We start from the raw sequence: 72,089 nt of genomic DNA, 5'->3' as shown, positions 1-72,089 counted from the left end.
TGACATTTACAATAAGTACTGAAAGACATGAATTATTGCCTTTATGTCACCTGTAGAGTTGGAGTTTTTGGTAGTGTTCTCTGGTCCTTTCTAGTCTTTGTTGCTTTTGGTCTTTTGTTGTTTTTTTCCCTCCCTCTTTTCTCCCCTCAGAGAGCCCCCCTTAAAAATTCTTGCAGGCCTGGTTTAGTGTTCACGAAGCCCTTTAATTTTTGTTTATCTGGGAAACTTTTTATTTCTCTTTCTATTTTGATGACAGCCTTGCTGGATAAAGAATTCTTGGCTGCATATTTTTCCAATTTACCACATTGAATGTATCCTTCCACTCCTTTCTGGCCTGGCAAGTGTCTGTGGATAGGTCTGCTGCAAACCTGATCTGTCTTCCTTTGTATGTTAAGGACTTTTATTCCCTTACTGGTATCATAATTTTTTCCTTGCCTCAGTATTTTGTGAATTTTACTATGATGTAACTTGTTGATGGTTCTTCCTGTTCTTTCTTTCCATCATTTTGTAATTTTTGGAGGAAGAATAATTAATAAAGTAAAAAAATTAAAATTAAAAATTAAAAACAACACAAAGAAATCAAATAAAGGATACTAGATCCTAGGTGTGTTTTGGTCTGGCTGTTGAAAGAAGCTTGATAGATTAGAGAAAAAAGGGAAAGATAAGAAAAAAAAGAAAAAAAGAAAAAAAAAAGAAAAAAAAAGAAAAAAAAAGGAAAAAAGGGAAAACGTTTGAAAATTTGAAAAAATGAATACAATGTAATAGAATAAAATGTAAAATAAAAGTTGAATTTTAAAACTTTACAAAAAAGTAAAAAATATAGTAGAAAAAATTAAAAGAAAAATCTTTTTAATAAAAATGGAAAATAAAAATAGATATTTTTCTTTCTGTATTCAAGAATAAGAAAAGAAAAAGAAAAAAGAATTTAATAACAGGAGCAGAAAATAGAATGAAGTACGATTGAAATTACATCTGGTTTCCCATAGAAGTCAAGGTATGAAGCACTTTATAGTCCATAAACTAAGCACGTGGAGAGTTGTGTTTGTCAAAAGTGCTGTTTCCCTCCAAGAGAGAATTTTAAAAGCAGCAAGAGAAAACAATTACATACAAGAAAAAACCCATAAGTCTGTCAGCTGATTTTTCAGCAGAAATTTTGCAGGCCAGAAGGAAGCGTCATGAGATATTCAACGTGCTGAAAGAAAAAATGTTCAACCAAGAAAACTCTATCCAGCAAAGCTATAATTCAGAACATAAAGAAAGATATAGTTTTCCAGAAAAACAAAAGTGAAAACAGTTAATTACCACTAACCCAGACTTACAAGAAATTTTGGAATTCATTGTGTGGGAATAAAAGGCCATAATTAGGAGTAAGCAAATTCTGAAAGAAAAAACTTTCACAGGAAAATACAAATATAATAAAAGTAGTAGGTTAGTCACCTCTGAAACTAGTATGGAGATTAAAGCACAAATGCAGTAAAATCAATTATATTTATAAAAATCAGTAAATGTATTCACAAAAGGATGTAAAGTATGACATCATATACATAAAACATGAAGGGGGCATAAAATTCAATGATTTTAGAATGGGTTAAAATTAAGCAACCATCAACTTAATATAGACTGATACCTGCATAAGATGTTATTCACAAAATGAATTGTAGGGGCGCCTGGGTGACTCAGTCAGTTAAGCATCTGACTTCATTCCAGGTCATGATTTCACGGTTTGTGAGTTCTAGCCCTATGTCAGGCTCTGTGCTGACAGCTAAGAACCTGGAGCCCACTTTGTATTCTGTGTCTCCCTCTCGCTCTGCCCTTTCCCTTCTCTCACTCTGTCCCACTCTCTCTCAAAAATAAATTTTAAAAAATTAAATAAATCTTTCTAACCACAAATTGTAGAAGAAATTGAATTGTAACCACAAATCAAAAATTTCTACTAGATACACAAAACATGAAGAGGAAAGAATCAAAACGTATCACACACACACACACACACACACACACACACACACACACAAAAAGCCCTTAAACCACAAGTGAAGAGATCAGGAGAAGACCTACAAAAACAACCATAAAACAAGTAACAAAATGGCAATAAGTACGTTCTTATCAATAATTACTGAATGCAAAAACTAAATGCTCCAATCAAAATACATAGTGATTCAATGGAGAAAAGAACAAGACCCATCAATTTGCTGATCACAAGAGAGTCATTTCAGACCAAAGGCACATACAGATTGAAGGAAATAAGATGGGAAAATGTTTTTATAAAAAAATGGAGGCAAAAAAAAGCTGGGGTACCAATACAAAATGAACAAGATAAACGTTAAAACAAAGACTACAACAAGAGACAAAGAAGGATGCTACATAATGGCAAAGGGAACAATCCAATAAGAAGATATAACAATTGTAAATGTTTATGCACCCACATAGAACCACCCACTCACATAAGCAACTATAACAGAAGTAAAAAAAGAAATTAATAGAAATACAATAATAGTAGAGGACTTAAGCACCTCAATAGATAAATCATCTAGACATAAAATCAATGGGGAAAACAGTGGCTTTGAATGGCATGTAGGACTAGATGGATCTAACAAATATATTCAGAACATTCCATCCCAAAACAGTGGAACACACATTATTTTCAACTGCATATGGAACATTCTCCAGAATACATTATATATGAAGCCACAAAACAAGTCTCAACAAATTTAAAAAGATTGAAATCATAACATGCATCTTTTCCTACCACAACACTTTGAAACTAGAAATCAGCCACAAGAAAAATCTGGAAAAAACACAAATACATGGAGGCTAAATAACATGCTACTAAACAATAAATGGGTCGATCAGTGTGTCTAAAAATATTTTAAAAATACATGGAAAAAAATAAAAATCAAACACAACAGCTCAAAATCTTTGAGATGCAGCAAAGCTGTACCAAGAGGGATGATTATAGCAATACAGGCTTATCTCAAAAGCAATAAAAATCTCAAATAAACACTTAATCTTACACCTAAAGGTGCTGGAAAAAAGAACAAACAAGGCCCAAAACCAGTAGAAGGAAGAAAAAAAAAAGACTAGAGCAGAAATAAATAAAATAAATACTAAAAAAAAAAACAACAGATCAATAAAACCAGGAGTTAGTTCTTTGAACGTATCAAAAAAATAAATAAAATAAAATAAAAAGGCAGAGTACTTGAATAGACATTTTCCAAAGAAGACATACAGGTGGCCAATAGACACATGAAAAGATGCTGAATATCACTAATCATCAAAGAAATGCAAATTAAAACAACCATGAATTATCTTACCTCTGTCAGAATTGTTAAAATCAAAAACAGAAGAAATAGCAAATATTTACAAGGATGTGGAGAAAAGTGAACCTTGCACATTGTTAATGAGAATGCAAATTGGTACAGCCACTGTGGAGAAGAGTATGGGGTTCCACCAAAATTAAAAACAGAATTACCATATGATCCAGTAATTCCACCACTCAGTATTTGCCAGAATAAAAGAAAAAAAAAACTAATTGGAAAAGATATATGCATCTTTATGTTTATGGGAAGCATTATTTAAAATAGTCCAGATATGGAAGCAACTCAACTATCCATCCATAAATGAATGGATAAAGAGGATATATATGTATACACACACACACACACACACACAATGAAATATTACCCAGCCATAAAAAAACAATGAAATCTTGCCATATCCAACAACAGATAGGCCAAGAGGGTATAATGCTTAAGTGAAATAAGTCAGTCAGAAAAAGGAATACTGACAAACTCTGGAAGATGGTGGCATAGGAGGATGCTGGGCTCACCTCGTCCTGCTGATCACTTAGATTCCACCCACATCTGCCTAAATAACCCAGAAACTGCCAGAAGACTAGCAGAATGGACTCTCCAGAGCCAAGCGTAAACAAGAGGCCGACGGAAGAGGGTAGGAAGGTCAGAGAGTCAGTGCGCACTACACAGACTGGTGGGAGGGAGCTGGGGCAGTGTAGGGGCAGCCCTCCTGGCAAGACAGAGCCCCGAGTCTGACTCACAAAGGCGGAGGGGCCGGACTGCATGAGTTCTGACAGCCAGCGGGACTTAACATCTGGAATGTTAAAAGTCAACGGCTCTGCTCAGAGAGTAGGAGGGCGAGAGGACACTGGAGGGAGGGTTGCTGAGCCCTGGAAGGACAGAGCTCAGCTTGGCAGGGTACAAAGGCGCTGGCCAGCACCATCTCCCTCTCCCATCCCCCAGCCGAAAACCCAAAGGTAATCAGTTCCCATCACCGAACTTGTTTGCAGCACGCAAACACCCAATGCTGTGCTTCTGTGGATCCATCCCTCCAACAGGTCTGCCTGCATCCCTCCTGGAGCTGCAGGACCCATCTAGCAGGGGACCACTGACAGCAAAGCGAGCTAAACCTGCCCCTCCCACCCCTGTGCACATTGCAGATCCACCCCAGCTAATATGCCAGATCCCATCAAAGCAACACCACAAGTCTGGCAGCATGCAAGCAGCCCAGACAGGTGCCACACCAGTCCACAGTGAGTCCTGCCCCTGGGAGAGGGGAAGATAAGGTACACACCAGTGTGACTGCGGCCCCACCCACCAACACAAGTTACTCCAGACAGCACAGGGGAAGTACTCTGCACTTCTGCGCCACCCAGGGACTATCCAAAATGACGAAATGGAAGAATTCTCCTCAAAAGAAACTCCAGGAAGTAGCAACAGCTAACAAATTGATCAAAAACGATGTAAGCAATATAACAGAAAAAAATTTAGAATAATAGTCATAAAATTAATCGCTGGGCTTGAAAAAAGTATAGAGGACAGCACAGAATCTATTGCTACAGAGATCAAGGGACTAAGAAATAGTCATGAGGAGCTAAAAAATGCTATAAATGAGGTGCAAAATAAAATGGAGGCGACCACAGCTCAGATTGAAGATGCAAAGGAGAGAATAGGTGAGTTAGAAGATAAAATTATAGAAAAAGAGGAAGCTGAGAAAAAGAGAGATAAAAAAAGGGAGCTGGGGTATGAGGGGGGAATTAGAGAACTAAGTGATGCAATCAAACTCAACAATATCCGTATAATAGGAATTCCAGAAGAGGAAGAGAGAGAGAAAGGGGCTGAAGGTGTACTTGAGCAAATCACAGCTGAGAACTTCCCTGATCTAGGGAAGGAAAAAGGCATTGAAATCCAAGAAGCACAGAGAACTCCCTTCAGATGTAACTTGAATTGATCTTCTGATGACATATCATACTGAAACTGACAAAATACAAGGATAAAGAGAAAATTCTGAAAGCAGCTAGGGATAAACACTCTCTAACATATAAAGGGAGACCCATAAGACTAGTGACAGAATTATCAACTGAAACTTGGCAGACCAGAAAGGAATGGCAGGAGATCTTCAATGTGATGAACAGAAAAAAATATGCAGCCGAGAATCCTTTATCCAGCAAGTCTGTCATTCAGAATAGAAGGAGAGATAAAGGTCTTCCCAAACAAACAAAACTGAAGGAATTCATCACCACTAAACCAACCCTACAAGAGATCTTAAGGGGGATTATGTGAGTGAAATGCTGCAAGGACCACAAAGTACCAGAGACATCACTACAAGCATGAACCTACAGACATCACAATGACTCTAAACCCATATCTTTCTATAATAACACTGAATGTAAATCGACTAAATGTTCCAACCAAAAGACATAGGGTGTCTGAATGGATAAAAAAACAAGACCCATCTATTTGCTGTCTACAAGAGACTCATTTTAGACCTGAGGACACTTTCAGATTGAAAGTGAGGGGATGCAGAACTATTTATCATGCTACTAGAAGTCAAAAGATATCTGGAGTAGCCACACTTATATCAGACTAACTAGACTTTAAATTAAAGGCTGTCACAAGAGACGAAGAAGGGCATTATATGATAATTACAGGGTCTATCCATCAGGAATAGCTAACAATTATAAATGTCTATGCACGGAATACGGAAGCCCCCAAATATATAAAACAATTAATCACAAACATAAGCAACCTTCTTGATAAGAATGTGCTCATTGCAGGGGACTTTAATACTCCACTTTCAACAATGGATAGATCATCTAGATGCAGGATCAATAAAGAAACAAGGGCCCTGAATGATACATGGGATCAGATGGACTTGACAGATATATTTAGAACTCTGAATCCCAAAGCAACAGATTATACTTTCTTCTCGAGTGCACATGGAACATTCTCCAAGATAGATCACATACTGGGTCACAAAACAGCCCTTCATAAGTATACAAGAATTGAGATCATGCCATGCATACTTTCATACCACAATGCTATGAAGCTTGAAATCAACCACAGGAAAAAGTCTGGAAAACCTCCAAAAGCATGGAGGTTAAAGAACACCCTACTAACGAAGGAGTGGGTCAACCAGGCAATTAGAGAAGAAATTAAAAAATATATGGAAACAAATTAAAATGAAAATACAACAATCCAAATGCTTTGGGATGCAGCGAAGGCAGTCCTGAGAGGAAAATACATTGCAATCCAGGCCTATCTCAAGAAACAAGAAAAATCCCAAATACAAGATCTAACAGCACACCTAAAGGAAATAGAAGCAGAACAGCAAAGACACCCCAAACCGAGCAGAAGAAGAGAAATCATAAAGATCAGAGCAGAAACAAACAATATAGAATCTAAAAAAAAAAAAACAAAAAAACTGTAGAGCAGATCAATGAAACCAAGAGTTGGTTTTTTGAAAAAATAAACAAAATTGATAAACCTCTAGCCAGGCTTCTCACAAAGAAAAGGGAGATGACCAAAGTAGATAAAATCATGAATGAAAATGGAATTATTACAACCAATCCCTCAGGGAATACTATGAAAAATTATATGCCAACAAACTGGACAACCTGGAAGAAAGGGACAAACTCCTAAGCACCCACACACTTCCAAAACTCAAACAGGAAGAAATCGAAAACTTGAATAGACCCATAACCAGCAGAGAAATTGAATCAGTTATCAAAAATCTCCCAACAAATAAGAGGCCAGGACCAGATGGGTTCCCTGGGGAATAATACCAGACATTTAAAGCAGAAATAATACCTATCCTTCTCAAGCTGTTCCAAAAAATAGAAAGGGAAGGAAAACTTCCAGACTCATTCTATAAAGCCAGCATTACCTTGATTCCCAAACCAGACAAAGATCCAGCAAAAAAAGAAAACTACTGGCCAATATCCCTGATGAATATGAATACAAAACTTCTCAACAAGATACTAGCAAATCAAATTCAACAGCATATAAAAAGAATTATTCACCATGATCAAGTGGGATTCATTCCTGGGCTGTAGGACTGGTTCAACATTCGCAAATCAATCAATGTGATACATCACATTAATAAAAGAAAAGAACCATACGATACTGTCAATAGATGCAGAAAAAGCATTTGACAAAATTCAGCATCCTTTCTTAATAAAAACCCAGGAGAAAGTCGGGATAGAAGGAACATACTTAAACATCATAAAAGCCATTTATAAAAAGCCCATGGCTAATATCATCCTCAATGGGGAAAAACTGAGAGCTTTCCCCCTGAGATCAGGAACACGACAGGGATGTCCACTCTCACCGCTGTTTAACATAGTGTTGGAAGTTCTATCATCAGCAACCAGACAACAAAAGGAAATCAGTCATCAAAATTGGCAATGATGAAGTCAAGCTTTCACTTTTTGCAGATGACATGATGCTCTACATGGAAAACCCAACAGATTCCACCAAAAGTCTGCTAGAACTGATGCATGAATCCAGCAAAGTCGCAGGATACAAAATTAATGTCCAGAAATATGTTCATTTTTATACATTAATAGTGAAGCAACAGAAAGAGAAATAAAGACTGATTCCATTCTCAATTACACCAAGAATAATAAAATACCTAGGAATATACCTAACCAAAGTTGTAAAAGATGTGTATGCTGAAAACTATAGAAAGTTTATGAAGGAAATTGAAGAAGATATAAAGGGATGGAAAAATATTCCGTGCTCATGGATTGGAAGGATAAATATTGTCAAAATGTCAATACTACCCAAAGCTGTCTACACATTCAATGCAATCCCAATCAAAATTGCACGAGAATTCTCCTCAAAGCTAGAACAAGCAATCCTAAAATTTGTATGGAACCACAAAAGACTCCAAATAGCCAAAGTAATTTTGAATAAGACCAAAGCGGGAGGCATCACAATCCCAGGCTTTAGCCTCTATACAAAGCTGTAATCATCAAGACAGCATGGTATTGGCACAAAAACAGACACATAGACCAATGGAATAGAATAGAAACCCCAGAATTAGACCCACAAAAGTATGTCCAACTAATCTTTGACAAAGCAGGAAAGCATATCCAATGGAAAAAAGACAGTCCCTATAACAAATGGTGCTGGGAGAACTGGACAGCAACATGCAGAAGAATGAAGCTAGACCACTTTCTTACACCATTCACAAAAATAAACTCAAAATGGATGAAGGACCTGAATGTGAGACAGGAAACCATCAAAACCCTAGAGGAGAAAGCAGGAAAAAAACCTCTCTGACCTCAGTTGTAGCAATTTCTTACTTGACACATCTCCAAAGGCAAGGGAATTAAAAGCAAAAATGAACTATTGGGACCTCATGAAGATAAAAAGCTTCTGCACAGCAAAGGAAACAATCAACAAAACTGAAAGGCAATTGATAGAATTGAAGAAGATATTTGCAAATGACATATCAGACAAAGGGCTAGTATCCAAAATCTATAAAGAGCTCACCAAACTCCACACCCAAAAAAACAAATAATCCAGTGAAGAAATGGGCAAGAAACATGAATAGACACTTCTCTAAAGAAGACATCCAGATGGCCAACAGGCACATGAAAAGATGCTCAACGTTGCTCCTCATCAAGGAAATACAAATCAAAACCACACTCCCAGATACCACCTCATGCCAGTTAGAGTGGCTAAAATGAACAAACCAGGAGACTATAGATGCTGGTGAGGATGTGGAGAAATGGGAACCCTGCTGCACTGTTGGTGGGAATGCAAACTGATGCAACTGCTCTGGAAAACAGTGTGGAGGTTCCTCAAAAAATTAAAAATAGATCTACCCTATGACCCAACAATAGCACTGCTAGGAATTTACTCAAGGGATACAGGAATGCTGATGCATAGGGGCACTTGTACCCCAATGTTTATAGCAGCACTTTCAACAATAGCCAAATTATGGAAAGAGCCTAAATGTCCATCAACTGATGAATGGATAAAGACATTGTGGTTTATATACACAACGGAATACTATGTGGCAATGAGAAAAAATGAAATATGGCCTTTTGTAGCAACGTGGATGGAACTGGAGAGTGTTATGCTAAGTGAAATAAGTTATACAGAGAAAGACAGATACCATATTTTTTCACTCTTATGTGGATCCTGAGAAACTTAACAGAAGAGCATGGGAGAGGGGAAGAAAAAAAAGGGTTAGAGAGAGAGGGAACCAAAACATAAGAGACTCTTAAAAACTGAGAACAAACTGAGGGTTGATGTGGGGTGGGAGGGAGGGGAGGGTGGGTGATGGGTATTGAGGGAGGCACCTGTGGGATGAGCACTGGGTGTTGTATGGAAACCAATTTAACAATAAATTTCATATTAAAAAAAAAGAGAGAAAAAGGAATACCATGTGATTTCAGTCATATGTTGAATTTATGAATCAAAATGAAGGATAAAACAAAAAAAGAGACTAATAAAAACAAACTCTTAAATACAGAGAATTGGTGGTTGACAGAGGGGAGTTGAGTTGGGAGATGTATGAATTAGATAAAGGGGATTAAGAGTTACACTTATCTTGATGAGCACTGAGAAATTGATAGAATTGTTCAATCATTGTATTGAAAACCTAAAACTAATGTATCACTCTCTTTTTAAATTTTTTTATATTTATTTATTTTTGAGAGACAGAGAGAGACAGAGCACAAGTTGGGGTGGGGCAGAGAGGGAGACACAGAATCTGAAGCAGGCTCCAGGCTCTGAGCTGTCAGCACAGAACCCATCATGGGGCTCAAACTCAAGAACCGTGAGATCATGACTTTAGCTGAAGTCAGACACCCAATTGACTGAGCCACCCAGGTGCCCCTAAAACTAATGTAGCAGTTTTAATTATACTTGAATAAAAACAGAAACAAAAAATATCATTTTCATAGTTGATCTAAGCAACAAGTGTTAAACAGCACAATACAAATGGTAGTCCTCAACAGAAAAGAAGAATTTCTCCAGTGTGTTAAACTCAAAAGAATAAGACAGAAATAGCTGGTTATCCATTAAACATCAGTATATTCCTAAGCCTATGAAAATGGTATCACTATGTAGACTACAGGAAAAAAAGAAAATTCTGTCTGAAAACAAAAGAGCAAAAAGAATTTACTTGAACCTGAATTTCCATTCAGAATGGTAGTAAAATAGGAGATTTTATATGTAATAACAGTAATAATAAGATAATTTTAATATGTAATTTAAGGTAGTGTAGTATAAACAAAAGAAAATAAGCAATTGTGTGTTAACAGTGGCTCACAGCATGTTCATATGGGTATTATGTAATGAAGATATTTCTACTCTTAATTACTAAACCTTTAGAACTAAGGTGATAGATGCAGTTCATTAATATAACAGGAATTCCAGAGTATGAGACTAAAATAAGTTCTATACAATTTCAGACACTGTTACATTGTATGTCAAGGGTTGGTTTGGTAGGTCCATGTATTTATGTGCATATGAATCTAATCAGCTTAAGAAGAAGAGAAAAATTACTAAAGCCTTTTATTCTTTCATTTATTCCTCAGATTAGCTCATACGTCAAATACCCCTCCCAGTTCTATAGACTGAATAGGCCAGTCAGTTATTGGCACAATAATGCTGCAAAAACAAACTACCTTAAAACACAGTGACATACAACAACTAAGTGTTTTTTCGCTTAGAAGTCTGCAGGTCAGCTGGGATTTGGCTATTCTAAATTGGGAAGGCTTAGAAGCAAGCCTTGGCTCCAGGCTGTGGTTTGCATCCTGGTCTGCTCCACGTGTTCGTCATTTTCCTTTGACGACTGGCTACCCAAGTCATATTCTCTTATGGTGAAGGTCAGGAACTCAAGAGGGTGGGCATGCCCAACCATTACAAATCCTTTTAAGCCTCTATGAAAGTTGTATCTCTAACATACTTTAACCGAAGCAAGCCATAGGACCAAGCCCGATGGCAATAAAGTAGAGTATACTCTTTCCATAAAGTGAATATTTTCTAATCAATATTTAATATACTACAGTAAGGAAAGAATTTACCACTGGAAGTAAATGTGTTACAAGCTCAATAAGTGAGGAGAGTTGGAACAGCAGAAAAAGAAAAATCGTTAAAATGTCAGAGACAATTTGCTTTAAAATAGGCATATCTCCCTTTAGAAAACTCCAAGAGAATTTAGAGTAGAAATTATAGTAAACAGTAAGTGAAATAAAAGTTGTATTAATTCATTTAATAAGCACCCTAGAATGTGCCAAGTATTTCACCAGGAACTGAAGGAAGATGAAAAAAATAGGTACTTCTCCATGAATTTGAGAGGACAAAGGAGCAATGAATTGTGATTTAAAATATGGGCCTTAAGGGCACCTGGGTGGCTCACTTGGTTGAGCATCCAACTCTTGATTTTGGTTCAGGTCATGATCCCAGGATCATGGGATCAAGACCTGCATTGGGCTCCGTGCTGAGAATGGAGACTGCTTTAGATTCTCTCTCTCTCTCTCTCTCTCTCTCTCTCTCTCTCTCTCTTCCCCTGCCCCTCTCCTCTGCTCTCTCTCTCTCAAACATAAAATAATTAATAAAATAAAATAAATAAAATAAAATAAAATAAAATAAAATAAAATAAAATAAAATAAATTAGGGGCCTGAAATGGCAAATAGCACATCATGAAGAGTGGGTGAGAGAGAGTGGAAGCATCAACATTAGTTATACAAAGGTTTTCATGGAAGAATCAGAAGTCAAGGATGCATACCTTTGCAATATGAGAGGCATGATAAACATGGAAGATGGCATTTATTACTGCAAGGAGTTCCCACATGGAGGTATTGGAGCCATAAAGAGGGATTTGAGAAGGCTGAAGTTCCAGGAGGCTGTGGTTTGTTTGAGTCCCTATTTCAATTCCAGCTTGGGAACAGTAAAAACATCTGTGTTTATTTTATACCCAGAAAATACATTATTTCATCACTGACTTGAAGGAAAAGTGTTGGGGCATATTTCAGAGCAGTCCTTTTTAAGATAAAACAGAATAATTTTGTTTTATCCATAGATAAACAGACAAGGGAAAATATGGCATCATGACTTCCTAGACATAAGGGGAGTTTGCTATGAACTAACCTAGAGGCTTCTTTCTTGGATCCTATGCTTTTAATAATAGCTTTGTCATTTTCATTGTGATCGTCCTGACTACTGACATCTTTCAGAGTAGCAGATACTGTATTAAGTGTCTGACCTGTATTAGCTCATTAAATTCCAACTGTATGAAATATGTATTATTAATTCCTTTTAATGAAGGCATTCTGTGTCAAAGTAACTTGTGTACAATCACGCTAGCAATTGGAAAAGTCAAACTTTAAACTCGGATGTAGTCTGATGTCAAAGCATCGGCATTAAAATGATTTATCACACATTTTGCAGATATATAATACAAGTATTGTTTGGATTTGGGTTATAATTAGGGTGTACCATGACTGAGGTATCAAATCAAGTTTTGATTAAATGTGTACCACACTTCATGAGGAGAGGTGAGCATTAATGTGCTCTCTAACTTTAACATCTGATGTTAACAGAGATTTTTCACACTGTTAAATGGAAAATGAAGCTCATAGAATGACAGTTGTCTTTCATTGATCAAATAATGTGTTTTGATGATTTACACAGGGGCCACCATAATCTTTAGTGCACAATAAAAGCCAAGCTGATATTATTTTGAACATTTCACCCTGATGGGCTCAATAATCTGAATTTCTCAGCCCCTTTATTGATAAGAAATGTCAGAATAAATTGAAGGGGAAAAAACTTCAATATAATGCAAAAAAAAATAAATAAATGCTGCCCAAATAATATGTAATAAGGACTCTGCAAAGCAGGATTTTGCTATCTGAATAGTAAGGCAATAGAGAAAACGTTTTTTAAAAAACGATCTTTGATCTTCGTTCAAAAGAAGGAAATGAAAGAAATCTGCCTGTCTCTTTTTGGCAGATCTGTCAAGTCTCATTAAATACGTGACAAGTTTAATAATTTATGTCCAGCATAAGAAGATGCTGGTTTCAGTAATAAAACTTTATTAATTTTACTCCAGCAGTAATTAACATATTTACTCCAAATATATTATGAGTAAATTACAAAAAAAAAAATAATAAGCACACTTTTTAAATCAAATGTTTAAACATTTTATAAGAAGATTTCGGGAATTAAATATATTTATAATTCTGCTATTTACAATTTACCCTCTTTTTACAAAATATTCCTTTATAAAATTCTTTTATCAACTTTGTTACTATGGGCATGTCTGTTACTTGAACTTCTGAGACAGTTTTCCCCCTTTTGCATTAAAATGAATACATTTTCTAATTTTAATCTTCACATGGTCTTCCTGAAGCTTCTTTAAAGTCTGATAATTCCTTTAGGACCACTCACATAACTTTATCTTCCGTTGCATGTTATTTCATCCATCCATAGATTTTTCTCAATGCCACTTTTTCTGGGCCATCTGGAACGATTGCAGTATCATCTATATCAGGTATCAAAGAAATTTCTTCTATATTCTTTTTTTCTATTGTCCATGGGTTTTCTTGACTTATCTTAAAATCACTTTAGTGTGAATTTATTTTTCTTACCATTATACTTCTTCCCATAAGCAAATTATTATAAACAACGAATAACTGTAAAATGGCTCTGACCATTTATATAACCACAGTGTTTTAGGCTCATCATTTATAACCTTCAATATTAACCAAACTCACTCACTGGCAAGTGAAGTAAGCTCAACTAAAACTATCTTAATAAAAAATGTATTTTATTGTTTAGCTGAGACATCCAGAGGTGGAATTGGCCTCAGGCAAGTTTGGAACTCAAGATTAAAGGATGTCATAAGGCATATTTCTCTTGCTCCCATTCTCTCTCTCACCCTCTCTCCATTTCTAGGCTTAATTCCCTCTTATATTGGAATTATTTGCTCTGATTACAGACAGACATCATTTATGAAGCTAATGAGGATGGTCATTGGCAGTTCTTCATTTTTAATATCCAGCTTCCAACTTCAACAAAAAGATACAGAGTTTTTTTTGTTTTTGTTTTGTAGTTATTATTGATTTAATCTATATATACCAATACAAATACCAATACCAAGGAAGTTCTCTGATAAGTCAGCTGGGTCAGTGGAAGATATTGGTGATTCATTATTCACTATTGCCAAAAGCATATTGTCCAGTCCTAGGATCCATGCCTGGGAGAGAGGGAAGACATATCACCTTAACTGAAAATCACATTATAGTTATGGAATGGGGTTGGTTGGATATTTTTTAAAGAAAGAAAGAAAGAAAGAAAGAAAGAAAGAAAGAAAGAAAGAAAGAAAGAAAGAAAGAAAGGGAGGGAGAAAGAAAGAAGAAAATGGAAAGAAGGAAGGGTGAAAGAGGGAGAGAGGGAGGAGGGAAAGAAGAGAAAAATTCTGAGGTACAAAAACCAATATTTGCATGCTACATTTCACCTTATAGTTGTCAAGTATCCATGTACATTCTGTCTTATAAATATAATCATAAAATTCTTCTTTATTAAAATAAACTTCCACCTATTAAAAAAATAGAATCAGAAGATCAAGTAAGATGGCAAGACAGTAACACAGAAAGCTCCTGTGCTACCCTCCCCCAATGGATGTAACCAAATATATAACTACACACAGAGCAATTCCCTCTGAAAAAGATCCAGAGCTAGATGAGGAACTCCTACATATCAGGCAAAGAAAACAAAATATAAACAAAAACAAAAACAAACAACAAAAACAACAAAAAACAAAAAGCATACTGAAATAGATAGTGAAGTCTGCAATATATGCTTGTCATAAACCCCACTCTAGCACAGAACTATATAATCAGGAGGGAATCTCTAACTCTTAGCTTCTCCCCGAAGAGCAAAGGTTTTTGGAGCCCATATATATCCTCCTAACTTTTGAGATTCTACCTGAGGGATGGGCTCCAAAATGACTCATTCTGAAAACCAGTGGGGCTTGCATTCACAAGATCCACAAAACAATAACAAACAAAACAGCAGTTCTTAATGGGCACAGAGCACTAGCCATGACTATTCCCCTAAAGCTCAGTACAGAGGGAGGAGGCAAAAATGCCCATCTCTCAGTCTTTTGCTAAAAGGAGGTTCATCTGCATGCTTTCAAAGCTGCTGCCTGAAGGCCAGCCTACTACTTAGGATGCAACAAAGGATTTGTTGTGATCCCTCCACCTCCCAAGAGATGAGAGAAACCAATGAATACTTCCTCCATCTCCTTTGTCCATTCTGTTTTAAATCACCAGTATCTCACCTGCCTCCCAGATTTTATGGCTACAGCCTGAGGAATGGGCCCCAGAATAACCAGCAGGGCTTCCATTCATGAGTACCACAGTAATATAGCAAAAAGGAAGCAGTTATTAACTAGTTATTCCCCTACACAGAAAGAAAGCAAAAACATCACTTCCCAGTATTTCCCTGAAGAAAAACACCTCCCCTGGTTAATCTGCATATTTTAAAAGTTGCTGCCTGAGAGCAACAGCTTTAATAAGCTTGCATTAAGGTACTGACTGTAATCCTCATCTTTGGGACAATGATGGGTCGTGGCATCCCCTCAAGTACTGGAAGCAACTAAAATCAAAGGAGACAGTTTGGACAGTCAGGAGGTGGAGAGACAATAAGGAGCACAAACTGGGCTGATTGATACGGTTCATCTCCTAAATGAGACCACTCTGTCAAGACTGGGAGGAGTAGCTGTCTCATCTATTGCACAGAAATCAACACAGATTTAAGAATAATGAGGAAATAGAGTATGTTCCAAACAAAAGAACATACTAAATATCCAGACACCAATGTTAATGAAACAGAGATAATGACATCCCTGAAAGAGATTTCAAAATAATGATGATGAAGATACTTACCTAGTCAGAACAGCAATGTATGAACAAAGTAAGATTTCAACAGAGATAGAAAATATAAAAAGCAACATACGGAAATCACAGAGTTGAAAAATACAATAACAGAACTGAACATTTTTGATATAGGATTTCAACAGAAGACTAGATAAAGTGAAAAAAAGGATCAGAAACTTAAATATAGAGTACTGGAATACATTGATAGAAGCAAAAAGAAAAAAATGAAACCTTGAAGAGAGCTTAAGGGACTTATAGGACAATAAGTAAGTGGGCCAATGTATGCATTTTAAAAGACCCAGAGATGGAGGACAGAGAAAGGGGCAGAAATTTTATTCAGAGAAATAATGGCTAAAATCATCTCTAACCTAGGGAAACAGATATCCAGATCTAGGAAGTCCAAAAAGTCCCAAATAAGAAGAATCCAAAGAGAAACATTAAAATTAAATTGTCAAAAATTAAAGAGATATAATAATTAAATTACGCAGTTTAAAAACAAGGAGAGAATCTTATAAGCAGCAAAAGAAAACCAACTTGTTATATAGAAGAAATCCCCATTGACCATCAGCAGATTTTTCAGTAGAAACTTTGCAAACTACAAGGATTAGCATGATAAATTCAAAGTACTTTAAAAAACAAAAATACAAAAAAATATTACCAGAGAAAAACCTTAAGCAATAGTAAATCCATACCTATCAATAATTACTTTAAATGTAAATGGACTAAATTATGTTTTTACTAAAACAGAGTGGCTGATGGATTTTTCAAAAAAGACAAAACTGTATATTGCATATAAGAGACTCACTTAAGATTTAAGAACACACAGAGATTCAAAGTAAAGAGATAGAAAATGGCATTTCATATAAATTGAAACAAAAAGAGAGCAGGAGTAACTATACTTAGGCAAAATAGAGTATAAGCTAAAGACTATAGCAAGAGACAAAAAAGTTATTATATTATGGTAAAGGACTCAATTCATCAAGGTTACAATATTTTAAAGTATTTATGCATGCAACATAGGAGCACATAAACATATAAAGCAAATATTACTAGATCTGAAAGCAGAAACAGACAGTTTCTCAATAACAATAGTAGAGGATTTCAAAACCCCAATTTCAACAATGGATAAATCATCCAGACAGAAAATCAGTTAGGAAACAATGACTTAAGCAACAAATTAGAACAGATGGCTTTAACAGATATATACATAGCATTCAATCCAACAGCACCAGAATACACATTTTTCAAGAGCACGTGAAACATTCTGCAACATAGATCATTTGGTAGTCCATAAAATAAGCCTTAATAAGTTTAAGAAGATTGAAATACATCAACATCTTATCTGACCACAATGGTAAGAAACTGGAAATCACTTAAAAGAAGAAAACTCACAAATGCATGGAGATTAAATAACATGCTTCTGAAAAAAAACACTGGGTGGGAAAGAAATCAAAAGAGAAATATAAAATAACTTGAGAAAATTAAAATGGAAACACGGCATAGCAAAACTTATGAAAGGCTGCAAAAGCAGTGCTAAGACGGAGAATTATAGTGATAAAAATCAATATTAAGAAAAAAGATCAAGCCCAAATAAACAAGTTATCTTTACACCTCAGGGAACTATAAAAAGAAGAACAGGGGTGTCTGGGTGGCTTAGCAGGTTAAGTGACCAATTTAGACTCAGGTCATGATCTCACAGTTCATGGGTTCAAGCCTCACATCAGGCTCTGAGCTGACAGCTTGGAGCCTGGAGCCTGCTTCAGATTCTGAGTCTCCCTCTCTCTCTGCCCCTCTTCATTCATGCCTTGTCTCTCTCACAAAAATAAAATAAACATTAAAAAATTTAAAAAAAGAACAAACCAAGCCCAAAGTTAGAAGAAAGGAGGAAATAACCAAGATCAAAGTGGAAATAAAAGAAATAAACTAAAAAGATACTATAAAAGATCACTGAAACAAAACAAACAAACAAAACCTGATTTTTTTAAAAGGTAAAAGAGACAACTCTTTAGCTAGACTCACCAAGAAAAAAGAGAGGACCTAAATAAATAAAATTATAAATGAATTACAACCTTGAAAAAGAAAAACAAAGATGGAGGCATCACAATTCCAGATTTCAAGTTATATTACAAAACTATAGTGACCAAAACAGCATGGTACTGGCACAAAAATAGACATCTAGACCAATGGAATAGAATAGAAAGCCTGGAAATGAACCCACAACTATATAGTCAATTAGTCTTCAACAAAGCTAGAAAAGAATATCGAATGGGAAAAACACAGTCTGTTCAGCAAATGGTTTTAGAGAAAGTAGACAGCAACATGGAAAAGAGGTAATTGCACGCCTTTCTTACACTATACACAAAAATAAATTCAAAAGGGATTAAAGACCTGGGGCACCTGGATGGCTCAGTTGGTTAAGCATCCAACTTCAATCAGGTCATGATCCCATGGTTCATGGGTTCGAGCCCCATGTTAGGCCCTGTGTTATCAGCTCAGAGCCTGGAGCCTGCTTCAGATTCTGTTTCCCTCGCTCTCTGCCCCTCCCCCTCTCACAGTCTGTCTCTCCTTGTCTCTCTCAAAAATAAATAAACATTAAAAAAATGGATTAAAGACCTAAATGTGAGACTTGAAACCATAAAAATCCTAGAAGAGAGCACAGGCAGTAACCTCTTGGACATTAGCCATAGCAACTTATATAATAACCCTACATAAGCCCACCTCCTTACCCCTCTACTGGGTCTCCTATTCTTCCCCACCACCCCACCCCCGTCAATCCACACCTAACAATCCACTAAGCTATTTCTCAAAAAGGCAGGCATGCTTCTGCCTTATATATATATATATATAATCAAAATATTATTCAGCCTTCAAAAATAAGAAAATCCTTTTATTTGCAAGAATATGGATAAGCCTAGAGGGCACTTTGCTTAGTAGAATAACCAGACAGAGAAAGACAAACATTACATGCAATCTAAAAAAAAAAGAAAAAAATCAAACTTAAAAAAAAATAGAATAGACAAGTAGGTTGCCAGGGTCTGGTGAGTGAGGGAAAGAGGGGAAGACTGGTAAAATGAGACAAACTTTCAGTTATAAGATAAATAAGTTTTGAGACTCTAATGTATAACAAGGTAACTATAGTTGATAACACTGTATTGTACAACTGAAATTTGATAAGTGAATATAACTTCCATGTTCTTGTCAATCAATCAAGGAACTATATGAGGTGATGAATGTGTTAACTCAATGAGAGAAAATTCTTTCATGATGTATAATGTGTATCAAATCATCACATTTTACATTTTGAATATCTTACCACTTTATTTATCAATTATACCTCAATAAATCTGAAAATAAGAGTAATAAAAGAAAAATTTAAGCAACTAAAGGCTGGTAACCCAAACTCTCATCCAATACTGTATCCAACATAAGTTCCAGAATCACTTACACATTTCTCCCACATTTGGTATCAGTTGAGAGATAGATGCAGGAGTCAGACAGATATTAAAAATAAATATTATTACTGATTAAAAAGTAATTACATAATGTGGTTTTAGTTCTGAGTCAAAACCTTGCTATTACTATCACCTGAATTAAGCAGAATTGCCTGTAGAGTCTTAGGGAGAGCCAGGCAACAGCAGGTATAGGGCCCATATTTTTCAGCTTAACACATGGCAAAAATCAAACGTAACAGATGTTCTCCAAGATTAAGAAGCTCTCATTGAGAAGAGAAGAGGATGAGCCATGCATGCCCAGTGTCTTCAGTCAATCTGACTTTCATTAGTTGGTACTTCTGCCTCGAGAGAAGAAATGATTAGAAGGACAAAGAGAATTCAGGAGTGCTTCCATCTTTTTATAAAGATTATTTATTTATTTATTTTGAAAGATCAAAAGCATGAGCAGGGGAGGGGCGGAAGAGAGAGGGAGAGAGAGATTCCCAGGCAGGCTCCTCGCTGTCAGTGCAGAGCCTGACAGGGGGCTCGATCTCACAAACCATGATATCCTAACCAGAGCCAAAATCAAAAGTCAGAAGCTTAACTGAATGAGTTACCCAGGCATCCCAGGAGTGATTTAACCTTTTGTTTTTTAATTTTTATGTTTATTTTTAAGAGTGGGAGAGACAGAGCGTGAGCAGGGGAGGGGCAGAAAGAGAGACACAGAATCCAAAGCAGGCTCCAGGCTCTGAGCTGTCAGCACAGTCGGACGCTTAACCAACTGAGCCATCCAGGTGCCCCAGGAGGGCTTTCATCTTAATGACAGTTTCTCCACATAGAAATATAGAAGTGAAAAATAATTTCCCCACCTCTAACAATGAAAAATAGATGTTGCTTCTCCAAGAGCATTAATCTATAATTAAATGACATCTGGAAAGCAATAATAAATAGAAATTGTAAAAGAGGATGTATAAGTCAAATAGGGTAGGTTTTTCTAGGGTAACAAATAACCTAAAACATCTCAATGGCTTAAAACAGCAGATCCCTCTGCATTTCCATCAGTGATCACCTCAGAGGTTGGCTCTGAATCTTGCCATTCCCATGATTAGGTGGTGCTAAAAATTACCTTAGAGGTTGAATACCCATGGTTCTTGTTTTCCCAATTTAGGATTTTTCCATGTTATTACTCTAATAAAACATGGCGGTTCATCAGCCTGTTCAGTTTTGGGCAACAACATTAGCTAATAACTACAGCCATAAAACCTAGAAGATCCTGACTGTCGCAAGAAGCCATGAGCTTCTTCCCATAATCCTAGACCTCAGGCTAACTAGTTCAATTCTTGCCTCTCAAAAAAGGTAATATGTTGACCAATCTGCTCCTTTGCTCCAAACTGCATCCTAGTGGAAGGTGCTTTACTGTGAGAGGCATTATAAATTCTGCCATGCAATGAGTACACAGCAAAAGACATTAGCAAGAACCTATACTATCATTTCTTCCATTTATTTGGCTCTTTCTGGGTCCCATTCTTATTTCTGACTGTGGTTTTTATCTTCCTCTATTTTATTGCACCAGCTTCAGAATAAGAAGTAGAATCTGAATTTTGCAAACATTAGGCTTGTGATTATTTGACCTTCAGTAGTCTGAAATTGTTGAGTACAGGCAGAAAGGGGTTCTCTTTACATAGTTAAATGCCTTATTCTTCTGCTTCCAAATAGTTCAATTATACTAATGTCTATCTATTTCTTATCAGAACTGGAACTTACCAAACCCTCAAGAACTTGCCAGACTCATTCATATTTTTTTAATAACACTCACTTTAGAACTCTGGTTTCTGTAAGTCTGAGTTCCAAAGAATGAGAGGTGATTTATTAATATACTGTTTACTACATAGTATGAAGCAAGCTTCCCAGAAGGGATAGCAGAATCCTCACTAGCCATAACCCTTAATCAATTCAGCCACTTCTGCATCTCTGGTTCTGTTACACACAACACTTTTAGGTATCAATTTACACTTTGTTTATAAGAAATAAAAATACAACTCCAAAGAACTAAATGATGAAGAGGTTTTGTTTGTTTTTTATGCTTAGAATGTGAGATATACCTAGTTTTAGGCAAGATAAGGACTCACTGCTCAAGAACACACTCAGGGTCTGTTTCTCTCTTCTTTTGTTACTTTCCTTGGTGTTGACTTAATTATCTAATGAGCCTCTTCCAAGAACCTTGAGAAAAGATCCATCAACTGCTCCAAGCTAACAGTGGCCGTCTCTGCAAACCAGCAAGACCTTAAGACCAGCAGGTATATATCAGCTTCTGGGATGGTGCTCATTACCCTACTGTGGTAGGCAGAATGATGGCTTGCAAAGATGTCCTATCCCCAGAACCTATAAATATGTTCTCTTATATAACAAAAAGAACTCTGCAGATGTGGTTAAGGCTATGGAGTTGTTATATGTGGGGATTATCCTGAATAATTTCAGTGGGCCCAATCCTTATACAGACCGTAAGACAATAATTTTGTGTTGTTAAAAGCTACTAAGTTTATATAATTTGTTACAGCAGCAATAGAGAATGAATACACCCACTTGGTCATGAGTCCACACCTTGGACAATTACTGTTTGCCATAGAGATTGGCCAAGTCCATATTACCTGCATATCCCTAAAGCCAGAGAGATGTAGAATATTATTATTGACAGCTCAATTAAAAGTACAGGGGATGGGGGAAGTGTGGAAGAAACGAAACCCAGACAAGACAAGAAAACATCCCCCCCTTTACTATGCTATGTTGTCATTTAATCTATTACCATATTTTGCTACTACCTTCACAGTATTTTTTTTTTCAAATATGGCTTATCTCTACCAACAAAAGGCTGCTCTGCATTGATTAGCAGCGGTTTTAGTATGAGCAAAGAAAGAATAATCAAAAGAGAGACAATTGTTACACATCATCTAATTTTGATCCTAGTTTAATATCCAAAATGATCTTCAATTTATAAACATTTCATTTATTTTCAGATATTATAGAATTAATAACGGAAGGAAAACTTCAAAGTTCGAATCTTTTAGAGTCTTAGGTCTCCTATTAATAAGGAAGAGTGTTCCAATACTAAATCTCTTGTCATAAATTCATTTTAGCAGTAGTCAAAATGCACGCCTTCCTACAACAGTGTGAACCGTTGCTTTGCTGTGTCTTTTCCCTGGTGAACAGCTTCCACAAGGCCTAATACAGTGGTACTAGCAGATAAAGATAATGATGGTAATAATGATAAAAATCAAAATAGTCATGTCTACCATATTGTTCCTTACTATGGCTACATTTCAAATTCTAAATAACATTAAGTCTTGCCTCATTGGAAAAATATACAGCCATGTATTTCCAACTACAGAACTTTAAAAGAATTATCACTAGTGCAGAACTTTTTTTATGTTGTCATAAAGCTAAGAGAAGTCAATTAGGTCTAGAACTTCATTAATGGTTTCCACAAATCACGTTTATAGCCAGCCCCATATCCAGTGTGATACTAAGAAATGCCATTTAGAAAGACAAGTTTTGACACCCTTATATTATGGCATTGCAGAAACTGTGGGGGTAATTAATTTTTACTTGTACTGTGATGAATCCAAGCAAAACTCTAAAAGCCATTTGGCCAATTACTGACTCTTTAGGGCAATGAAGCCTCTGCAGAAAGCTTGAGTTTATATTACTAGTATGATCAAAGCTTTAATGAAATTGCTGCATGGCAGAAACTACTGGACTATTAAGAGAAAACTACAAAAATAAATGAGTGCCTAGCTCTGAATCTACAAAAAAATGGGAGCCTTCTGGTTTTCTTTGATTGTCTATTAATTTCTCATGATAGAGCCCCATGTGGCATTGCTCTGACAAATTTCACTGAAGCATGTTTTCTCTTCTGCAAATTAGTAAAGCAAAATCCTACATGTGATCTTCCTAATGGGACTTTGTATCCCACTGTTCTTTATTATTATTTTAAGAGGAGTAGGTGTTTTCTCATTCTCAAGAGAAATGACTGGACTAGTTGGAGCTCTTTTATGGATATTGCAGTATATAACCCAATAGGTGTCAGGAAGAATTCGTGCTGTGTTGCAGCTCCACAAGTACCCATCCACCACTAATACTTGTGGTGCTGTAAAACTCAAAGTGAAATCTAAATGGTACAGTAAACGAAGAACTTACTGAGACTTAACTTTCTATTCTTCCTGAATAAAAGCTTTATCAGCTTGGGTGTCATATAACTCTTTAAAACAGGCATTCTTAACAGCTCATTCACAGGCTCAGCTCAACTAGACATTTTTTTTTCCTACACTTTTTTGAGAAATCAGTGGAAGTACTGATTAAGAATGCAAACCACAACGAGAAGAGAAATGAATCCATAAACATGGATTTAATCTTTAAAGTCTAGGTTTCTGTTGGCTCTGCTTCCAAAGTAGATACAGGATTTCACCACTTTTCACCACCTGACTAAATATATCCCCAGTGCAAGGCACCATCGACAATTACTTAGGATTATTTCAAGTGTCTCCCAATTAATCATAGGCTTCCAACTTTCAATCATTTATTCCCAACAGAACAATCACAGTGATGCTATTAAAACTTAAATCATGGGGTGCTTGGATGGCTCAGTCGCTTGAGCATCCAATTCTTGATTTTGGCTCAGGTCATGATCTCACAGTTTGTGAGTTTAAGCTCTGCATTGGGCTCTAGGCTCCATGCCGACAGTGTGGAGCCTGCTTGGGAATCTCTCTCTCTCTCTCTCTCTCTCTCTCTCTCTCTCTCTCTCTCTCTCTCTCTCCTTCTCTCTCCCTGCCACTTTTGCACTCTCTCTCTCTGTCAATATAAACATGTAAACTTAAAAAAAAACTCAAATCATATCTCTCCTTTGCTCAAAACCATATGATGGCTCACCATTTCATTGGGATAAAAAGCCTGAGTCCTTACAATGATCTGCAAGACCCTACATAAGCCCACCTCCTTACCCCTCTACTGGGTCTCCTATTCTTCCCCACCACCCCACCCCCGTCAATCCACACCTAACAATCCACTAAGCTATTTCTCAAAAAGGCAGGCATGCTTCTGCCTCATGGCACAGCATTTCTTTTTTTCTGCATCTAGGACTTTCACACGTAGTTAATTCTCCCATTGATTCCAGGTCTTTGCTCGAATATCATCCTTTCAATAATGAAAGTATTCCTGTGCACTGCATTGTATATTTCAACTGCCTTCCTTGCATTTTCTCTCTCTTCTCTACCTTAGTTTTCTACATGGCACTGTCATACTCTATTCTTTATTTTTTATTTATTTATTTATTTATTTATTTATTTATTTATTTATTATCTCTCTCTTCCATTGCCTCACCAAAATGTAAGTTCCATAAAAGAAGGAATCTCTGTTTTATTACTGATGTACCCACAGTAAATTAATATAATCAGCAACAGGAAATCTACAGCTATAGCTCCTACACTTCCTAACTGTGGAATTGTCGACATAGAAGATAAAAACAGCCAAAATGAAAAAAAAAAAAAACCAAAAAACAGCCAAAATGAAAATTCAACACGCAAAGTATTTATTAATGCTTACAAAGTACCTGGCAAATTTGAGGGTACAATGATGAGAAGAGTGACCTGTTACCACCCTTCATGGAAGTGCATTCAATGGATTTATACTGTGGTTTGAAAATGTATTGAATTAAGGTTCACTTCTTGTGATTGAAAAAGACAAAAGAGAGTGAGATATATTTTCCCCTTCTTAGATCCTAAAAAGTCAAGGTTTTCTTCTTCAGAGACTATTATTAGCTTTTGCATTGCCTAGTTAGAAGTTGCCAGTCACCCAGAAAAAAGTCTGTTCTAGACGGAGAAAGAACCTGATTCAGAGAGTTGAAAGGAAAAGGAGATATAACCCCTGAGAAAATGGTGATCTGGGGACATCTGCACATTTCCACAAATAGTGGAGACATATGTTCTTATATTTAGTCACCAGCATCAGGCTTCAGATGTTAGATATGGCTGGTAATTAAGCACCAAAGTCCTAAGAATGAATGAAGTCCTACACAGCACAATTATCAGGCAATGGAGAAGACTGCCTTAAGTAGTGTCTTTAAACACACTCAAGTGATCAGTGTCCAGATGATGATAAAGGACCAGCTTCAGCAGAGGCATCACACAACAGATGGAGCAAAGTAACAACAAATACCACTAAGGAATGAGAAATTTCTAATTTGCTTTATAAACACTCTGCTAGCTGTCTCCCAATCCCAGATTGTTATGAAATCTAGGTAGTGAGGAACTTTATCCAAAATTAAATTTGATTTTAGATTTGTTTCACCATGTTAGCAAACGGAGTCTCTGAGCCAAATTTAAATTAACTTCGAAAGGGAAAACTAATATTTTCTCTCTTTCTTGCCTCAAAAGATTATAATTTTATACTTTTTATTCATTGAGACCTCACTCCAGATTACTAAAAATATTCCTATAGATTATGGCTGCACTATGACTTAACTGTAACTATTATAATTTGGGTTCATTGGTTTTTAAACCATAGCCAAGATCAAGTTGAAAAAATAATTCAGACAAATGAGAAATGATAATAAATAACTTTTAACTTTGAGAATAACTATAATAAGAAACAACTCTAAGAGAGCCATGCTAAGATTCAGTTTAAAGAGAAATTTTATGAATGCTTACCAATACTTCTAGATAGATATATTTTGAGGGCACAATATTCAAAAGGAAGAGAGCACACACACCACTGAAGATGATTTTTAAGGTCCTTTGTTCAGGCTCTGAATTTCTAAGAGAGAACATTTTCTTTCTTTCTTTCTTTCTTTCTTTCTTTCTTTCTTTCTTTCTTTCTTTCTTTCTTTCTTCTTTCTTTCTTTCATGTGAAATTTATTGTCAAATTGGTTTCCAAACAACACCCAGTGCTCATCCCAAGAGGTGCCTTCCTCAATGCCAATCACCCACTTTCCCCTTCCCTCCTACCCCCCATCAACCCTCAGTTTATTCTCAGTTTTTAAGAGTGAGAGAACATTTTCTTGAAGAGGGAAGTATCAAAGGTCATAGATACGGGAACGCCGTGACATCCCAATCCTGAATTATGAACTCAGTTAAAGTCTAATGTTTTAAGATAATGTGTTACAAAAATGCCTTTCACCTGTGACAGAAACAATGAACTGGATAACAGTGGTGTCTTCTGGGGGTGGAAAGCCAGTTCTGGAACAAGAGATAGTTGAGCCTGGAAGACAGCCCATTACTCAGGTGCAGCAACTCTTACCCAAGGGCAGGCAGCTGCTCACCTTTAGAAGCAGAATGCTTTAGGGACTCAGTCTCTAAGGGTATTACATCTCTTGTACCTGGGCGAATTATCTGAGTACTTTAGGTCCAGCTTTGACCGTCTTGAAAACCAGAAAGCAGTACAACTCAACCACATGAATACCCATTTAGGTGAAAATAAAAATATATCTGCATTTAACTGAAGCTAAAAACTGATACAGAGACCTCTGGCCACAAAACATTCAGAAGCACTTAGCCAGAGGAGAAGGGATATTGTGTTCCAGAACAATGGTCCAGATTTTGCCAGCTACAGCAGATAGCAACTGAGCAATGCAATGAAAAGTCATGGCCGCTCTCAACATCGTTCTGTACGTCCCCTAAGAGCTCACTACAGAAGAGAAGTAAACCTGGTACCCTGACAAGTAATACTATCTCTTAATCTGCTATTGATATTGTGCCTGGGAAACACACACATACACACACACACACACACACACACACACACACACCTGTGAATCAGAAGAGAAGAAGTAAACACAAAGTGAAGATAAAAAGAGCACTGTTTAGGTGCAAAGTAAAGCATTTCAGAGATTACTACCACTCATGTTTATAAAAGTTAAAATACCTCTTTGATTTTGTGTGCTCATGAAGAGAACCCTAAATAAGTACTGCAGAGCTAAGAGACACTTGGTGAATATTGATAAACCAGAGAGGAATGAAGAAAACAATTCGACCTGGTCCTAAAAGAATTTAGACTTTTTGGAACAACTTCAGTTCTACGTTTGACCCAGGAAATAGAAATGGAAGGGGTCTAAAAGACCAATCCAATAAAAAGAAATGTCAATTTGAGATAAAGTCTCTCCCATTCCATCAATTAAAAGATCCATCATTGCAAGGCAATCCATGTCAGATCCCAGAAAAATAAGAAATGAGTTTCCCAAATGCAACAGGGGCTAAAGAGCATGGACAAGGAGGATAAAGAGATGATAGGTGTAAACAGCCTCTAAATTAATGTTCTTATTGTTTTTAAGTCCAGAATTATGAAAAAGATCTAAATGCAATCAGGAAAAGATATTCAACATCACTTATCTTCAGGGAAATGCAAATCAAAACCACAATGAGATATCACCTCAAGCCTGTCAGAATGGCTAAAATCAACAACACAAAAAACAACAAGTGTTGGTGAGGATGTGGAGAAAAAAGAACCCTCTTGCACTATTGCTGGGAATGAAAACTGGTGCATCCACTCTGGAAAACAGCACTGAGTTTAACTCAAAAAGTTAACAATAGAACTACCCTATAATACAGTAATCACACTAGTGGGTGTTTACCCCCAAAATATAAACACGCTAATTCAAAGGATACATACCTCCCAGTGTTTATAGCAGCATTATTTACAATAGAAAATTATGGAAGCAGCCCAGTTTTCCAGTGATAGATGAATTGATAAAGAAGATATAGTACATGTATAGAAATGAGGTTTATAATATGCTATTCATGATTGTAAGTTTTACATATACTTTATTTCAATATTTTGTTACCTCACCCATTTTTAAGATAAAAATATTAATTAATTTATGTAACAAATATTTATTGAGATTATAATATGTGCCATACACCAGGATATATCAGTGACAAAAAATTTTTTTTTTGCCTGCATGGAGTTGACATTCTAGAAAGTTGAAAAAGTTTCCATACCTTGACCAAAGTGCCCAATAGCAGAGCCATTTTCAAACCCAGATACTTCTCACCCTAAAACTACTCTTCCTCTGTGCTTCACTATTCTTGATGATATGCAGAGATAATAGGAAAATTTGAGATGTGGCAAATTCTTACAAATATCATGATAATATATCTTGCTTCCTAAAAAAGGAATTTGCTAGCCGAACAATTAGATTCTCATTAAGTAGTATGTCAAAGTTGGTGATACTGAAAAGAGGAAGCATAAAAAGAGCCATTAATAGTGTTGTCATAACTAAGCATATTTCCCAATATGAGCAAAAATGGCATTTATTTTTCTATATCCTGTAAGTCACTACAAAGGAGAACTACAGAATTAGAGATGAGGTGCAGTTTTGTCTCCTAAAGAATAATACACCATAAAAGAATTTGCAGGGATAGATGAATTTTACTTAAGCATTCACAGATATTTTTGCTCCTTTATTTCACTTTACGTGTAATTTTTTTTTCTATTCAAGGTTTGATCTTAGTCATAGTTTTAACAGATGTTATCTATAATCACCTATATAACTGTAATTTGCTAAGTCAAGGAAAAGAAAGCAATGGTTCCAGACTCTCATTTGCAAGTAAGTATAAAAAAACAAAATTAGAAATTGAATAAAATCTTTTGATTATAACAAGAAATTCAGACTTCGTACAAATCAATCATTTCTTCATTCATTTACCGAATATTGACGGCCCACCACATGGCAGGCAATTTACTGAATGCTGGAGATTTAGCCATTGACAAAAAAGACAAAAGTTCCTGACCTACTGAAGCTTTTATTCTCGTGAAAAGAGACACACAATGAATAAAATAAATAATTAAATTCCATTGTATACTGAAACTTGTTAATGGTTATGGAGAAAAATAAAGCAGAGAAGGGGACAGGAAGTTCAGGGGGAGAGGCTACAATTTTAAATAATCAGGCAAGTTCTTTCTAAGAAAATGACATTTTAGAAAAGACTACAAGGAGGACGAGCCAGATATAGAGGGAAAAGCAAATAGGAAGACCCACAGGCAAGACCATTTCTGACAGGCTCAAAGAAAATCAAGGAAGTCAGCAGGAGCAGAAAGAACAATGGGAGAACAGAAGGAGATATGGGAGAGATGGCATGGAAGAAGATCATATAAGCTATGATAAGATCTGAAAGAGGTTGCAAACAGCCTCCCAGCAGAGGAGTGACTTAATGTGTGCTATATTTGAATAGGTCTACTATTGATGCTAAATCAAAAATAGAATATATGGAATCAACTGTAAGAGCAGAGAGTCAGAGCTAATGCAATAATCCAGGTGAGAGGTGATGGAAACTTGGACTGGGGTTGTAGCATTTGGAATATGAGAAATGATTACATTCTAAATACATTTTGATGGTAGAATTGACAAATCGTGCGAGAGGTATAAGAGAACAAGAATCTCTCAGAATTTCTTCTATGCATGTAAAGTCTCCATGGATAGCTGTGATACATTCTTCCTAATATGTATGACAAATTTTAGTTACTTTCTAAAGCTATTCTGCAAGATAGTTTAATAGACTTCTATCAAGACAGACTAATAATGAGGCGTTAGTCACAGCAAGGAAAAACATAGACTTTCCTCCTTTTGCCTGAATCTGCTGGCAAGCCCAGACACAGACCCTCCAACTTCCTGTCCGTTGTCTCACGATTGATTACTTAAGATTAGAACTGGTTATCCCACTGGAACTAGATAACCTCACAGAAAAACATTTCCTGTTCAGAAAACTGAAGGTGAGTTCAGATAACTCACCTTCTTGCAAAACAACCCCGGTTGTAAATCGTCCCATTTGTAACTGGTTTATCTCTCCTTAAGAAAGTTTTTAGATACTGCTTAGGCACTCTGATGTGAGGTGTTTTCTCTTATTATAACAGCCTGAATAAAAACAATATCCCTTCTTACCCACTTTTTGCCTTTGATGGTTTGGTGCCTTGAGTTGTGCTGGACTGAACTTCCTCTTCTCCACCCAGGTGCTGAGGCTTCTTGATCCTGTTTTGTTCCTTCCCTGACTGGCAATTCAGGGATCCCACTCTGAGTACAGATCCTGATTCCTGTACTTCAGATCCTTCTCCCTGGTACAATGGTAAAGGTTTGATTTTGATTTTTTTGTTTGAGCATTCTTTGGTATGCTTGTTTTTTAGGTTTTTTTAGTATTTATTTATTTTTGAGAGAGACAGAGACAGAGCATGAGCTGGGGAGGGGCAGAGAGAGAGGGAGACACAGAATCCAAAGCAGGTTCCAGTCTCTGAGCCATCAGCACAGAGCCTGATGCGGGGCTCGAACCCACAAGCTGTGAGATCATGACCTGAGCTGAAGTCAGACGCTTAACCGACTGAGCCACCCAGGCGCCCCTCTTTGGTATGTTTTGTTGCCAGTTTTTGTTTAACCTTTGTACTATGGCAAATTCTCAACCCTCTTCTCATCCCTTGCCAAAGCCTCTGCTAATCAGATGTTCACCACTACCGTAACACTTCAGTTATTTACTTCCAAAAATAGCTGGATTTTACTAAGGACAGTTTAGAACTCCAGTGGCCTTCTTGGGACACCTTGGGGACTCTCTAAACTTCTTCATCTGTGAGGTGCCCTCAAATCCCGGGCTCTATCATTTCTTCTCACCAATGATCAGCTTATTTTGTGTGGCACAACAAGGCTAAAAAAAATGAGACAATACCTCTAAAATATCTCAAACTGAATAATCCCTTAAGGGACTGCTTACCTCACCACCAACCCATTCCTCCTGCAAAACCGCAGAACCTTGAGGCTTCTTCACCCAGACCCTTCCATGTGCACTACCACAGGCCTTCCCCCACCCACTACTCCTCCTTACTCTGTGAATTGCCTTTTCCTTTTCCTTCTTCAGTCCCTACTCCTCCTCATTATCCCTACCTGCCTCCATTACAAAACCTTGCTCCCTAATTCCCCACCCTAACCAGCAGCCCTTTTCCCACCTGTGGCTGAAGGTCAGTGACCTGAGTGCCCACCTGAACATGTACTCTTTAAGCTTTAGCTATGCTAAGATTTATATGCCATTGTTACTTTCTAGACCTTCATAAGAATAGAGAAGAATTTATTCATCAATTTAAGGACTCAGTCCCCACATTCAGTCCGTGAAATACCCCCATCCTCCAAGTAAAGAAGAGTATTAGCAAAGGATGTCAGCTAGTTCAAGACTTAAAAGCAATAAACAAAAGAGATCCATGATTTTCTAGTTTCCAACACCATTCTGGCTTCTAGTCAAACCAATACCATTCATTTATAGTCATTGCCTTGGGTACTAATTTATCTTTCAGTGTACCTCTTTAACCCAACTCATAATATCTTTTGGGGGGGTTCTATGAAGAAATCAATAGTACACTTTATGCCTGTGTGTTTACTGCTACTTATTTGTTTTAAACCCTAAATGCAAACCCGAGAAATTTAACCTCATTCTGAAACTCTTATGTAGTTTGTAGAAGGCCTTCTTTACTCACCTAATTTTGACAGCCTGCTTGTTAACATCCAATATTTACTCCCAAATTCTTACCCACATGGTGCATAAGGGCTCTAAAGATAAATGCAATTATGCAGCTCTTAAGTGTATTACCTAGGACATGGTATCTCCTCTGAAGAGAATATTTATCACCTAAATGAGTTAATGCCTTCATCAATTTCCCTATCCCCAAGATTAAAATATAACTCCAGGGTTTATGGGATTAATTGGCTATTGCTGGAATTGGACTCCTGACTTTTCCACTATCACCTTCCCTTTACATGCCATGACTAAGAGTCTATCTCCAAACGTCTTGTTTAGGACTCTCCTTTCATGTCCAAATATTAAAACCTCACATCCTCTCTATCCTCTTCCCTCATGTTTGGATTCCCCAATTATGCATTGTCTTTTTACCTTTTTGTACTCAAGGAGAAAGAACATGCTTTAGGGGTCTTGAGATGACCCTTATGAGATCACAATGGAAGTCAAAGACCTATTGGGTACTTCAGCATCACTTTGGATGCTACAGCGTAGGTATTACCCCTCAGTTATATTGTACCCCAGGTGTCCAAATTTGCTACTGCTGCAAAATTAATTAATGCCACTGCTGACTTAGTGCTGAGTCATTCACTCAATCTATATATACTTCATGCAATTAAAACCCTGCCACTTACTAAGAACACTCAACATTTTTCTGCCTAGAGCACATATCCTATGAAATCCTACTGCTTTCTCCCTCTCACATCATTATCCATCACTATCTAAACCTCAATGCAGTTAGTTTTCTTTCCTTCCTATCTGAGAAACAACTTCATAACTGCATCACCACCATATCGTTTATAATTTCTCCTCATCCAAACCTCACTGAAACTCCTCCCAAAGACTCTCTGATGTCATCTTCTTTGCACATGGTACTTATGTCAGACTTACAAATGGGAAATTTTTTTTAATGTTTATTTACTTTTTTTTTGGAAAAAGAGAGATAGACAGAGAGACAGAACATGAGCAGGGGAGGAGCAGAAAGAGAAGAAGACACAGAATCCAAAGCAGGTTCCAGGCTCCAACCTGTCAGCACAGAGCCTGACACCGACTCGAACTCACAGACCGTGAGATCATGACCTAAGCCAATTTCAGATGCTTAACTGACTGAGCCACCCAGGCACTCTGAAATGGGAAATCCAAGCAGGATATACTATCACAGATATTCAACAACTCATTGAATTCAAACTCTTACCTCAGGTTAGTTCAGCCAAATAGCTAAACTCATAGCCCATACCAGTCTTGCATAGTAGCACAAAATAAGAAAGCTGGCACTTATACATGTAGCAGACATGCTTTTGATGTTAGACATGATTTGAGTATGGTACGGAAACAAAGAGAGGTCATGGCAGCTGCAAGGACACCCACCCAAAATGGAAGTGAAGTAGCTAACCTATTAGAAATCTTACTACTACCCAAGGAATTAACTATTCTCAGAACTGAAGTTCACACTGGTAGCCAGACCCTCAACAGTGAAGAAAAACACTTTGCTGACAAATATGCTAAGATAGATGCTTCACAAGAAAATTCTGCCCCAACCACCTGCATATTTCCCCTCATCAGCCTCCTTTAGAGCAAAAACAATTGCTACTTAAAGAACCCTGGACAACTGCTAGTGCCTGAGGCTGAATATCTAATGGGAACAAGCTGGATATCTTATTTACTGAAATGGGCTTTGGAGAAGTGGCCACTTGTCTCTCCTTGGCCTTGTCCAAAATGTAGCCAACAACATCAGCAAAGCCAATGGTAAAGAAAATTCCAGGGCACCTGGGTGGCTCAGTTGGTTAAGCTTCCGATTTCAGCTCAGTCATGATCTCACGGTTCATGAGTTCAAGTCCCACATCAGGCTCTGTGCAGAAAGCATGGAGCCTGCTTTTGATTCTGTCTCCCTCTCTCTCTGCCCCTCCCCTGATCTCTCTCTCCCTCTCTCTCTCTCTCAAAAATAAATAAATATTTAAAACAAAGAGAAAATCTTAAAGATCCCTTCTACAAATATTGGTGTGGATACTTCAATTTTTATGTTGTGCAGGTAATCTTGATTTTCCTTACCTTCTAGGAAAACAATCCTGGTAAAAAGTTAAAAGTAAAGCAAGGATGAGAGTCAGCACCCTGTAGTCCCTTTTTCATTGGCAAATGGATTTTACTGAATCCCTAATGTCACATAGTTATGTATATGTCCTAGCCACAGTCTGCATGTTTTCAGATAGAAGTTTTTCCCCTACAACGAGACTACTGACACAACTGTAGCTAGGTTGGTACTAGAAATAATTTTCATCATTTGGGGAACACCTTTGTTCCTCAAGCAATGGAAAAAGTCCCTTCACTGGTAAGGTTATTTAAGATATTCATAATTCTTGGACATTAGGAGACTCTAATCTAATCCAATATGATATCCTTTAATACTCCCAAGGTATTGCTAAATGCACTCATACTTATTACCAATTGGTCAAATCTGCCTTTTCCCAAACATACTACCAGAGCCCTGACATCATCTGCAAGTCAGAGACCTATTCTTTTGAAAGATACCATTAAAAGACCAATCCTGAACCCAGGTGGAAGAAGCATTATATGGTCTTCCTAACCACCAAGACCAATAAAGAACTATAAGAAATACCACGTTGGGTTCACATTTCATAATTTTTAAAATACAAATTTTATTACAAATGGAATTACACACCAGTAAGAGACCTTAAACTGAAGCTCTTTCAAGAGCTCCCAGAAGATGACAACATGAGGCACACTGCTTTCCCAAGAAATTGAGACCAAACAGGTGACATCACAAAGTGGTCAGCTTCCACCCAAGACTCTGGAACCAGATGGCCTAGGATTCCATGTTTAATATTGTCTTTAGTCCTCTTTTATCTCTTTGTCATCCTCTTTTAATTTGTTTTTATGGAGATATAGTTCACTATAAAAGTCATCCTTTTAAAGTGTATAATTCAATGGTTTTTAGCAGAATCACAAAATTGTGCAACAATCACAATGGTCTAATTCTAAAATACTTTCATCACCCTAAAAGGACACACTTAATTAGCTGCCACTCTCTATTTTCCCTTCCCCTTACCCCGTGGAAACTACTATTCTACTTGCTGTCTCTGTGGATTTTCCTATTCTGCCCATTTCATACAAATGGAATTATACAATATGGGGCCTTTTGCTTCTGGCATCTTTCAATTGGCATTATGTTTTTAAGGTTCCTTTATATTGTAGCATGAACTGGTACTTCATTCCTTTTTGCGAATGAATAATATTCCATTGCATGGATATGCCATACATTGTTTATCTGTTTGTCAGTTATGGACATTCGGGTTATTTCCAGTTTGAGGCTATGATATTATGAATAATGCTTCTATTAAAATTCATTTCTAAGTTTATGTGAACATCTTTCAATTATCTTGGATATGTACTTAAGAGTGCCATTGCTGAGTGATATGGTAATTCTATGTTTAACTTTTTGAAGATCTGCCAGACTGTTTTCCTTTTTTTTCTATTTTTTTTTTTTTTTTTGAGTGAGCACACGTGTGTGAGTGCGTGAGTGGAGGAAGGGCAGAGAGAGAGGGTGAGTGAGAATCCCAATCTATACTGACAGCATAGAGCCTGATGCAGGGCTCGATCCCATGAACCATTAAGATCATGACCTGAGACAAAATCGGGAGTCAGACATTCAACCAACCGAGCCTCTCAGGTGGCCCTGTCCATCTTTTTTATTATGAACATCCTACTGGGTGTAAAGTGGCATCTCATTGTGTCTTTAATTTGCATTTCCTTAATGACTGATAATGTTGAACATCTTTTCATGTTCTTATTGGAAATTGGACTATCTTCTTTGCAGACTCCTTTTATTTTTTTCATCACCCATTTACTTCAATACTTCCTTAAGTCATGTCTTTCCTTTTCCTTTTGGCCCACCCCACTGTTTCCTTATTCTCCATTCCTTATTTACTTGTAAATATTCAAGACCTCCAAAATCTTTGGATGATATTTGCTGAACTAATTACTCAGTCTTACAATCTTTCTTATAGTTGTTGGTTTTGTTGCTCCTTCCGCTTGGCCCTACCATATTTCCCCAAAGTCCTCTTCCTGCCCTAAAAACCTCCACAGCAATTAATCTAGCTATTTTTCCACATGCAATGTTAGGAAACTCTCCTCATGATATGTACATTATATGGAAATCCAAATCCATTAGATGGACTGTCTTTAGATGAAGTCATACCCACCTCTCTCACAGTTTCACAGGTGGCCCTTTTCTAAGTTTCAATTTCTGTTGATATAGCTTGTATGCTACCAACTCTTATGACTGTACTTGTAAAGCCATTATTTCCTCACAGAAAATGAAACCTTACATTAAACAGCTCCACCATGAGGTACAGCCATATAGGGCATATTCTCTTTATAGCCAAAGATGACCTATGGCAAATGTACTTCCATTCCACTTGGATGGCCCCAAAAGGCACCTATGTCATTTGTAGAAATTGAATCTATTGGTATCTCTCAGAAAACTGGGCAGACTCATGTTACCTAACCAATCTTGTCAGTCCCTATCAGATGCTTAACTTGACCCCCTTTATTAAGCTATTTAAATTCCTCATCGTTTTTCTCAATGCCCAATTATCAATATAAACAGTCTACTAGTAACTACCACCCAAACACACTGAGACAGACACCAAAACATTAACTGTATTCTTTCTTTTACTCTGAATTTGGAGACACCCTTAAAAAGGAAGCTAAGTACTTTGCAGGATTTGACTGTTACATTCAAGACATTTATACCACTGTACCTGCAGAAGCTATAGAATTGCAGTATGAGTTACTCAAGAAGTAAAATTAAACTTTTGGATCTTCTACATCCTATTACAAGAAATATCCATTACTGTGAACAATGTGACAAAGAACATTGACCTCCTCCCTTAAGAATTTCAAGAGACTTGGGGCACCTGGGTGGCTTAGTTGGTTAAGCAGCTGACTCTTGATTTTGGCTTAGGTCATGATCTTAAGAGTTCGATCCCCTTTTGGGCTTTGCATTCACAGCACGGAGCCTGCTTCAGATCCTCTGTCTCCCTCTTTCAGCCCATACCCTGCTCACGTTCTCTCCCTCTCTCTTGCTCTCTCTCTCAAAAATAAATAAATGCTAAATTTTTTTTTAAAAAAGAAAAGAAAAAGGGGCGCCTGGGTGGCTCAGTCGGTTAAGTGTCCGGCTTCAGCTCAGGTCACGATCTCGCGGTCCGCGAGTTCGAGCCCCGCGTCGGGCTCTGGGCTGATGGCTCAGAGCCTGGAGCCTGCTTCCGATTCTGTGCCTCCCTCTCTCTCTGCCCCTCCCCCGTTCATGCTCTGTCTCTCTCTGTCTCAAAAATAAATAAACGTTAAAAAAAAAATTAAAAAATAAAAAAGAAAAGAAAAAGAACTTCAAGAGACTCAATGTGCAGGACTCCATAACCCGTACTTATATGATATTCGTCTCCAGAGATAGAGTATGTGCTATAGCAGAAGCAATTACTACACCTTTGTTCCAAAAATTCTCTGACTTCTACATCATACACAAGAATATTTGGTATACTAAGCAAGAAATTTGTTGCATTGCCACCACTGTTCTTATCCTAGCACTGAAGGACCTTTCCACACTAATTTTCTATAAACCACTAAAATGGTTGCTAGCTGGCTACAAGTTTTCATTTTATTCCACAATGTAGCCTCAAATAATCAATTTTCTGCTTCTCCTAATATGTATTCTATAATCAGATACCTTGTCTCAAGAATCCTTTTTGAATTACAAGGAACTTCCAGAACACAGCGCATGGTTCAGCTACTTCTCCAAGAACAGAGCAAACACGTGATTGCTAATTATGTGAACTATATCCCCAAACCTTGATCCAAAACCCAGCAGAAATTACACAATTTCTTCGTAATTGACATTATTGAAATCATTTTATACAGATGATGTTTGTCCCAAACGATAGTGGGGGACAAAGTTTAACAGTCTTATCCTCTTTTGTTTGGACCTGCTGACAAGGACTGACTCAGACTTTCCAACTTCCTGTACTTTGTCTTATGATTGATTAGCTAAGATTAGAGCTAGCTAACCACAGAGAGAAACATTTCCTGCTCAGATAACTGACTAAGCCTTCTCTTCCTTGAAGAACAATGCCAAATATAAATCATTTCATCTGCAACTGGTTTGTCCCTCCCTATAAAAATCTAAAGCAAAACTACCTACTGAGACATTTCCATCTGGGGAATTTTCCTTATTGCAGTAAACTGAATAAATCAGTCTCCCTATCCAGTTTTTAATTTGTTAGTTATTATTTAGAAAATTTTACCAATATAACTAATGTGAATAATCAGACCTATTAATAGCTACTTTCTTACCCCAATCCAGATATAACTAAATAAGAAGTTTGTTCAGAGACAGAGCAAATTTATGTTATTATCTAATAACATTCAGGATAATGAATTAAGGCATGCTATTTAGATGCTACTATGTAAAGGACCCAGAAGTATTGAAACTCTCTTTGACCATCTCATCCTTCTTTTCTCCAAAATCTCCAATGGAAATATGGAGTAAAAGCAAAACAAAACAGAAAAATACATTATTATCAAAAGAATGTATAACTCATACTCTATTGTAAAACTTCAGTGCTTTGCTGGCTATATACAAAGCTTGTTTTCCCTAAGTATGAGAGGCATCAAACCAAAGCAATCACTAAGATTGCTCTGTTTTGGCCTCCAAAGCTTAAACTTTATTCTCTAAACTCTTCCATTCCAATTCGACACCCAGGGATAGATAAATCAGCAGAAGAAAGAGGATGTTTATCTTATGAAAGCATATTTATAACCCTTAAACTTATTTTTTTTTTTACAATTTTGGCATAACAATTACCCTGGAAGTGAATTAAATCCAGATCAACATTCTTCCTTGTAGGTCATGAAGGAAAAGGAAGGAATACAAATAGTATCCTTGCTTTCCTCATGCCAAAACCAGCAGCGGACAGAGGATGACTCATAAGAATGAAATAGAAATGAATTCTACCACAGAGCTCTCATTGTCTGTTTGCTAAATGGTTAAAGTTATCAGGAGTCTCAAAATACCTAAATTAAGGATTCTTATAATGTAGTAAAGGATTTAAAAGTCTAATTATAAGCTAGAGTGTTTGTGCTTAGGTATTATTGCAATTAATCCTATCTTAATTGACTTAGATTAAATGTATGTGTTCATTATAATATGACTATCAATATAAAAAACTATATTTATGAAATTTGTTTTTTAGACTCCAAAGTAATAGTTACCTTTTAAGCTCTGGAAATCCCAAAGAATTAAATGTTAGCATTCATTCCATCTTAGAACAGAATTTGGAAGAGAAAGAGAAAGATTCTCTAACTTTTTCTCCCTGCCCCTTAAAGAGTAATGTAGAAGTCCAAGCTCACAGGAAGGTTTGCAGCAATAGGCTCTTAAGGGCTTTTTCTAATCCAAACAGCAACAAAACAAGCACAAAGTCCAATGCAAAACTTTAAGTGTGATGTGATGATAGAGAATAAAAAAGGATTTAAGTAGAAAAAGAAAAGGCAACTGAGCTCCTGAGGCAGTAAGAAATTTTTCTTTGCAGATGAAAGAGGAGGCCTTACAAATAAATCTATCACATTTCAAGTAGTAGTCATAAAGCAAAAGCAAAAATACCCAAAAGGAAAAACAGGAAAATGACCTCTGTGCAGATGGAAAAACGGTTTCTGAAAAGTCTGCATCCCCATTCAGTACAAAATAGAGATAGTGTCCCATAACCACCTATAGTGAACTATTCAAACTCATACTTTCATCCAAATGAAGCATTGTTAGCATTTTTTCAGATCCTAAGAAAAACAGCCTGCAACCTTAAAGTAGAAATATACTATTATACCTCAAAAGTACACTGTAACAGAATATTCTAGGTATTATTATTCTAGTAGGATATCTTTACAGTTTGCGGGTGGTTCCACCTATATGTACACCTTCAGCCTCCTCCATGAGGAAGTAAGACATTATTTGTATGAGTGAGTGACTTCCTTACCCTCCTTCATGTTTTTAAGAACACTTTAAACCTACCCTTTATCAGCTGACTGCCAAAGCATATAGACAACTCATTTAAAGATTATACATGGGGCGCCTGGGTGGCACAGTCGGTTGAGCGTCCGACTTCAGCCAGGTCACGATCTCGCGGTCCGTGAGTTCGAGCCCCGCGTCGGGCTCTGGGCTGATGGCTCGGAGCCTGGAGCCTGCTTCCGATTCTGTGTCTCCCTCTCTCTCTGACCCTCCCCCGTTCATGCTCTGTCTCTCTCTGTCCCAAAAATAAATAAAAAACGTTGAAAAAAATTAAAAAAAAAAAAAAGATTATACAGAATATCTAGATCTCAGGTTCTTGCTAGAAATGTAACCCTGAAGTACATGTTATGTAACTCTTGTCAAAAGTCTGATTCCCAGACACGATATTTATAAATGATGTTCTGAAAGGTAGACAGTCCATCTACTCCCTCCTCTATTCTCACATCAATACAAAAGTTCAAGATCTGAGGGTGTATACCACATTCTGATGCAGCATCCCCTTAAAGAACCAGTGTAACAAGTAGAGCTTTTTCTTCATGTGTTTAAATAAACAGCTCACTCAGAGATAATTCTGTGTACGTCAGGAACAAGAAAAGTGATGCTTCTCTAATAAATTGATTGGCTCTAATTTATGAATATCCCAAATCTTATAAATTATTTTATTTCTACCTTTGTTTTTCCTGATAAATCTTAGGACCACATTTGCATCTCACTTCCAGCAAGTGCAGATACACCTATATCGATCTGTGCTAATTATTTTCCTCCCGATTTCCTGTCCTTAGACCCTATGCCTCTCAATTACCTTTAGTTACAAGGTACAACAAACTCTTAAAATGAGAAGTGTTATTATTAGTCTATCCTCAGTTGAATGACACATGGGGTAGTAATTAAAGAAGTTTCCCAAAATATAGTGAAACTTCATAGAAATATTCAGAAACAAATGATAAATTATCTTTACTCATGTCTATTTTTTGTTCTTCCCTGTAATTGGCAGAGCAATCAGGTCATGCTGATAATATCGCATTGGTTCAGTGTCAATGTTGTTGTGCACTTTACATTTCAACACATTGAGAATAAAGGTTTCATCTTGAACTGTGCTAAAAATATTGTTTTCCTGGTGACATAACTAATGAGCCACCAAAAAAGCATGTCTATCACCAGGAAGGTATTAAATAACAACTGACACACTCTTATAATAAATTGCTATATTTTGACATCTGAAGGATTATTTTCAATTATTTTTCTTGGACAATTAAGCTTATTCAAATTCCATAATGGGTTGTGTCAGTCATCATCATACATAAAACACTTTAATGGTGTACAGTAAGCTTTTGCTCCTCATACAAATATCTTGGGACCTGTAATTACACCTCATTAAACCTTAGCACCATAATTTGGAAATCTCATTCATAATATTTAGTCTAAAATTGTACTAAATAAATAAAGTATATTGTCTCTAAAGCATTCATAAACTTGTTGTCTACAGGACAATTTGTAAAGTTGTATAAATTAAGTAGGGTTTCAAGCATTAGTACCAAAAGGTGATTAAATGAAATGGTGAGAACTTTTGCTTTTTTCTACCATAAAGTAAGTGTACTTGATCAATTTCTTAATATACCCTTGTATACACATTATACACGTTTCTAAAAGTAAATCTAAAAGATATATTTGTTACCTTACCTATAATTTTTTATCACGCTTAGTTAACCAATATTTTACTCAGTGCCTAATATAATCAATGAATAGACAAAATTCAAGAAAGTATGAAATTCCAAAAGTTTGGAAGTGACTAACGTTTTACTCTATTTGCAACCTAACAGGAAAGTATGCCACAAGTTCACTGATGCTGGCCAACTTGGTCAAAGACAAAGGACTTTATTACTGATAGGATGAGCAATAGCCAGAGTATCAGCACTTTCTAAATTCCCTGAACCCCAATTTCCATAAGTTGATATACAGAGAGATAGGTGCGCCTATCCACACATTAGTTGCATTACAAAGGAGGAACTCAAAACTTAGGGAACTCGAATCTTTTATAATGGATGGTAAACATGTTTGATCTTTGTTTTAGAGAAAGACATCTTTATTACATTGGACAATAAATAAACCTACCTTTTGCTCCAGTGAGAGACATGCTATCTGTTTTCACCATGCAAACATCCTTGAAAAGAGAGTCCAAAACAAGGACAGCCCATTGGCTGGTTGCAAGACCAGAAGAAATATGAGAGACCCATAGTGAGATGTGTCCCAACATGTAGTGTATGAAAGAGTACAGCATGTCAAACAGTGACTGACACGTGGTTGGGGATGATAAATATCTGTTGAATGAATGAATGAGTAAGCTTAGCTAAGGTTAGAACAAAACGAAAAATTGTATTTGAATAAAAATCCTGTCTATAGCATAGTTCACACTAGAAAAGAAATAGAAATGATCTATTATTAATCATATGGAAAATTAATGAGATATTAGATACGAGAGGTTCTTCTATTTTTTTAACATAAGAAATTATCATTAATAATGTACTGAGTCAGGGGGCGCCTGGGTGGCGCAGTCGGTTAAGCGTCCGACTTCAGCCAGGTCACGATCTCGCGGTCCGTGAGTTCGAGCCCCGCGTCGGGCTCTGGGCTGATGGCTCGGAGCCTGGAGCCTGTTTCCGATTCTGTGTCTCCCTCTCTCTCTGACCCTCCCCCGTTCATGCTCTGTCTCTCTCTGTCCCAAAAATAAATAAAAAAAAATAAAAATAAAAATAATGTACTGAGTCAGAAAGTATGTCAAGACATCATATAGTGTTTCATGTAAAATTACATGTATATACTTCATGTATACATGTTTACAGAGAGATGTGCCCAGAAGGATAGTAACCAAAATGTTAATAACGGTGTTTTCTCAATTATGCAGTTTAAGGACATTTTTACTTTCTTCTTTGCCTCTTATGTAATTTGAATTGTTTTATCATGGACATGTATCATTTTTTTAAGTTAAAGTTATTTTTAAAAATTAAAACCAAATTATATTAAAATTACACTTGCAACCACCATCCAAAGCATCTTTCACTGCCATTGAGCTTTAACACTGACAAAGATTTACTGGGTAGAGAAATTCTAACAGCCCTAATAAAAGCAATGCCTAGCATTAACATCCATCTATTTTATTTTAGAGCTTAATTTACCATCTGTTACATTCAAACTCTTCATCTCTTTACAATTCAATGTATGTTGTGATAAATAGAAATCCAAATATGTATCCAAAATCCACCACAAAAGAAATGTCCAAACGTAAAACATTTACTCAAACTGAATGCAAACACCCACGGACATCTTCTCAGATTAGAGTCTTTTTCTTACTTTATCTTAATTTGGAAATATAAAAATTAAGTACTCTGTACTTTAAAAATGGGCATAAAGCCATTTTTGATTTGCCTGAAGATGAAAAAGGGAGTTCTTGCAGACACTTTGCATCCAGCCATATACAATTCTTCTAAATTTTGCTTCTGTAGTACTTAAATGGACTGACAAAAGAAGTACATTTTCATTGTATACCGAGAACTTTCAGGTGTAGTTATCAATGATTTCTCCAACAAATAGAGGGTACTAAATATGCCCACAGCCTTGCATTAGGTGCTCTGTAGGAAGAGGAAAAAATCATTAGACAAAATCTTTGTTCTTGAGGAGCCCTCAAATAAATTAGAGAGATAAAACTATTGGATAGGTAAATGTAAACAATTCGACAACCTGTGAGCAGGTGGTAGACAGAGTGTGCATGTGTCTGAGAAAAGTAGATTAATGTTTTAACAGCTGTTATCTAGAGATAACAATAATCTAGAGATGCAAAAGCAAAATTAAGAAGACATGAGCAAGGACTAACTAATAGAATTGATACAGATCAAAACAAGTACAACCTAACTGATGAAACCCCATCCCCCACACTGTGAGGTCTGCACAATTCTTTACTCAATACTCACAACGTGAGTATTCAAGTTTCCACTATTAAAATATTACAAAACTATACATTCTTTTTAGAATCTGTATTAGTTAGGGTTCTCCAGAGAAACACCATTAATAGAAGATAAATATAAGTATATATTATGTTGATAAGAATATCCTAAATATGTGTGTATATACCTATGTTTGAATAAAAATCTATTTGAAAAATCTATTTGAAAAAAAAATTATCATACTGAATTGGCTCATGTTATTATGCAGGCTGAAATCCCACAATTTGCCACTAGCAAACTAGAGACCCAGGAAAGCTGTTAGTACAACCCCATCCAAGTCTGAAGGCCTGAGAACTAGGGGCACTGACAATGTAGATTCTTGTCTGATAACAATTACAGTCCTCATTTCTGTACCTGGTCATGTGACTGTAGCTAGTATTTATAACTACCTTTTGGTCATAATTCTTTACCTGATAAGGTGACCCAGACCTTCACTCCTGAACCATCTGATCCATTAGTTATGCTGCCCAAGTTGGGTGTTTGTAGTTTTCCACTGACTGTAATCACAGGGCATGGAAATACATAGATTCCCTTAAGTGGTCTCCTGTATTCCAGACATTCTTTTTCTTAATTCCAGGTGGAGTAGCAGTCCAGCTTCCATTGGTAGTCAGCATTATTCACCCCAGACAGCACAGTAACTCCCTTCTTTGGCTGTTGATTCAAAGGCATGAGGAAACCAAAGTGGCCAGGTGGCAGTCTTAATTTCCAGTTCAGTGAAACCATGTGTCTCCTGGTAGAAATATCCCTCCCCTTAGAACTAAGACCTCTGGACAAGCAGAGCATGAAATCATGGGAAAAGAAAGAAAAATTCTGCAAGTGAGGTCACTGAAGTAAGTAATATAAGAGTCATCAATACCAGTTTCAGTGGGAGCAAAAAAAGAGGGGCGCTTACTCCAAACTAGGGGAAACTGGGAAAGGGATCAAGTGAAAACAAATGTTTAAGCAAGTTGAGTCTTAAAGGATGAATCATAGCTGGCTGTATAAGGAAATTGAGGTCCAGAAAGAAAAGTGTCTGTGCTAATTATTTGCCTATTTGCTTTTAGCTCTGTGTCCATTCTACTAGATTGTACTGCATTCTGAAATACTAAGTTGGAGTGTGCAAATTCCATTTCCCAGACACCCTTTCTAGCTGGTTTCCAGCTGGCTTCTGCCAATGGGAAGCACGGGAGGGATATTGGAAAAGAGAAAAACGGGAAACACTTCAAATCCAAGTCTGCCAGATGGTGACACTTCCTTCACCGTCCCAGCTCCTGAAGTTGTGGCCCCCACATCCATGGTTTCAGTTAGTACAGCTGCAGCCTGTCCTCTCATTACTTACTTCTTCCCTTTTTTGTTTCCGTAGGCCTAGAGATAGTAGTTGTTTTTTGTACTTACTAATTTTATCTTCTCCCTTATTATCTTCTAGCTCTTCAATATCTGTGTGATAAATGCCATGCATTAAATCCCCTTTTCTGAAACAGACTGTGTAATTTTTTTTTCCCTCACTAGCCTCTGATTGATACGTACTTAAAAACGAGCTGTAACTCTTGAATTCAATTGCTTACTTTTTGAGCTTGAATGAAGTAAAGGCATCCTTATCAAAGTCAACTGGTAATTTGTGACATGCAATGACATCATGCTTACTTAAAGTATCATGTGTTTGCTTAGAATGAAGTATATACTAAAAGCAAGATTTTGGGAGCCCAACTGGCTATGGCACTTTGCCACTATAGTACAAATGATGACCACAAGAACTGGGAGGTTATCTGATTATTTCTGAGTGTTCTAGAGAGCTTATGAAAAATAAATGATGAGTTCAGTGTCAGAAAGAAAGAAAGAAAGAAAGAAAGAAAGCAAGCCCACAGGCCCAAATGGCATCACATAGGCCAAGTCCCCAAACTGGGGTTAATATCTTATCTAATTGCAGTTTCAAAGTCCCCAAGGAGAAACTTAGGCTTAACCACATCAGTCAGGAATTTTCTTATCAGCATCAAGACATCTGCCACTGGGGCCCCCTTCTGGCCCGGAGGAAGAAAAGGTAATCTTGGTGATAAGGCCCTCTGCTCTTACCCCTCAGGGAAAGCAGCCTTGCCAGGAACAATTCTGTTCGTTTGCCTATAACTTTCTCAGTCCACCCTCCTTCCTATAAAAACCTTCTATTTTGTACAACTCCTCAGAGCTCCCCTCCACTTGCTAGATGAGCCACTGACCGACTCATAAATTGTTTAATAAACCCAGCTAGATCTTCAAATTTACTCAGTTGACTTTTGGCTTAACATCAGTAATTAAAAAAATCTTAAATTACAAAAAAGAAAAGCACTCCTATTTCTTGTCACTACAGGACAAATATGGCTGAATGGCAAATCCAATAAAGTTAAGAAACTTGAATCCTGAAATTTCCCTGTTATTGTAAAATGATATTTACAGTATCCTTGCCAGTAAAACAGGTCTTCTTCCCCTAAATGAACAGACCGATTTTCTATTGCTTGATGATACTGTTATGTCTTCCCCAGAGGTAATAAGCTTGAAAAATAAAATCCCTCAAGGGCCCACCCATCACCCTTCCTTTAGTGCTTCTAATCCTATAAATGTAATCAGATACAACCAAAATGATATAGCTTATACTCCTAAACTCTGAAAGACTTAAAATTTGTATCAACAGAATAGTTTTTTTCAACAAGTGGTGCTGGAACAAGTGAATCCATTCAGTGATCTGCTCCAATGTTATAGCCCATCCTCCTTGGGTTTAAAATGCCTAGAATGCAATTATACATATATACTGTGCTTCTAAAATATTTCTGTTCATTAATTTATATACACCTATGCATATATCCTACCTTACAGGGACACTGGGCTTGAGTCACCACCACTCCCAGATTAATATAAAAGAAAGAATAAAAGTTTAGGAAGATCACAATGTTGGAGTAGTGTTAGTGGCACAACCCGAAAAATCATATGTCACTATGTCCCCCATAGAGGGACCATAGGATGCTCTCTTAACTAAGGCATTAGGAAATAAAGGGAGCATTGCATCAGTTAGAAAGCTCTGTGATGGCTGTTCTCTGAAAGCTGGAGTGGTGGTAGGAGATACTGTCATTGTAACCAGATTCCTTATTGTAAAGGGAATAGGGGAACTTTAGCATGAACAAAGTTTAGTGTCCGGCCTTAACTCCAGTGGCAAGATAGGCAAATTAGCATAATAGGAACCAGAATCATAGCAGCAATCAGGTTTTGATCTCCTGTCCCTTGACTTTTGGTAGTGACTAATTGATCAAAGAAAATTGGTGAGTATCTTCCTAAAGTATTATTAAAGTATTGATCTAGATAACTTAAACTCTAGTTCTAGGAGGCGCTATAATACAGACTCACAGTTCTTGCTCAGTTACCCAACATAATGGGATCCCCTTGAGGTAGAATCCTACAATGCATCCCAAGAACATGCTATAAATATCACTTCAAGCTTGCCCTAAAGGAACATAAAGCTATTATTCGGAGTGACTCTCCACAAAAGAAAAGACTCTTCCAAGCATTATTAGATAATGGCTCTGAGTTAACATTAATTCACCAGTACCTAAAACCTTACAGAGGTCCACCAGCAAAGTGAAGGATTATTGGGGTCAGGTGATAAGAAGAATTTTGCCTCAGTCTCAAGATGAGCAAAGTAATTCCACAAAACCATTGTGCCCCATTTCTCCAGTTCCTGAATATATGATTTCAAGAAGCATATTTTGAAACTGGCCAAAAGGAATGAGGTGAAGCTGTTATGGTGGAAAGGGCCACGTGAAACATGCTCTAGAAAATTCCCTCCATCTGGGAAGATAGCACTCCCAGAGCAAGTCACGTGGTATGGCTTCAGTGATTCCAACACTGGCAAAGTGACACAGTCCCTTAAATGTCCCAGCAGCCGTTGCCTGCCCCACTCACACATCCACCCAGTCTCTGAAACTATGGTTTCTCAGGCACTGTGCTGGCTGCTGAGATGGATGCTCAGGAAATGATGGCAACTCCTCAGGCAGTTTGAGCTTTTGAGGAATTAGCCCCTCTTCCTCACTTGCAATTGTGGTAATACATCTTCTCTTGGTTGATTTCCCAGATTTACAGTTAATAACAGCTTCCTACAGTGTCTAATCTCTTAATTCTTTTAATCCTTCCAACTTTCCAACACCTGCATTACCAGTTTCCTGAATTACACCTCCATTTCTTGAAATACTTGGCATAGTCCTTTGTTCCTGAGAAGAATGTAACTATAACAGTCCCCAAGGCCCAGGGTGGTTTTCAAGGGATGAGAATTAGTGACCTATAAAGTCATCATTTAATATATTTCACACTCTGCTGTGTGCTTCCAGGAGTATGCCTGTGTCTGTAGAGAATCACAGAATTAAGGAACTATTATCCTGTAATATTTTTAAAAGTGTTGCCATGGTGCATCAATAGTATGTGCAAAATGACAAAAGGAAAAATATGAAAAAGAGTCAAAGCATCTCTAATAATCTGGAAATGATGGCCTCAATCGCAGAAATGAAATACAGTGGGATATCTCTCAGAGAAGGAAAATGAAAGAGTCTTAAAAATACTTAAATATAGGGTGCTGGGTGGCTCAGCCGGTTACGTGTCCGACTTCAGCTCAGGTCGTGATCTCACAGTTCGTGGATCTGAAATGCATGTCGGGCTCTGTGCTAACAGCTCAGTGCCTGGAGCCTGCTTCAAATTCTGTGTCTCCCTCTCTTTCTCTGGCCCTTCCCTGCTGGCACTCTGTCTCTCTGTCTCTCAAAAATAAATAAACATTAAAAAAAAACTTAAATATAATAAGGGTGAACTGTTGTGATATTTATTTCATTAGATGACAGAAGTTCGAAGTCACCTTGCTCAGGGAAATATTCACTTCTCTGTTAACTAGATGGCACCTCCCTACTTCTAGCATCATACATTCTCTTTGTATTTTATTGTCTCCTTTTTAATAACAGGGAACAGTTAGTCAAAACTCAGATATTTAAAAAGCTTACAATCCTAGTATTTCCTGCATGTTGTTTAAGACACAGTTGTACACATAAACACAGTCAAAGGCAAGGAAACAGACATTGATATACTCAAAGCAGGACTGACAGCCTCCATCTGACACACAAGGAGCCTGTTGGATGAACTACAAATGTATCCAAAATTTATTATTCAGTTCTTTTGGACAACTAATAAACAATTATATATAGACTTTCATTTTTACATAGGAGAAAATTGTTTACTTGTAGTCTACTAAATAAGATATTAAAATTCAATTTTTTTTAATGTTTGTTTATTTTCCAGGGAGAGAGAGAAACACAAGTGGGGGAGGGACAGAGAGAGGGGAAGACGCTGAATCCGAAGCAGGCTCCGGGCTCTGAGCTGTCAGTGCAGAGCCTGATGCGAACGCACAAACTGTGAGATCATGATCTGAGCCGAAGTCAGACGTTCAACCAACTGAGCCACCCAGGTGCTCCTAAAATTGAATCTTCTAAATTAAAGCATTTCTAGTCAAATTTACTAAAAGACTGGCATTAGTATTCAACCAAAAAGTCTGGCTGCAGATTTCCTGCCAAAACACTGGCAAAGATGATTGGAAAAATTTACGATTTGGGAAAATACTTTACTAACAGTATATTATCAGTGTTATCTTAAGCTGGTCATGGTTTTTCCATACTTTTGCTTTTTTTTTATTGTTTTATTTTAGCTTCATTGGTGCCAATTTTGTTATTAGAGTAATCAAACAAAATCAGCAAGCTGATAAACTACTAAAGTTAACTATGGATCTCACGAATGGATGATCTTATGTAAATATTATACAGATACCCAACGGATTCATAATTTGGATTAAAGGACAATGAAAAGTAAACATGGTGACTCCAGAAATTCCATTTTCAACATAAGCAAAGAGGCAGTTATTTTATCCTGGACCAATTCAAGGTGGTTTCATAGATTGAGGAGGCTAAGGTGCTGTAACTGACAGAAAGCAATAACCCTACAGAAATCCATCAGAGTCCCAGAGTTTCAGGTTGCTGTCTCTTTGATTATTTGAACTTTCATTTCTTTTACCACTTAACGCTAACTTATAACATGTCTCTTTATAGGTTGTTTATTTGGTAGGTCAATCAGCCAACAAGGAATTATCGAGAGGGGGGCTAATGTGTTCTAAAGTGGATCTGAATATGTTGTGAGCAGGGTACTAGGTGATAGAAAACCAAATCCCTGATCTAGAGGCCAAGGGCCAGACTGTCACTGTATCTCACATAGCACAGGACAGCGTCTCAAAGAAGTAGAATAAATTAGCCAAAGTATATTTGATCATTTGAAAAGTATCAAATGAATGCATTAATAAGTAAAAATTTTCAAGAAATATTCTCTTTAATTCATGAATCATATTAACTATTAATATCTAAAGGATAGAGGAAGGGTACAGATTCGAGCTAAAATGCACTCTGTCAGAACTCATGGTGGTGGAGATTCATCCTGGAGCCCATTCCGATCATAGGGCTTCCCCTGCCCCCTGGCACTGCAAACCTGTCAGCCCTAAGCTGTTTCTTTCTCTCTCTGGAGAGATATTGCTGAAAGAGAAGTGGACATCATTGCCTTCGCCATGCTATCCTCTCCTGCTTCCTTGGCAGCAACAAGAAGGCCAAAAGAAATTATCCAAAGAGCAAGAGCTAAAGCTGGAGACTCACAACCTAGGCTTCTAGAGCCATTAGAATGCCAGGGTCCGTGGCGGACTTGAGAAAGTGAGGAGTTACAAAGTAGGAAGAAAAGCATAGTATATATACCTTGCCAAGTACATGGAAAGGATCATATGTCCCTTGAATTACAAAGGGGTGATTTCTGCAAAGAGCTGGAAATTGAGTCCTGCACTCAGCTGATTTGTTTAACTGCAGGAAATCTAAGGTATCCCATTAGTTCGGACTTTACTGTATTTTTAAGGGAAGGTTTTAGGGATAGAAATGTCTCTGAAATATGAGAAAGCTCTCTTGCTGCTGTAGGAGAGCTTATCTCCCGGTCATCATCTTCCCAACTCAGCTTTAACGTCTGGAGTACTGTTACCCCAGACACAACAGTCACTTAATCTCATTTCATTTTTCAATGTCAGGGCACATTAATATTTTATAAATAGAAACAAAGTCCATAAGCTAAATTTTTCTCTTATAAAAAAAGTACAGATTTATTTTTTAAAGTGACATGACTAATTTTATCATTACAATTTTATGTTCTGTGAAAGTATCAAATGGTGGAAATCGGAGGTTCTTCCCTCTATTTTGTCAAATTCCCTGATAACACTTGATGTATGGAAACCAGCTATCTTCTCAATTCATCAATACCAAAAACAGTGCTGCAAGAATATTTAACTAGAAAAAAACTAAGAATGTATGTTTAGAAGTAGAAGTATTTAAGAGCTACAACTTAAAATTATTCAGAAAAAATACATAGGATCACACTGCTTTATGATATTTGAATGGATTTTTGGTAATTAAACATTAATAAGGTAATTTTTAAAGGGAACATAAAATAATAATTGCAAAGGACTCGCTTATGTGATGCCATTCCAATTTTATTTTTACTCCATGTGGTAGACAACTTAGTAGGTTTCAGCTAAAACAAAATAAAACAAAACAAACAAAGCGAAACAACTCTCATGGGGACAAATCTCTCTTGTTTGTTACTTAATAGGACCCATGTCTGAGGGGGTAGAGAAAGCTTGGACTTGTGACACACACAGTTCAGATTAGATACAGTATGGCTTTATTTCACTAGACTCTCATAATTCAGGGGTTTTTCTCCCACTTGCCATTGGAAATTTTCTATCAACCAGACTCCTTCATCACTGAATTCTTCCCCAAATCACAGTCACCATCAGCACCGCTACCCACCAACAAACATAACACCCCTTTCCCCACATACTTTTAAGCTTCTAGTACTGCATCTACTCATATGTTGGTAAGAAAAATTATCTGAGCAATGATCTACGACAGGTGTCTCCAAGTTGTTTCTCTAAGCCCTAGATTTCCATGGCAGATCCTTAGTGTCCACTGAAATGGATGACAACAGTGTCCCTTCAGGCTGGAATGCTGGAGCTTGAGACACACTTTATCTCTTTTTTATCTCTTATCCCTTCAATGAGATTCACTATTCTCTCTCCCTCTTTACTTCGGAGTTCATCATAACACCATTTAAGAGGAAAAGTAAAAGTTTCTACTGTTACAGCCTTGAAAATCTTTTATTCCCAGATTGATTACATCTGGTTGATTACCAGGGAGATTTCTTTTCTTTCTCTGGTATCTTAACTAAAGAAAATGTGTATGTTGCATCTGGCAGATAGGGGAACAAAGGCAGATGAACATAAGTATGTGTAAGTCATTTATTGCCTCTTAGTTATTAATGTCTTTACCCAAATAAATTATAAGTTTCAAGAGGGCTAGAATCTCTCCCCATACTGTTATTCTTTGGAGCACAAATACAGTGAAGAAGGACAGGAATACTTGGTTAAAACTAGTTGGCTATTTTAGAGGCACCTGGGTGGCTCATTCGGTTGGGTGTCCAACTCTTGATCTCAGCTCAGATCATGATCTCACAATTCGAGAGTTTGAGCCCCATGCCAGTCTCTGTGCTGACAGCAGGAAGCTTGCTTAGGCTTCTCTGTCTCCCTCTCTCTCTGCCCACCCCCTTCTCAAAAATAAATAAGTAAATAACGATTTTTTAAAAACTAGTTGACTGTTTCCTTCTTCTTTTATTCTCCATCAGTACTGAAATCCCTGTAAATTCAGAGTGATATTTATTTTTGGATAAGCATGCTCAAATACTCGAGACCATCAGTAATACCTACTTACTGGGCAATTTAAAGTACCCTTCAACAAGATCCTGAGAGTCAACTGTGTTTTACGCACAGAGAGGGAAAATTAATTCTGTGTCTATGTCTATCACAGTATGTCACATTTCTGATTGAATCTTTTCAACCTGCTTATTAGACATATAGCACAGGGATAAATTTGTCTTTATAAACTTCATATGTGTCACCAAAAATAGCTTCAGGATCACTATAACCCAATGAACTAAGAACGTCCAATAAATGATTAGGCTGCATTTGACAATGAGAATTGCATACACTCTTCTTAAAAATCTAAAGCACAATATTTCTAGGGAGAATCTAGTTACCCAGAAGTTCCTCTGAAAATTACACCTATGATATTTTAACAGCAGCCAGATGGAAAGCCTTCAGCTTTTGGAACTAATTTTACTGACTTTGTTCCACAAAGCATCCATAAAAATCCTTTAAATCATAGTCATGATGTGGTTTTTTTTTTTTTCCCAACTAACTAACCCTACATAATTTTGTATTCTTGCCAAATTGACAGTATCCAAATTTTATGATTTTAAAACTGTATTCACTACAAATCTGATACAGAACAACTTATCTAAATATTTGAATCTATAACTTCAAGATCAATTGTTTTCAGAAGAAAACTAGCCTGAGTTTATGGAGATAAGTAGTATTCTCCAGTGTTAAATTACTCAGGTAAGAATTTAACAATAAGGAAGCTTTTTGTAATTAAATATAACTAATTATGTAAGTGAGAACAGTCAAAAATCATTTTATCAAAATACATAAGTCACAGAATTGTTTTGGCCATTCAGGAACTGTAGTATATTAATTCAAGTAACTTTCCTAAGTCTATGATGATACTGATGTGCATTGTCACATTACGTTAACCCTGAAGGCTTGTCTATCACTTTATTTTCAAACGTAATATGATAGTATAGAGAAATAATACCTGCCCTGAACATGTGAAGGTGAAGTTATTGGCTCACTATTGCTGGGGTACGCGTGTGACAATTGTTCCATGAATGGAAATTGACTTGAGATAGTCCAAACATGCTTTCTCATCAGGTTCTCTTTATAACCAAAGCCATATATCTGCAGGTTAAGAGGCCAATGTACATGAGGTAACCTCAGGTTACAGGTATATATGAAAGCAAACTGATCCATACAAAGAGAAACTTATTAGTTTAGCCTCATCAATGTGATGTTTTTAACCAACCTAGCAAGGCAGTTTGACTCAAGAATGCAAAAGCATACATAATAGGAATGAAACACAGCATTATTTTTATTGCCAATTCTAAGGATCTCTGATTATCTAGAAAAAAATGTAAATCATTAGCAAGATATAGAAGACCCACTTTGAATTGATGACTTTTTATTTCTTGCTTCCTCATCAACCATTTCCTCATTTATTAACAAATATCTGTAGTGGGTGTATGCTAAGCCAGCACTGTAGTTGATATAGTGGATACAAAAATAAACAAGTAATAATTTCTGCCCTTGAGGAGATTTCAGTTTAGTGGGAGAAAAAAAACAGGCAATAACTAACAATAGCAGTGCAAGATAATAAAGTGTTTTTTGTTCAAATTGCTAAGGACATGTTAATAAAAATCATCTTAATCAAAATGGGAAAAGGTTGGATTCTCAAAGAAGAAATTGAGCTTGATAGATGCCCGGGAATCAGCTAGGTAGAGAAGCTGTTGAAAATGCCAGGCACTCAGATCTGTTTGGAACTTCAACCTCCCTAATTCTTCAAATTCAAATTGTACATACACCACGTGTGCTTCCTGGACACTTCTCAATTCTCATGATAAGTCTACAACTGTAATTTCCTATTTATTTACTTCCACCTGTCATTCTATGCAGTAGCTTCTCTTGGTTTGCTTTCAAGTCCCTGTAGTCCATAACCTACATAAAAGGAAAGACTGCATTTGTCATTTAAATAGGTATGACAATCCCCAGTATCCTGAATTGCTGTGGCATAAAACAAGAGCTAAGTAAATCATTGAAGAATTAAAGCTGAGGGAAGGAATAGTTTGTGCAAAAGCACTAATGTGTGAAACAACATGACAGAAAGTTGGTATCTCTAGAGGAATATACAATGGGGAACAGGATAGAGATGGTTCTAATACTAATCCTTGACAAGGCTGTGCCCGTTTTGCAGCATAGATTAATGGGTTCAATTACAGCTCTGAAGCTAAACTGCTTAGATTGTTTCCTAACTCCACCATTTACTAACTGTTTTATATTAGGGAAGATATTTAATCTCTCTATGCCTCGTTTTCTTTATCTGTAAAGTACCTACATCAGGATTTTGTGATGTTAAAGTGAATCATCTATACACACTTGGAATAGTTACATTATGACATTGGTAGTTACATCGCTATTGAGTAATAAATGTTAACTAACATTTCTAGGCAAAGAGATTTGCCATTTTCTCCTGAAGAATAGGAAGGGACTCAAGATCGTTAGGCAGCAGTGAGATATGATCCCCTTGGATTCTGTGTCGGTCAGGATTCACTGCAAGAAATAGAAACCATTACTTATCGCCCTAGTTGACAGCCATCTCAAAAATTTACTCCAAGTTGTGTTTTTTAAAGCACATCTTATTTATCTTTGACTCTACATCTTCCATGTATTCAGGCACATAGTAGGTCCTCAATAACACTGACTTAATGAATTAATGCCTTTGGAATGAAGAAGAAAGGTTTTGCCAAACTGTTTTATTCTACTAAATTCTTTCTAAGACCATTCCTCTGAGAATGAATTAGGATCGTTTGTTTCATCCTCTTATGCCAAATACTAAATGCCACGCAAAAAAACGTCCACAGTGGTAGAAAATATAATTCAGACAAAAATCCATGCAGAGTTGGAAGAGATTAGTAACATAATTTAGAGTGGTGCCATGCTTTGTGAGCCACATCCCACTTGCCAGTAAATTCAGGACATGGAAGTAGGAGCCATTCATAGACTCATCCAAAACCACTGTAGTGATCAGCCCCCACTCTAGCAAGTCACCGTCCACATTTTTGCTCTTTGGGTTCCAGGTGTGTAATTACCAACTTGTGCATTTATTCAAGACACATATCTGCCAACAGCTTTCTCCATATAGCTTCTTTTAACCACTCTGGTTGTCCAAAATCAATGATATGTTGCCGCATATGCTCAGTCTCTCAGGACGACAAACAAACTATGGAGCAGTAACGGATAAATATCTCATCCCCAACCAAGCCTCATATTCCAAACATGGCAAGCTTCAATTTCCCACCCTGTGGCCAAAATCTTGGCAGCTGCCTTTGGCTTTATACCCTGCTGGTTCTAGGGATTCTTGCTGCAGTATGTACTCACAGGCGAGATCATATTAGAAGGACATCACTTGAGTCTTTCAACTACTATCCCCTATAATATTGCCTACAGAGAGACATTAATAGCACTTTAGAGCAATTTATCGTATAGAAAAGTGTTCATATATATTAAAATCTGCCTCAAGTGTCTGTCTCTGGTACCTGTGCATAAAGTCCAGAAGGATATGCTGTGAGTTAAAAGCAATTAGAACAGGTTTGGAGTGGAAGGAAGTTTACAAAGTCATGGTAAAGATCAAGCTTCTCAAATCCCAAATGGAGAAAATTTCATTTCCTAGTTCAGAACAGAGACTTTAACAGAAGATTTTGTGTCAAGCCAAGTGCCATGTGTCTGTGTTGTCCAGGGAATACCCTGCTCACAACTCCTTCAAGAGGACCCGTTGCAAAGAGCGAAGTTGACTGACAGGCTCCAGCTGCTCCATCTTTAATCCACTGCCATATGCATATCAGGCTGCTTCCAGCAGATGACTGGGCACAGGGGGAGCTAGAACAGAACATTAGTGCATGAAGCAGGACAAAATTCTGGCTCCAGAGTTTCTCCTAAGCCTAGCTGGAATTTTCTCAGAACTAGGCTTCACTTGGAGTCTCTTCGTACCCAGACTTTCCTTTTCTTGATTTCTTTTCAGACATCAGATCCGTATTTTAGTTGATTATATTAAAAGCAGAGAAATAGGCCTAGGGCCTGCTCGGATGGTTTGCAGTGAATGCATGCATTACCTTGTTCATGTTTTAGCTTTGCTGCCAATGTTTTGAGTCTCTCTTCTGTTGTATTCTCTAGAGGGCCCAGTTGGTTGGGTATCTGACTCTTGGCTTCAGCTCAGGTCATGATTTCACAGTTCCTGAGATCGAGGTTCACATCAGGCTCTGTGCTGGCAGAGCAGAGCCTGCTTGGGATGATCTCTCTTCCTCTCCCTCTGCCCCTCCTATGCTTGTGCTATCTCTCTCTCAAAATAAATAAAGAAACTTAAAAAAAAAAAAAAAAAAAGAAGAAGGTTCAGGGGTGCCTGGGTGGCTCAGTCGGTTGAGCATCCAACTTCGGCTCAGGTCACGATCTTGCAGTCTGTGAGATCGAGTCCCACGTTGGGCTTTGTGCTGACAGCTCAGAGCCTGGAGCCTGCTTCGGATTCTGTGTCTCCCTCTCTCTCTGCCCCTCCCCCACTCATGCTCGCTCTCTCTCTCTCTCTCTCTCTCTCTGTCAAAAATAAATAAACATTAAAAAAAAATTTTTAAAGGGTTCAAGTTATAAAACTATTCAGCATGGAAGAGGCTAGATCTCCTCCCCTTCATTATTCTCAATAGTAAAAACATGCAGAGGTTTTGTTATCAAGGCCCTCTCTCATACAATTTTCCTTACTCCCAAGAGATTTTATGATCCAAACAGGACCTGTCCAATAAGTATTTGGGTACATCCAGGGATGTCAGATCTGTAAAAGGATTCAGAGAAGTCCAGACCTTGCTAAAGAGCACACTGTAGAGAACAAGCAGCTTACTGCCCCACAGGCCATTGTTTGGAGCCATTGTTAGAGACAGACTACATACTGATGGTCAGAATGGATCACAGATTTGGCAACTTTCTTGATGCTGCTACCTTGAAAATATTTTGTAGACCTTAAGTAGCAAACACTGTGGGTCTAAGAATAATATCAAAAATCATATTTCAGTAGGAAATATCATTCTTTTCTCAGTGTGGGCATCCAGACTATTGAATTGCATCCCATTAATTTACAATGCGAGCACTTTTTTTTTTTTTCTTTTTACTTTTGTCTCTGATTATTACCTTTTGTTCTCTCAGGATATGTTTGATTTCTGTACACATATTCCTACCTTAATATTAACAGAAAAGAACAATATATTCTTCCACCACCTGAAAGCATGCTTATGGTGCATACATTTATAGACACTCCTAACTCTCTTCCTTTTGTGTTTATATTTTATCACAGCCTTCCGGCCCCTGCTCTTTCACCTATTTCTTTTAATTCTATTCCTTTGCATCTTACCACTATTTGTTGGCTACTCATAAATGCATAATCCTGTGTCAGTCATCTCAAAAATAATTTAAAAGGGCATGGACCCTGATATATTGGATCAAATAGTATTTAGGATATGTCTTCTGAGACATCAGTATATCAAGCTTACCTAAGCATTCCCAGACCACCCAAATTTTTCCCCTTTCTGGATTCCAGTCATCTTATCATATTTTTGGATCTAGGCATATGATTTCTTGAATTTTAACTAGAAAAGATTGCTTACATTTTATCACCATACTAAATTATAAATCTTTTTGAGAAGATATTATTTATGCACTCCTATACATCCACTACTGTACATTATATCTTATACACATTAAGCTCTCAAGAAAGTGAGAAGCGATTTGTTACCTGCAACACACTTGGGTGGGTATAAGCCTTGTTAAGTCTCCATCTGAATTCTCATTCCTCCCAATATAGACTGGCCACACTGGCCGGACTTGGGAGCTGGCCACGGACTTCCTGCCAGAAGCTGGATTCCTTGTGGCCAAAATGAGGGTAGAAGAAGCCTGAAAAGGATGCCCCCGCTACAAAAAAGAAATTGACTCCAAAAATGCTCTAATGTACAGCACAGTACATGTAGTTAACAATTAATTATACGCTTGAAAGTTGGTAAATGTTCTTACTACAAAAAAGAAATGGTAATTATCTGAGATGGTGATAATTAGGATGTGTTAATTAGCATTATTGTGTAATCATTCACTATACATGTGTGTGTGTGTGTGTGTGTGTGTATCAAATCATCACTTTGTATACCTTAAACTTATACAATCTTTTATGTCAATTATAGCTCAATAAAATTTTTTTAAAAGGTCTAAATCATTTTCAAATGCCACCATTTTACTTTTTAACCCTTTTGCTCTTCTAGTGTAGACCACACCGGTTTGTCACTACATAGTTCTGCGTGAGCTATTTAGAGATGTAGCTACTTTTCCAAGTTTCTCTGCTTAGAATTATTTTCCTCAAGAACTCCAACTTATTATTGCTTTGGCAATTCCTTTTATATACCAGATTTATCCTTTTGGATAATCAAAAATTTGGAAATCAAACTTTCCAAAGATTCTAACTTGTGCTCATCAAGTTGAAAAAATGTACACAGCTGGGCATATTCATGTCTAAGACTGATTAAATAATCACCCACAGTAGTTCACCCTTAAACTAGAGTCAGTGTATTCTAAGGCACCTGAAAGTTCTTTATTTTATAACATCTTATTTTCCATTTTGATAATAACTAAAAAAGTAACATAAATATATGTTAGGTATTCACTGACCAATATGATACCCACCAGTCATAATTATTTAAATTTAAGTGTAAATTCATTTCAGTTAAATGAAGTTAAAGTTCATTTCCTTAGGCACTCTAGTCATATTTCAGATGCTCATGAGCCATGTGTGACTGACGACTACCTTATTAGTGCAGATATACAACATTTCCAGTGTTGCAGAAGTTTCTATTGGACAGTGCTATTCTGTATCACTTAAATAATACTATAATAACCAAGTACAACCACACATTTTTGGCATCTATCCTTATATATTTTTGGCATTATGTAGTGTTACTATAAATACTGCAATGTAATAGAAAAAATAATTGAAACAAATTAATGTATAAAATATATATTCGTGGAAAATGAAGAATAAATGACATCGATAGCTCTAAAAGGATATGGTTTTACTAAAGTGCTAAAAGAAGAGAATATTTACATGTGGAATTCAGAAGAGCCTTCCCCAGTTTGCCATTTACATTCAGAAAATCAACTTTATCCACCAAATTAAATTAATATTTTTTGAATTTTATTATGTAATAGTTGTACTTTATTTAATTTTTTATAGTTTTGGTTTTCAAAGTCAAATATGAGCCACAGGTATAAGAAGTTCATAGCTAATTTGTGCTTATCCACAATTAAGTAAAAGCAAAATAAATACTATTTAAGTCAACACTGGTGGTACTCAAAAATTTACCTTTTGTTTAAGGGATATCTTTCCATTACATAAGCATTGGAAACTCTGAGCTAACATACAAGATATTAAGAGCTGAGAGCAACCTTTGAATTGTGCATTATTAGCATGGCATAAATATTAGTCCCCAGCAGTTGTGTGTTACTTTGAATTTTTCTTCAAGGCTCTATATATTCACATTGCAAGTTTATTCGGCTTGAGTTTGTTGAGTCTCTACCCCCAGTTTTGTATTCAACCTATGTACTCAAATTCACTATTAGAAATTATGATATCCTATGATATCCACAGTCTAGTGAGAAAAAAAGGGGTCATATCACACCCCCATAAAAAGTTTAAAACATATTCTGAAACTGAGAGAGCCTGCAATCTCTTGGGGAGGATGGGATGGGGGTGCGGTGGAGAAAATACCAGGGTCCTTAATGGACATCTCTAGTTTTTAACTCCTCCTTGTACCCAGTGCTGTCACATGTTCAGCCTCAGAGTATTCAGCCACTTTGCTTTATTTTGTGCATTCTCTGGGCTAATATTTGTGACTTTTCTTTAACTTCTTTATTTAGCATGTGTAGCTGACATAGAACAAGGCATCAAAGGAGGCTTAATAATTTTCCACAGAAATTCAAAGGTTACTCTTAAGTTTTGTTGACATCTTTGCTCGTAAAACAGGTCATATTTTATGAATTTGATTACTGGGACTTTGTGCAATTTTCTAAGTCAAGCAAGGAAACTTAAAGCTTTTATATTTTATTCCCCTTTTGGACTCTAAAGGATAAAATGGAACTCACAGGAGAGCAGAATATGAGATTCCATAAGCCCAGTTCAAAGAATCAGGATAGAATCTTCGCTGAATAAAAAAACAATTCTATTAATTTTTAAAAATGAATCTGGCTATGAAAATAACATAATGTGTCACACATACACACACATGCCTGTAGTGATACACGCATATCTTATACAAGAAAACAAAATAATGCAGATATATATATCACACACATATATATGCATATGTTTAAATCTTCCTTGTCTTCTGAGCAAACACTAGACTATTATATTAATTGGAAGTTGTATAATGAACTTTGCCATTCATTAGATTTGTTTTTCATCTTGGGTTCAATTAAATAAAATCCTAAATATTTGTGGGTAACCTCACATGGGTTTTAATTATGATTTAATATAAAGATTCCAAATACCTCTGCCTTTCTGCTTTCATGGTAATTAGATCCTAATAAAGGCTATATTGCAGAATGAAATTCTTTGAATATGCAATCACTGGCCTACAGACCATTAACAGGGTATTTGCTTAAGGGGATTTCACAAGCTGAACTGTGGAAATAGCTTGTGCCATTGCTATGTCATCTTCTAGATAGACTATCTGCACTGAAAATTCAAGATTAAATTATTCTAATTACTGTTAAATGCTTCCAAGTCACAAAAGGCTGTGGTTTTCACAGAGTTTGAAGACTCATCGCAGACCCCTCCTCCTTACAACCCGACCACTAACCCCCAATCTCACCACTCTGTGGGTTTGTGTATTTTGAGTTGCTACTGGCTTACAAGGAAAAAAAGCTATGAAAAAATTTTTAAAGATTTTTTAAAATATTTTTAAAGATACTTGCTAATAAAAACTGATGTGAAGTAGCCCTTGTCAGTTTAGAAGGAAGATATTTTCCAGTGACCCTGCTAAACAGCCTGGGAAAAGTTATTTACAAATTTAATGCGACCCTCACCGTTTCCTTCATCCTTCCTACTTAAACCTACACACTTAATTTTTCAAATAATATTCACCTTTTATTTTCTGAGCTAAGAGAATTTAGTTCTCCCCGTTCATAAATTTTAAAAATAGATCTACTGAACCTCTCCTAACCTTGGTTTTGCAGAATCAAGGCACACCTAGAGAAAGACAGGGAAAAGTGTATATTTTTTAATAAAATCTTCTTCCTGATCTCTTTGGGAAACCTCCTGAATTTTAGCCTACTTACTTACCGATGAAAAACAAATAGATGAGGCAATATGTGTTTGCCTATATTCCTAGGGAGTCTGAGTTGGCAACAAAACACGAGGCAAGAATCCAGAAGTGCCAGACTCTAATATCAACTCTGGGAGAAACTAATCTCAAATTCTCACATTTTTCACATTTAAAATTGGAATGGGGTTATTGGGAGGCAGTCAACGAAAACCATCGTAAGTAATTCTGTAAGTATAATATGCAAATAATATGGCAAAAAGCCCAAACCTTATTTTTATTTCATTTCCCCCAAATTTTACAGTTTTCTTATTTCCGTTTTCTCTTGAACTCTCAATTTTTTTCCCGGAGGAACTGTAAGGTTAATGGTTAAATATTATATGAAGACCGATAGGAAGACTAGGGGCCCAAGGTGCATAGCACATGTGACACAAATCACCTTGTTTGGCTTGGTGGTTGAACAGCATAACCTCAGAGCCCGTGACATATTAAAAGTAAAAAGACATCCCAGGCTGGAGGAGGGCTTCTGAGATAAAACCATAGGTACATACGGAAGGGTTAGCAGCAGCGGCCTCCTTAGAATAAGGGAGGGGATGGAAGAAATGAACAAGCACTGATGTTTGCGAAGTACTTCTTACATGTGCCGTGTTCCTGTCCTCCCCCCAACAGCCCATATACATAACAGCCTTAGCACTTACCACAGGAGTGGTGTTGTCTATCTTCTCCACTGAATTATATGTTCATGGAGTAGAAGATCAAATATAATGTACGATCTACCTGGGACAAAACGTTACCTACCAGTGACCGGCCAAAGCAGGCAATTAATACATATCTGTTGACTGAATGAACAAAGCCATGTGTTAACAGTTAACATTCCCATTTGATGAGTAAGGAGATGAAGGTTCAGGGTGATTAAGTGACATAGGCAGATCACAGACATCACATAGGTTAGTAAGTAGCTGAAGAGGGAAACCCAAGCTTGTCTGACAGGGAACCACACTCTCCACTAGAGCAAGCTGCCCCACGGAAGTCAAAGTGGGACCAACTGTCAGAGAAAAGTCTCAGATTTTTTTGTGAAAGGGTGGCAGTGAGAAAGGAAGCTTCCACGCATCCCTGCCTACAACCAAAAGATGTCCAAGAAGCAAAAATGGATAATTTGGTTCCTGGGTACAGTTCAAACGAGGATAAAATCAGAGCATTGGGGTGAATTTCCTGGCAGCTTCTTCAGTAATGGTTTTTTCCCTCCAATGGCTTGTGTTTGTTTGCTTTTCTCTTTGCGTCTCCCCTAACTCTTTCACCCCAGCTTCTTCCTTTCTGTCGTTCAAAATTCCTGGGAGACAACTTTATCCAAGGATCAGGAGAAGCCACCAAGAGGTCTTGACTGATTGATTGCACAGGCTCTGCAGTCCAGCCACCAGGGTTCCATCCCAGCTCAGCCCCACCCTAACCAGGTGACATTGGGCAAATTACTCAGCTTCTCACTGTCCCAGTTGCTTCCTCTGAGAAATGAGGCTGTTAGTAATAAAATCTACCTACTGTTATAAGAACTCAATGAGTTAATACCTGGCAATTGCTTAGCACACTATCTGGCATATACTGGGAACTTAATGAAGAGTAGCCATTCCTATGCCATTAGCCCTAAAATTCAGGACCAGAGCCAGCTGCATGCATACTACAGCTCATTAATCCCCAAACACATCTGTCATACTCCAGATTAGGGTTGCTACATCAGGTTCCAATACAAAACTCTTTTCCCAAAGGCAGCAGTGAAGTGTTGCTGACAGTAAATGAAAAAAAAAAATTTTTTTTTCTTGTATCCCCTGACTTACATAGTCAATGGCTTGGGACACAGGCTTGCCTTTGGGGTCATTCTTCCATACTAGCTGCTACACGTAAAAGCCTCCTGGGTCTGGATAGAGAAACGAAAAAAGAGCAACGTTCTTATTTTTCTCTTGCATGTATTTTTCTAATAGTATCGCAAGTTCATTTGAATTCAAGAATGAATCTCCACATCACTCGACCTGAAGAACAGAGGACTAGAAGGTAAGGGAGGAAACCAGCTCACTGTGTTTGGAGCTATTGACAGAGCTGGGGTCATGTCATGATCAGCAAAAGCAGTGATTGGGGTGAGATAGGAGGAGCTGGACTAACTAACAGAGGCTTCTTTTTCTCCTGTAATGACATGTCCTGGGGTGTGTAGTCCAGAGTTAGTGCAGTTCTTTAAGGGAGTTATCAAGAACTTTTTCTATCCTTCCACCCTGCCCTCTTTAAGATGCATTTCCAAGCTTTTAGCTATAATGTGGTCACTATACTGTCTGTCATTGGGTCACAAACCACAGTAGAAGAAGTGAGGAAAAAAGGCAAAGGACAGAAGGTTGAAAACACAGGCCAACAAAATAGAATTCTTTTAAAATAGCCTCCACAAAAATTCCACCCACTGACTTGCATGTACAGATCTTCTGGGCCAAAAATATTAGGCTCAATCACATAAAATTGCTGATAGTCAACTGTGCTGATGTGCAAAAAATACACAGCATAAGATTTCATCTAATATAGCATATGGTAACCACAAGAGAGACTGAGACACGGGGTGTTTTATCTGGACCTACTGCTATTGAACAGAATCAAGATTTGGTTAGTAATAATAAGTGGCTGAAATAATACTGAATAATAACTAGCAGTGTCTCCTCTATCTTCGCCAAAGAGGAAGTCTATGTTAATATCAGAGTAAATACATTATACACAAAGGCACTCGAGGACAAAGAGGACATGACATAACCACAAGTGCAATTAACAAGATAATGCATTTAATAACATAGCTTCAAGATTTATAAACCACTATTAACAGAAGAACATAAAAATATTGACAAATTCACTTTCAAAGTGGGATATTTTTACATGTTTTTCTCAGTAACCAATAAAATAAGCTGGCCAAAAAAATGAGCAACACGATTAATAAACTGTCTTCACAATCATGGGTAGAACTCTGTTCCCAACAGAAAGATTATTTTCTTTCAAGCACATGGGAACATTTCGGAAATGACCACATGTTCAACTATTAAACTCATCTGAACATATATCAAAGAATTAATATCAAACAGTCCATGTTCTCTGATAAACATGCAATTAAGTTAGAAATGAATTTTAAAAAGAAGTAACTTTTAAGAGTTCAAATGCAGAGAGGGGCACCTGGATGGCTCAGTCAGGTAAGCGTCCAACTTCGGCTCAGGTCATGAACTCAATGGTTCATGAGTTCAAGCCCTGTGTCAGGCTCTGTGCTGACAGCTCAGAGCCTGGAGGCTGCTTCAGATTCTGTGTCTCCCTCTCTCTCTGCCCCTTCCCTGCTCATGCTCTGTCTCTCTCTGTCTCTCAAAAATGAATAAATGTTAAAAAAAAAAAACAACTTTTTTTTTAAAGAAAATGAAAGAACATTACTTGTTGAAGTTAACATTTTATGATGTTAACATAATCATACTAAAATCTAACCAGAAATAAAAACGGGAAATAAAATCAAAATCCAATATGATTATCATAATAAATATTTGCTCTCAATATGATCATCATAGAAGCACTAAAGGACTACTCAAAATTAGTGGTCATGGATTTAAAATGCTTATTTATTTTGAAAGAGAGAGAGAGTGGGCATGTGCATGAGGGAGGGTGGGGTTAGGGGAGTGGTTGAGATGGCTGTGGGGAGGGGCAGAGAGAGAGGGAGAGAATCCTAAGCAGACTTCTTGCTGTCAGTGCAGAGCCCAAGTGGTCATGAATTTAAAGTGAAATCACTCCTCATGATTTTATGTTTCTACACCTACATTTAGTTTTCACAAATGCAGGTGCAAAGTATGTTGGGTTAGACTTAACTAAGGTGGTTTTCCCAAACAAATTGGAAGAAGCCAAGAGGAGCAAAGCTGCTGAGAACATAAAAAAGGGAGTCATTAGAATGACAGGCCACAGATTCTGTTCTGAATAAGGAAGGAAGAATGGATAGCAGGGAAATGAGGGATGATTTAAAAAAGTATGAAGATCAATGATCTGTAGTCCTGGTGGGGATGAAAAGCTGATTTTATCAGTAATCTTGAGAGGTAGGAGAGGTCATACTTATGCATGAAGCTACTGAGACTCAGGTATGTTAATGTTCTTTTCTAAAATGAGTATAATGCAGTAAATAAACAGAAGAACTTTCACTCCAGCCTGAATAGTTTGGCTCTAACTCCTTTTCCTGGACCTGCAAAATTATTCTGCAGCCCTGTCCAACACTGATTTGCTGTAACTTTCCTAGCTATCACAAGCTCTCAGGGATTAACTCTCACTTAGGGTCAGTTTAGGATTCCTACATCATCAGTCAGACCCTGATAAAGTTCCGATTATATTGTTATTTTTGGTAATGATTTAAATTCTAATTCGCTGAAATAAATGTTTTCAGGAGAGAGGAAACATCTCTTTAAGAAAATAAAATTAGTTCCATGGCCATAAAATATCCATAGTGAATAAGGATGGAGATTGCAGCCCAACATTCCCCAATCCCTTTATATTCTAGCACAATTTAACGTTCCTCCAAACTTACTCCTCTTGGATAACCCATTCGCAATGTTTCCTCTCTCCTTTTTGGGATGTTAAATTTTGAACACATTATTTACTACCTGCAGTTTTGCTGTTTCTTCATTCTATATAACAATTTGTCTGAAAAGTGCCAAGAATCCTCTTCCCTAAGTGCCTATAAATCTCCTCATAGTGTCTATTTGTTGGGTAGCCCTCCTCCCCCTTGCTAATCTTACCAAGAATTCCTTCAAGGTCATCAAACTTGAAATATGAATTTATAATCATTATGTAATAAGATCTGGGGAAACTTCAGGGGGATACAAGGGAGACTTGTTTGGACTTTTGGGGGGGGGGTACAAACTGATATTTATTCTTCTGCCAGTATCAATAAATAAGAGCAGGTGCAATTTATGTGTGTGTCATCATTCAGAAAATTGACAAAAATGACTACCAAGTTGTCTCTTAAGTAAACCGGTTATCATTTAGGATCAGGGTCAGAACAGGTAGAGTGGTTATGTTGATTTATCTTCTAAGTTGTGTGCCACGTTCTCTGATCATCAGTTTCCTGAGTGTGACCTATCAGCCTTGAGAGACACCCTTTCAAGTAAACAACACCAGCACATTATGTCTTTGAGGGGCTTCATCACAACTGTAAAACAATAAATCAAGAGCAAATTCCTCCTAAACTTATGTTGCTAAGATATTATGGTGAGAGAACAAGAAGTACCCTGGAGAAATTAAAATAAAATACTTTTTCATAATTGGAATGCAAAACTCTGTCTGTCCTCAGTGTCCAAATTGCTGTCCTAAAGAGAATCTGTGTTTAGAAAATACACTTGTTATCTTAGTATTTTCTCCTTTTTTATCACTCCTAAAAGGCCTTATTTGCCCTTGTTTTTATTTCTCTTTCCCTATTCCACCATATAATTTTCTCTTACACTTATTTATTTTTGATTTCTCAGTAGTTTACCCTACTTGATTTTCTATACAATATTGAATTCCTGCCAGTTCTGTAAAAACTCATTTCAGATCGCTTTAAAGTGTGATTTTTCTCAAACCCCAGATGCAATAAATGTGAAACACTGTGCCATGTGGAAATTCCAGTCACTGCATTTGTTTGGTTAAGACAACTTAATTGCTTGCAGAGCCAGCTCCAGTTTCAGCTAAAACAAATTCAATGGCTGTTGTGAGTAAGGTGAGAACAAAAAAGAAATAATATATCACCTGTCTGCCAGGGGCTCTTCACGGCACCTATCATTGGCAAGAAGTCAATGTTAGAGGGAGGGGTGTCAAAGAGGGTGAGAATAGAGAATGGAAAACTAATGTTCCTATGAAATTATTGCTGAACCAAAGGTAGAAAAATCATATCAGTACCAAGCAAACTTTTCAAATAAGAGACAGTTGCACAGAAGAGGCCACGGAGAGACTTTATCACAGTAAAATGTATTTAAAAAGAGAGAAAGACATTCTTGGTTCAAAATCTGAGTCTCTAGAGATATCAAATTAAAGAGATCTGATAACCTGTGGCTGAAGTAGAATCAAGTTGACATTGCCCAAAATGTATAATTTTTTAATGTATACATTGTTTTGAAATCTCATTATGACTCCCCTCTAACTCAGAAACTTCTATTGTGTATTTAAGAGAAGATTGAGGTTAGGAAATGAGAAATGGCTTGGCCCAATCCCAACCAAACCACACAGATCCCACAGGTAAGGGAGCATGGTACAGAGAGATGTTGATGAGAGAACCCCGATGCCCACTGGAACTTTGCATCTTAAGACTATCTCCCATGTACAGGACTTTAGGGCAATAAAGGGAACTATCAGAGAAATCTTAGGGAACCAGTATGCCCACTTTGGGCAAACAATATATTTTGATAGGCTGTGCAGATTTACTTCCACTGAAGGTCATGCTCAAAAGAAACCATAATGTTCAAATGGGTGATATTGGCAAGAACTGTGCCACAGGGGCCAAATGACAGCAGCACATGTCTTTGAGAATAATTCTGGGCTCCTTCCACCCAGCAGTCCCTAAGGATATTGTTTTATCTCTATCATCCAGTGGGACCTGTGAAAGCCTAGAGCATTAGAGTTCCCTTTTCAAGTAAAGTACTTGAAAAATTAATCAAGGAGAATCCATAAATTCTCTATCTAAAATGAGTTGATATTAGATAGCAATTTGTATAGCAGTTCACTATACAAATATCTTTGAAAAGATAGTTCAGAAAATAAGGGCATCTAGCAATTCACTGTGCAAGACATGTAGAAACGCAAAAGACCATAGAGAAGAATGTCCCCTACCACAGCCTCTCACTGAATGGCTGTCCCAGAGATTAATATTTATGTAAACAGTATCTATAGGGCAAAGCAAGAACCCCCATCCCACACTTTCTATACTCTCAGAGATTGTCGGAAAAACATATATTCCAAATGCAGTCCTCAGGGCCTGTTGCAATTTCTATCTCCTCATGTACTTCTCTATCATTTTGTAATAACTGAGTGGCTCTATTTCGTAGTAGAATGCTCCATATTATTTACTGAGTCTTTTTATCTGATGGGCATATTGTCAAGCATTCTATGTGACTTATATCATTTAAGGTTTGCATTAAGGTTATAAATGAGATATTATTATCCCTATCTTACAAAGTAACAAGATTTTCATTCAAGACTGTATGGTAAATCTTCTCTGTGACCTACATACACACTCACACATAAACACCCACACAAACTTATACACATACTCAACCTACCCCCACTGATACCCCAAAAAGAGTTGATAAAATTTAAAAAGAAACACTATAAAGATGTAGCCATTCTCAAATACAAAATCAATACCTCTATGCACCGAAAAAGTAACAAACCTATATAAAGCAGTGAGTAGGACTAAAGACACAGCCTCCTGGGCTCCACATATGAAAGCAGGCAATGGAATTTAGGTACTTGAACTGAAGGTACTCCCATACGGTAGGGTTTCAGAGCCAAAACCATTGCTTAAAACAGGGGTCCTACTCTTTTTCTTAAGCATGACACTGAACATCCTAGTGTCGCCATGGGCCACTGCCCTGCCCAGCGTTATTGTATTGTAAGAACAGGCCATATCCAAACTCTCCCTTCTGCAGAGATGTCCCTGGTGCCAAGATCCACATCTTTGACCTGGGGCAGAATAAGGCAAAAGTGGATGAGTTCCCACTATGTGTCCACATGGTGTCAGGTGACTATGAGCGGCTCTCCTCTGCAGCCCTGGAATCTGCCCATATATGTGCCAATGAGTACACGGTGAAAAGCTATGGCAAAGATGGTTTTCACATCCAAGTGCGGCTCCACCCCTTCCACGTCCTCTGTATCAACAAGATGTCCCATGTTGGGGCTGATGGACTCCAGACAGGTATGCGTTGGTGCCTTTGGAAAGCTCTGGGGCACCAGTGGCCAGGGTCCACCATTGGCCAAGTCATCATGTCCACCTGTACCAAGCTGCAGAACAAGGAGCATGTGATTGAGACTCTACTCAGGGCCAAGTTCAAGCTCCCTGGCTGCCAGAAGACCCATATTTCCAAGAAGTGGGGTCTTACTAAGTTTAAAGTGGACAAATTTGAACGAATGGTGGCTGAAAAGTGCCTCATCCCAGATTGCTGTGGGATCAAATACATACCTAATTGTGGGCCCCTGGACGAATGGCAGGCTCTGCACTCATGGGAAACTCGGCAATGCCCCAATAAATCCTACCTCCTGCAAAAAAATAAATAAATAAAAAATAGAGCCCTACTGGTGAAGAGGACTTCAAAAGGTGACCATTGTCACAGAATGGAGCTTAGATAGAGCTACATTTTGATAGAACCATAAAGGGCAAAAATTCCTTCCTTCCAGCACTGAGGCTTAGATGACCAGTGGTTCAGTAACTAGTCTGTGATATGCACGGTACCAACACAGGCCATAAAGATGGAACATATGAAACAGTCCCAGAGGGGCCACTGACGAAGGTAAGTAAAAACTGAGATGAGGAAGGGGCATTTGGGTGGCTCAGTTGGTTGAGTATCTGACTTGATTTCAGCTCAGGTCATGATCTCATGGTTTGTGAGATCAAGCCCTGGGTCAGGCTGCTTGGGATTCTCTCTCTCCCTCTCTCTCTGCCCCTCCCCTGCTTATTCTCTCTCTCCCTCTCTCTCTCTCTCTCTCTCTCTGTCTCAAAATAAATAAATAAATGTTTAAAAATTGAGGAAAAAAAAGAAGAATGACAAATAGAAACTAAAACAAGATGATAGACTTAAACCCAGCCATACTAGTAAGTAAATAAAATTTTAATATGATAAACACTCCAATTAGAAGGGAAAGATTTTCAGAATGTATTTTTTTAATCCAAGTATGTACTGCCTAGAGTAAATATGCTTTAAATATGAAGATATAAATGGGTTAAAAGAAAAAAGATGGAAATATATATACCGTAAAAACATTAATCAAAAGAAAACCAGTATGACTTGATTAGTGTCAAAAGAGACTACAACACACAGAAAATTTCCCAAGATAAGTAGAGGCATTTCATATTGGAAAAATGGCTAATTTATCATGAAAACAACAATGCTTAATGTATAAGAAGGTAACACAGACAACCAAAGTAAGTGAAACAAAAATTAACAAAATTAAAGGGAGATAAAGATCCACACTCATGATCAGAGACTTGAATAGTCCTCTATCAATCATTGATATAACAACTAGACCAAGAAATCAATATAAATTTTAAAAAAATTTTTTGAATAACACTATCAACCAGCTTGTCTTAATCATATTATAATGCGACACATCCAGCAGCTACAGGATACACAGCATCTCAAGTGCACATAGAATATTCACCATGATAGACCACATGATAAGCCATAAAATAAGCCTCGACAACTATTGAAGTATTGAAATTATACAGTATGTTTTTGACCACAAAGGAGTTTAATTAGAATTCAACAACAATGATGTATCTGGAAAATTTCCAAATATTTGGCCATTAAGCATACACTTTTTAATAAGCTGGAGGTCAATAAGGAAATCACAAGTAAAGTTAAAAAATATTTTGAACTTAATAATAGAAACACAATTTGTCAAATTTTGTCAAATGCCACTAACGAGGTGCTAAGAGGGAAATTTATAGCTTTAAAAGTTTGTATTAGAAAATGTCGAAAATCAAAGATGTAAACTTTTGTCTAAAGAAGCTAGAGAAAAAAGAA

The 72,089-nt window shown here is 37.1% G+C and overlaps 1 protein-coding gene across 1 annotated transcript; it reads left to right on the top strand.

The window, feature by feature from the left end:
- Positions 1–45,376: 45,376 nt before the first annotated feature.
- LOC109267057 (60S ribosomal protein L10-like) lies at positions 45,377–70,623 on the top strand. The gene is made up of 5 exons (XM_019449561.2): positions 45,377–45,561; positions 46,130–46,240; positions 46,630–46,717; positions 58,842–58,919; positions 69,922–70,623. The coding sequence occupies exons 1-5, from the start codon at positions 45,377–45,379 to the stop codon at positions 70,621–70,623; spliced, it is 1,164 nt and encodes a 387-aa protein (XP_019305106.2).
- The last annotated feature ends 1,466 nt before the right edge of the window (positions 70,624–72,089 follow it).

The sequence above is a fragment of the Panthera pardus genome, unplaced genomic scaffold (assembly GCF_024362965.1).
Source record: "Panthera pardus isolate Hobbes unplaced genomic scaffold, ASM2436296v1 HiC_scaffold_12, whole genome shotgun sequence".
Lineage (NCBI taxonomy): Eukaryota > Metazoa > Chordata > Mammalia > Carnivora > Felidae > Panthera > Panthera pardus.
This window is presented reverse-complemented; position numbering and strand designations above follow the sequence as displayed.

Bases quoted from the DNA above. Each gene is read 5' to 3' on its own strand.
- LOC109267057 (XM_019449561.2), top strand. From the start codon at position 45,377: ATGGGAAGCACGGGAGGGATATTGGAAAAGAGAAAAACGGGAAACACT. The intron at 45,562-46,129 runs GTAGGCCTAGAG...ATCTAATTGCAG, and splicing joins TTCTTCCCTTTTTTGTTTCC to TTTCAAAGTCCCCAAGGAGA. The intron at 58,920-69,921 runs GTAGAAGAAGCC...TGAACATCCTAG, and splicing joins TCCTTGTGGCCAAAATGAGG to TGTCGCCATGGGCCACTGCC.